The sequence below is a fragment of the Rhea pennata genome, chromosome 28, assembly GCF_028389875.1.
Source record: "Rhea pennata isolate bPtePen1 chromosome 28, bPtePen1.pri, whole genome shotgun sequence".
NCBI lineage: Eukaryota > Metazoa > Chordata > Aves > Rheiformes > Rheidae > Rhea > Rhea pennata.
The window spans coordinates 4592309-4664397 of NC_084690.1; the positions used below are offsets into that span (position 1 = coordinate 4592309).

The window sequence follows — 72089 nt, forward strand, 5'->3', positions numbered from 1 at the left end:
AAATCTGGATTTATTGATGGGTTTTGCAGGCTCAGGGTTGTAAAATATTGTTGTTTAATAAGCTGCTTGCCTGCTTTGGCTGGGTGGGGCCACAGAGAGACGCCAGAGAAATGAGAGGTTACAGTGGGAGTTTTTTGGAGTTTCATGTTCATGTTGAGGGAAGTTTGATTCTTAATATAACTGCCTTTGGTGTCATCACCTCCTGCCCACCCCTATCCATCTCTGTGATGAGGAAGCTCACTCTGTTAATTTTCTTTGCTAAGAGGTTTTAATGGGAGCATTTTAATCTAAGCTAGAGATGTGTAAAACACATGCCTGTATTAAACTCCAGGAGGTTTAAAACGCCAAGGGAACTGATGGCCTTGCAGCCCTTGCCCTTCTTTTTCCCACTTGCAGCTTCTGCTTTCCCCTCGCTTCTCCTGGAACAGGTAACGGGGCTGTATCTGATGAAGGCCTCGTCTCGTTTCAGGTTGTTAGTGGAATCTGAGCTTTCTTTGCTGGAACTCAAATGGTAGACGATTATGTAATATATGTACCAGCTTTTGTTTTGTGAGAAGTGAACCTTTCTGTGGGTCATGATCAGTATGTGATAGTCGCATGTTACATCAGGTCCCTTATGGCCATCCTTAATTTGGGAGTGCTACAAAAGCAAGTTTGCATACAAAGGGAGTGACCAACCTCTCTGTGTCAAACTGTGTGACAAATAATGAAGACAATTGAGTATGTTAGGCCATTCCCCAATCTGTAGAGGTAAATCTTTCTATGTGATGGGTGTACATGTGCATGGTTGGTCACAGTATCTGTCAGAGACATTCTTTGTGTTCAAGGTTCATACAGGAGTAAGAGCAGTGATGACCCACAGTTGCACCATCATGGTAAACACAGTTCTTAATAGTGAAGGGATTAAAAAAAAAAAAAAAAAAAAAACTCTGCATACAAGGCAATCAGAGTCAGGAGACCTGCATTCCATTACTGGGTTTTTCAATAGTGAATAGGCATAGAAAAATCTCCCAGCCTCTTGGCAGCTCAGTTTCTATTCTGTAAAAGAAAAATATTGACAAAATTTTTTGTCAGTATACATAAAGCGTTTTTTCAATCTTGGCACTTGGAGGACTAGTACTTAATCAGAGAAATCTTTAGATACTTGTTTGCCTTTATCCTTGAATTTTCTGGTACTGTAAATATGGAAATGCTCTAAAAATTATATGCTTTGGGTAAAGCTGACAGCCTACAAATGCAGGCTAGACAGTCAGAGGAGAGACAGAAAGAGAAACCACTTCATGGAGAGCTTAGAGTTTAATTTGCAGCTACACCACCATCTAAATTAGCTTCAGTGGACTTGTGAAATGTAATCCTATGTCTTGGCATATATTGGTGCCTTGCAGTGAATATCACAGTGATGAAGTGAGCAGAGATCTGGCTTCGAGCTGATATTAGAAGTAAGAACCCTTTAAAACAAACAAACAAAAAGCTGTGGTTAAAAAGATACCCTGAGACATCATCAGCCCAGTTGAGATTTCTACAAGGCAGGTTTGATTGCAGAGTTGTTTGTCACTGCATGTAAATGGAGGATGGCTGAGAGGCTGAAGAGTTTGTGAGACATGGTTTTAATTCCTCTCATCTGCAGACCTCTTGTGCAACTTTGGGGAGGAACAAGAAAATCATGTAATCCTCCTTTTGCTTCACCTCCCTGTCTGGAAAAGATGTGCAGTTTCCCTCCCATGCATGCATGCTCTGAAGATAGGATAGATGCCACTGTGTAGATAGGGATGTGATTTCAGCTAGTAGAGATGAGACCCTGTTACCTGAACTTTGATAAGGCTTGTTGTGGCCTGTCAGTGACTTTACATGTACTAATATAGAATATTATGATAGGAGATTTATCTAGTTGTCTCAAAAACCCTGCATGTAGTGAATGAGCCAAGAAGGATCATCCATTAATGGCAAAGTCTGCATAGGACTGTGGTACTCCTGGAATGTCTAATTATTTCTGGAAGACCAACAAAACACATAACTGCTTAGCTATTCCAGCATACTGGATTATCTGATAACAGATTCCATCTAAACCTAGGCATTTTTCTTGCTTGTACAAAAAAGTACCATGCTGGGTCTGTCGAGAGCTCTACAGTTAACTCCATAATTGTTGTCGATTGTGTGCCACAAATCCCAGCAATTTGTGAACCCTGTGAGGGACATACAGGGGGACAATTCTAATTGCTCCAGGACAGTAGGTTCTTTGGAAACTTCCAGATCTCGGTACTGTTAGCATTTCCTGGCCTGACAGCTATTTGAAGCAAATACATTTGAGCTATAAGTGCAGGTCAATAATTTACCCATTCATTCTGATGGTTGCTGATGGTTCATAATGTTGCTCAGGGTCTGGCTCTATCAGAAAGAAGAACTGCAGGAAGCATAAGGGATTATTATCTTCATCAAGGAGAAAAAAAAGAAATGCTGTAATTAATAAAATATATGTATTATGTAAATAGACTTTCTAGACCATTCATTCTCTTCGTGGGCAGGGTTGATCCTTTGTCACATGCTAAGGGTGTGTCTGGCAGGGTGAGGCTGCATATTAGGCGGAATAATAGACTTTCTGAAAAGATATTAGTGGATTATTTACCTCTTGCTGCAGGTGGCATTAAGATGAGAGGTCCTGGCTGTTGTGCTGTCAATTTGTTTAATGATTATTAGAGGAGCAGGTGATTTCTATTAAAGGGAAGTGACAGACAGTCCATTAGATATAGGTGCATGTTTATTAAATTGGAAGCCTGGAGCAAGCAGCCTGGCTCATTTGCTTCCAAATTCCAGAACAATTTGTTTTATTTTGCACCTGGAAGGTTCAGAGCACGGTGAAAGTAGGAACTACTTGCCAAGTAGGGATAAGAGGAATACTGGATTTGTGCATAGATATTCACTTTCTTGTGAAATGGAGACTGCAGTGGGAAGAAGAGTGGCAAAATGCAGGCTGTAGTACATTGTTTCTCAATTTAATTTCTTAGCTTTCTTACCTAGATAGTCTTGGAAGCAGTGAGAGAGAGGATTTAAGTATTTAATCTTTATGCACAACTGCTTTGTTCAGTCTGTGTGTGTCCCCATTTAATACAAAGATAGGTGATTTCCACTAGGCCCATTTATCCCAGAGTCCTGGGTGTGTTAGTAGCCAGCTGCTCCAGTGGGAGATGTAAGTTCTTCTCTAATTGTTCACTACAGAGAGAATCTACCCAAAGGAGACATTTATTACAGTCCTTGTGAATCAACTATTGGTTTGTGGTCTGAAGGAGCAGAATTTATCTCTCTTTTTAATCCAGTCTAATGTGACTATGGATGTTCTCATTACCTAGAGAGAAGTTTAATCTTTTCAGGAAATGTCTCCCCAGTTCAGTGCCTCTCTTATCCTTCTTTCCTCTCAAACTGATGCACTTCAAAATCAAATCTTTCCCGTCACAGATATAACATAGTAAGCTTAGCGCTCTATCCACCCACATTAGCCAGATCTTCACTGGGATAATGCATCGGGTTCTGGTGCTTGCAGATCAAAGAGGATGCTAAAAAATTGGAAAGGTTTGTAGGAGCCGTATAAATGATTCAGGGTCTGGGAAACATGTTTCTAGTGAAAGAGGTAAGGAGCTTGATCCCTTTAGGCTATCAAAGAGGAAATAGAGAGAATACCCCATCACAATGTGCAAGCTCAAATACAGAGAAGATTATTTCTGATATTAGATGCCAGCCAGCAGAAAAGATACAGTAATATTTGGCTGGAAGGTCAAGATGTAGTTTTCACTGGAAACTGGAACTAGCATAGGAGTTATGGCGGGGGGAGTAGTGCAAGTTTTCAGGGTAAGGATAATTAGCCTTTGGAAGAATTTACCATCAGGATAATGAATTGGGAAAATCCAGAGCATGAGCTTAATTTAGGAAGTCTATAATGATTGCTGGTGGAGAGTGTTATTTTATTATACTGACTACAGAAACTAGCTAAGTGATATGCCAGAATGGGCACTGTAAACACCCATCTTAGAGGCAGCAGCCAAGCATCATACAGATTTGTTGCAGTGGAATTCGTCTGGCTGCAAAACAGAGCAGTGTAAGCATAAGCCTCTATGCTTACTCAAACTCCGGAAGTCAGGTTCCCTGCTAGTTCCATTTTTGGCCTTAATTTTTTCTCTCAGGTTTTTCTACCTGCGAAATGTTGATACGACTGAGCTATTTGCTGTCAGTTGACAGGTGTGGAACTCACCATGTTCATAAAGCAATCTGAATGTAAGTATCACTATTTTTGCACAGGAAATGGGCAAAGTGTTATGTCTCTTGGTGAATTTCCACTCTGTATTTAATTATATAGGTGTGCATCAATAGAGGTAAACTTTGATTTAGTCAAATGAAAGAAAATAAAACAGAAGTCTGCTCTCTGCTGCATGTTGCCTTTCCTGGCTTATGTATCTTTCACTGCAGAGACAAGGCAGTCTGCTATTGCATGCTAATAAATCATTTTCTTTCTGCAGCTCTGTACTCTTGTTGAGTGGTTGTGGTTTGTGAATGACCTGTTTCTGTTCTGGGGACAGCTGGACTTAGAAATGAGCTACAAGTTATGGTAAGCTGATCTTTTACCAATCCTGGCTCAGCAACAGCAAACAAAATGGGCAAAGTCTGCCATCTTCAGTCAAACCCTTCCTACAGCAGCAGAGGAGAGAGATGCAGAGAAGAGTTTGCACCTCAGAAAGGGATTTGAGACAGAGCAGGGACTAAGTGTAAGAAATATACTACAATAGCAGTAGATGAGGAACTTTCTATTTCTGAAGTGGGAATTTCTGCAGGATGAGAGAGACAACTCTGCTATCACTAGTTTATGGGGAGAGTAAGTATTGTGGCATGACTGATCACTGCAGCCTTAAACCCTGCTTTCTGTGACAGAGCTAAGAGCAGCGGAGTTCCAACCTGCTACCTTAACCTCAAGGCTTTATCTTGTCTTAAGAACTTTTTAGCTTGTCTAAAACTGCTTTCATGAACAGTCCTAGAAAGTGTCTGGCATCATTTTTTACTGAGATAGTGGATGGAGAGCTCTATAACAGTCTTTATTACTTCCTTTGCCTGTATTATGCTCTTGACTTGCACAGATGCTTCAATATGTTGTTTTGTTGATAGTAGACCTCATACGTGCCATTTCAGAGAAGGTCCAGAGCCTCAGACAGCCCTGTTTTCAGACTTAGACTATCCCACAACTGCCAGTCCTGGGTCAGAAAAGCTTAGCTTTAAGAGGTGGTAAGAATACAGCCAAATTTAACATGTGCAAGTAAAACCCAGTTACACCAGGATAGAAAAGAAAAATTCCTCACTTTAGAACATTTTTTTTCCCCCTCCCTTTGGGAATGTGTTTAAAATTCTTTCTGTTCTTGGTTCAGGCATTCTGGAGCCTTAGATGAGGAGGTGACTGTAATTGTGGTGTATTAATCTCCATGAAAACATAAGTAATGATTCTACCAGTTGACAAACTGTCCCCACAACCACCCTTACCATTCAAAATGTACCCTACTGGTTCCAATCATTCACAGGCCCCTCTGACACTCATCTTGAGAGAAAAGTGGAGGGCAGGCATTATGTATTACTGTATTTAAAGACTACTGTAATGTGGGGTTTTTGTTTTGGTTTGGTTTTCTTTGCCTTCCAGCTGAGAATTTGTTGTGCTGTTATTTCATCATTCTTCCCCTGCCCCAGGCATGCATTTTCCCAATTCAGGCAAAATCACTACGTCCACACTCAACTGTCCTGATTGCATGAAGAAGAGTCTGATTGCATTGTTCATGTGCAATGTTTGCTTAAAAAAAAACAAAACTTCAAAACTTTGTTAGACCTAAAGCTTTTGATGAAATTCTGTTTCAGTAGAAAGGGGGAAGGTTACTGAGTAAGCTGGTGGCATCTGATCCCATTGCTACCACACCAGCTGTGAATGGGACAGCGGACAGCTAGACCTGCAAGGTGTGAGGTGCAAGCTGAAATCTTTTTATTCAGTGATTTGTGGGAGATAGCTTACTGTGCTGCTCTGCTTTGTTTTCCTCTTTGTCCAAGGTTGCAGTGACTCTGGGAAGTGAGGTGGTTTTATATACTGGGATGCAAAGGTAACGTGGCTCAAAGGAAATGCTTCACCTGCAGACATGGAAGTGAGTTTGTCTCAAGTTGATTATGTTCCTATCCCAAAAAACTTTGACATATCTCACTAAACTCTTCTGATTAAGAAATTTATCAATCTAGGAAAGAAAGAGAGGGGAATCCAATGAAATGAAGGCAGTAGAGGAAAGATATAATTCTTCACTAACAATTGGGCACTGACAGAGACAAAAGTATTAGTCTAAGTGCATCTTCAGATTCATCTGAGCAGTCTTATTTCGCTTATTCATTGTTACCATTGCAACCCTTATCAAAGCATCTACTTTCTCAGTGCTATGGTGTCTTGCGTATATTTGTTTGTGAACAATAGAGGGACTTGATTCAAAAGCAAAATGGAAATTCCCAAGGGGAGAGAGTCCTGCAGTATGTGCATATAGCAGGTCTCATGAAAGGAAGCATAATCTTGATAGTCTTGAATCTCACCTGTGAGTCTTTGTGGGTCTAAATTAAGAAAATTATTTATAAATGAGTGAATTTGTGCACAAGCTGGCTCTATAAATTAAAATGTTTCTGAGAAAAAAGTGCTGTGATGCAGTTCTAGCTTAAAACCCTTATTCAAATCTTTCCATTTTTGAGGGAGTCCATTTCCATTATCCTATGTTATCATTGACATCATGATGGACAGCACAAATACTGATGTCATTGCAGTGTCACAAAAGCAGTGGGTGTTCTAGAAGGTCAGGACTGAGCAGTTAAGGAAGCTGGGGAGGGAGAAGGCAAAACAAGGTGATTCATAATATGATAGGGAAATTTGGCCTTACTGGTGCACTATATTTTCAGCTGTCTTTTATTGTACCATCCTTGTTCATTTTTTTGGGAGGCATGTTTACCATACTGGCTTTCAGGTTAGCCAAATATGCTTATGGATTCATCCTAGAGCAAATCTGGAGGAATAAGGTAAAGGCACAGTCTTTCTGAAATAGCTTGTATTTTGTGTGTTGATATGAGAATGCAAGAGTCAAGAAAATTTTTTTAGGTTCTTTTTTATGTTGAAGTAATACTCAAAGTCTGTACTGTCTGTTGTAGAGCACTGAACATGGCATGCTCAGGGAAAGTTTGGTCTGGAGAAACTTGAGGGTATTGGTTTTACCTCCAAGATGATTACTTTTGCAAGATTAGTGTTTTGGATATTATTGTCCTGCTTTTGAGAGGAGGAGGCAAGAGTGGTTTTATCAATGTAGATACTACAAGCCATGCAAATACATACATACAGAAACCTCAGCACCTATATATGCATAAGATAAACACAGATGCACACAAAACCACTGTAATGCTTGCCATTTCAATAATGATCACAATTATCCACACTTGCGTATGACCTGTCAGTTCTAAATGCACAGGTTCTTAGGTGTAAAAACACCGTATCTCTTGCACATTCTTACTCTGACCCCTGTGTTAGATTTGGTTGTGTCCGGATCTGGTGGCATTAGCCACCCTGAGAAACAGAGTCTGATAAGCCCAAGGATAACAGTCTATTTGCTTCTTTGTCAGGACAAAGATGTCTGGTGGCCTTACCAAAGGAAACAAAGCTCAGTCTACTGGATAAGAATCTTCTATACACAAGTGGAAATGATGCTATCAGCTCAAACATCTATGGGGCGTGTGCTGGTCAGTAGATGGGCTCGCATTGTGTACTAGTTCCTCTGAGAACATCAAGGCACAGTGAAAACACAAGCATATGCCAGATTTTGCAGTTCAGATGATCCACTTCAGACTTTTCCCTAATAGAAGTGTATTTGACCTGGAGAAGTGCTTTGGAAAGTCTTCCTAAGCAGAGCAAAAATGATAAAATGGCTGAGACATTTGTCTGAGTCTGGTTATAGACAGATTGCTGGGTTTGGTTACACAACTTCCATCTTGTGGATAATTATAGAGGCTCAGCACTGTACTTGCTTGATGCTTACTCTTTCAACCATGGCTACTAAAATGGGAACCATTTAGAAAGGTATTGATGAAGATGATTTTTATTTTAAATGCATGTCCAGTGGGTTGAGAGTGCCATCTTCCTTCACCAGAAGAATGCCAGATGGTAATGATCTTTGTAAACAGAGGTGACTAGGAAGGCTGTAAATGAAGTGAATTCAAACATGTACCCTAAATATTATACCTTTTTTTGGGGAGAGCTTCCTAACTCTATCCAATTCCTGAACACAAAGAAATCATGGGTAGGATCTTAGCCCTGTATTGCACACAATCGTTATCCTAAGTGCAACTGGAACTCAGACAGCTGCAGAAATGGATTTAGTGTTTTTTCACCTTATCTTCAGCACAAGTAATTTGAAGTTTAAGTTGGACAAACACTGAAAAGCCAAGCAAAAGATATAACCAAAACAGCACAGAAAAGACAATCCATCACAATCTCACCTCAGTGCCTTTGGTGTTGGGACAAATTACTGCCAATGACACTTCTCAACAGAACTTAATTATCTTTTTTTTATATGAGCTTCCTTCTGTATATTGGATTTTGATGGCTGCAAGTGAATGAGCAGCTTATCACATAGGTCTGATCCTCCAGCCTTTCACAGTTACAGCTAATCAGCTGGAGTTGTATGGGAATAACTAGGTCAACTGGACCCAGCCCTCAGAAACAGCAAATCAGTGTGGCGGTGTTGATTTATGTTGGTTGAGCTCTTGGTTCACTGTATGTAGGCCTAACATCCCTTTTCTGGGATTGCTACAGTATAGGTAACAGAATGTTGTTCCTTCTGCCTCCGCCATAAGTTGGAGACAAACTGTAAAAGCGTGATATTAGTTGTGGATTTGAAACCTGTGTTACTACAAGGGTAAACCTCACACCATCCTCTTTGATGCCTATGTTTTCAGGTGATATTGGTGTTTCTTCTGAATATTGGCTCACTCATAATTTATTTTGTCGACCTTGCTGAGTAAGTAGATTCCTGAAGTTTATCCAAAATGTTTGTTTAAACAAGCTGTGGAAGCCCAAGCTGATGTGCTTTCTTAAGAGTAGTTTTGTGACCACAGATATTAGTCAGAGGAGCCTGTGGGTACAGTTACCTGATAGGCCCCTTCGAGCTCTGTGGGGTGTTGGCTACGTATCTGTTCCATTAAGATCCCAAAACTTCCCAGGGATTACAGTTACTTAAAAAGCATACCTTTGCCATAACTGCATGATAGCAGCAGACTGTGTAGTGCATGTAGCTAGAAAATGCAGCCAGGAAGGGAAAGGTGCCTTACATATCTTTCTCTTATAGCAATTTGGGGGGTATTTTATTTCTTTGTTTTGGGCCAGGAGAGAGGGTGATGTTCAGGTGTGTGGCTGTTTTCTGTGTGTGCTTCCCCCAACACACCTTCAAAGCTGGGTTCTCAGAAGAAATGAAGGACAGATTTCCAAGTACTACAGCTGGAAACATTTTGAAAATGGTCTGGTATCCATTTTGATAAATACATTTTCAAAAGCATTCAAAGCTCAGCTGTTCCTATTGCAATATTTAGAGAATGCTAGGCTTTTAATAAAGCTCATAATCCACTACCCAAAACTCCTCTGAAAGTCTAGCCATCTATTTTTGGTACCTAAATGGGAACAGAGCTCTCCTATAAAATCCAACCTTCAGTAAATGATTTGATGGGAATAAAATAACAAGACTGAGTAGAAAAGTATGCTATGGCCTCTATCAGTCTTCACCTGAATACATATATTTTGTAGATTGTGCTCAACAGTAAAAGGATGTTAATATGGAAAACCCTTTGATCAATTTAATATGCCAGAGCATTGTTCTCAGAGGTTTGCTTAGACTAGTGCATAACATTGGAAAAATAAAATGGATTCATAAAATGAGATAAATATAAAAGCTATGGAGCAGTCTGAACTGAATTCAACCAGCATGGGTAAACCTGAGAATCAGAATAAGAGCAATCTAATACTATGTTTAATCTCAAGACCTTATAAATCTGACAAACAGCTAGAAATAGCTTCAGAAAGGAAAGGGCTTCTTTCTAAGGAGCAAACAGGCAGTTAATCTTATTCACACACACTTCTTTCCATGAATAGCATTACACCCCACACATTACACCTGAGCTGACCTATGGGACTAGATTACTTAGTTCTGTTTCTCCCTTTAAAATACTCCCTATCCCTAACTCACAGTCAGCATGAAATGGACAGTATGTCAGCAAGTACAGGTGAGAATCTACCCAGTTGCCTTTTGAGCTACTGTCAAAATTCTTTGTTGGATGAGGTGATGCCAGCTGGAAAAATTATTCCCTCAGCTTTCCACTGCTGGATTTTACCACCTGCATCCATCTTCACTGTAACTCTTTGTTTTCAGCACTCTGTAAGTCTGTTTCAGGCAAGGTCAGTGGAGCTGGCCTAGGAAGTTTAATTAAATGTTTTAAACTATCCTGGCTGATTTTACCAGAAACTAGCTAGTGCTTTAAACTGATCTCTTGGCAGATAGATGTCCATGTTCAGTAGGGCTTCAGTAGGAAATAGCTGCAGGAACAGTCTCTTCCTCTGACTAAGCTGAGTGCAGAAGAGGATACTTGTCCGCAGAAGAAAGGTGCTCCTGGAGAAGTTGATAGGAGGATTTGCTTAAATACTCCTTAAATGTATAAGAACCGAACCTTCTAGTATAAAGTGCAAGATAGATGATAAAATAATGTCGTGTTTTAGTATATTTGCTAATGCCAATAAAAATCTGCTATTAACATTTTCTCTAACCCACTGAAGAAGTAGTGATTTAAATTACACAGAATTGTGAATACTTTCAACTTCTAGTTTAGTGAATGTTTCATAATCAAAATAAAAAAGCTAGCTGTCATTTTATAGCCCATCTATTGTTGTGTTTGTTCTTGCCTTTCTCTCCTTTGACTGACTGTGATTTCTATTTCCCCACTAGAACAGAGGATTTCAAGATCTCTTTTTCAGACAGCATCCTTTTTATAGATACAGGCTTCAATGCTTTCTTCCTGCTTTACTTTGGATTACGGGTAAGGGCATTTTAGGAGAAAGGTGAGTTCAAAATACCTGTTAGGGAACAGTTTATCTATATGAGACAACAGATGCTCTAAAGTGTGCTGTTTGATTGCCTTAGCTTAATTCAGAGCTGCCCTATTTTTTCAGCCTCTCTTTTAATTGCTTTCTTTTAAGAATCTGTTTATTTTCCAGCATTTTGCCAGCATTTGCCATCACACATTAGCTGTTTCTTTAAACCACTCAATTAAGTAGCCAGGTCTCTGTTCTGCTTATCTTGAATTGCTAGCTGGATAGCTGAATAGCTATCTTGGATAGCTAGCTGTGTGCCATCTGTTAAAATGCCACTAGTGGTACTGTTGTGAAATACATTTTGATCCTAGCTTTTGGCATTAGAATTTTTGGCCAAGTTATTAGAAAGCAGGATTTTTCCTGTGATGATTTTAGGTAATAAGAATGGAGTCCTGCCTGTCCCTGGATTTTATACTGATCCTTTAGAACAATAGAGAAAGGTACCCTAGAAAAAAGATGGAATGGGCAGTTGAGAGAAGAGAACAGAAAGATCTTTGGGTCCAGCCTGCCATTATGTTCTCAGGGCTTCAGCCCAAGCCTTTCTGAAACAAAACAGAAGCCTTCAGTGGGTGTCCACAGAATCCAAAAAAAGCAGGCTGCAAAAATGAGTCTCTTCCTCAGAAAGCCTTCTTGCTCTGTTGAGACCAAGATCACCCAGCTTTCATGCTTTTTGATGTTATTCATCTTTAGTTGGTGGCAGCAGATGACAAGCTGAGGTTCTGGCTTGAGCTGAATTCTCTTGTGGATTTCTTCACCATTCCTCCAGTTTTTGTTTCCTATTATTTAAAGAAGAATTGGCTTGGTAAGTGAGACTTGGAGATCCTGCTCTCCATCCGTGTTATTCTGCATCTTACACCAATGCTAATTTAGTTTATTTTAACTTGCAAACACTTTGACTAACAACCACTACAAAAAATATTCTTTGTAAATGGGAGCAAAATTATGCCTTGCTGATAAAATCTCTTAAAATTTGAGAGGCTTGTGAATTACCAAGCACTGCCTCTGTTCTGTTTATCTGCCTGCCTGGGTTTTAATGCCTTACCCATCACTGTACTTCCCCAAATGGTACTGGAGTTATTCAGAAGGGAAGTAAAGATAGTACTCTGTTTTTGTGAATGACTTTCATACATGCTCTGGGGTCTATAGTCCAGTGGACATTATGTCGCTTAATCTCTCAGGTTGTAGCTCAAACTGCATTTCTTAATTTTTCTTGTAATTCAAGGCCTTTTTTGAGGACATAAATGGAAATCTAGCAGCAAAAGGCCCTGAATACAGAGCAATGCTATCCTCTCATGTCAGGTTTAATGTAGAATCTACTATAAATATGTGGAAAACAAAACATGCATGTCTAAACTTATTTGCATACCTGTAAACACTCTGCCTCTAGATGCAGATTTTTTTTTTTGTCCTCTTTGACTTTTCTGCAGGTTTGCGTTTTTTGAGAGCTCTTAGGTTGTTAGAACTTCCCCGAATACTACAGTTCCTCAGGATCACCAAGAACAAGTAAGTCAAAGCTGTCACCAAGTACAATTGGAAGTGTAATGTTCTCCTTGATGTCTGTATTTTGGTCAACTCTGGTAATACAGGAAAATAGTATTGCTTATGGAAATAAACTGATTATCAATGATGTTTGACTAGAAATTAGAAAAAGTTTTGTAACTATTAGCTGTGTGAGACTCTGGAAAAAATAAATGGGAATCATACATCCAAGAACTCTTAAAAGTTTTGAAGTTTGATAAAGATCAAAAATGAGATTATTTGACATGTTGCCTATGATAGAAAAGCTGAATGTAGGAAGATTTTTTTCTAATTTTAAATCCTTCTTAAGTAGTGTTACATACATGAGAAGGGCTTTCTTTGCGCAAAGGTGGTGTTATGTAGGAAATTTTGACTCTTGCAGAGATATCTTAAAAGCTCTGGGCTTTTCCATTTTCCATCTCTAGTTATTCAATCAAGCTCTCCAAACTCTTTGCTGTATTTCTCAGCACCTGGCTCACAGCTGCAGGATTTATTCACCTGGTATGTACAATCAGTTACACATCCTCCCTTGTTGCCTTAAATCAGTATTACTGTGTGAGCTTTGGATGTATGTTTTCCCTAAGGAGGTTGGCCTTCTCTGGTGGGGGTGGGGAGAAAAACAGTTTTGTTGTGTCAGGACAAAGCATGATTTAAGCCAGTACGGTTTACTTCGCTATGTTGCCAGACAGAGTTGCAAGGCCTCATTTTCTGGTAGTGAGTCACTTCTACAGTAATTATAATAGTGCCAATTTTTCTTTATTAAATAATAGTCAGAGATGGACCCAAATCAGCCCCCTTGATTCAATCCTTCTTTAAACTTTTCTCTCACTTCTTTCTTCTTTGTCCCTTGGACAGGTAGAAAACAATGGAGATCCGTGGGTCCACCCTGGAAATTCCCAGGCCCTCAGCTATTTCAATTGCATGTACCTAGTAATGGTGACTATGTCCACTGTTGGTTATGGTGATATTGTGGTTCAAACAGCCCTGGGTCGAACCTTCATTATTTTCTTCATCATTGGGGGTTTGGTAAGAAACCTTTATTCCTTTTCTGGAAAGGATGGATGGGGACAGAGAGTAAACAGTGATGTCACGAAAGAATTTGAGCTTAGCAGAGTTCCAGCAGCGATTATGCACAGACATAGTTTTAATGTGAAGTACTTACTGGCATGGCTGTAGAGTAATTTTGTCCTCTAAGAGCTGGTAAGGCTTCTATTATTTCTTCCTGAGGCTACAAACACTTGACTGAACGAGAGCCAAAATAATGGACAAAAAGAATCTAAGGTGACAATGATTTTAGGAATCCAAAGTAAATTTGTAATTGTTATTCCACACAATTTAAATTCTCAAATTAATTTGTCATAACTAGGATAGGTGGAAGTGAATGAGAGATGTGATATTTCTTGTTGTCTTAGGTGCTGTTTGCAAATTTTATCCCTGAAGTTGTGGAAATTGTTGAAAGCCATAAAAGTTACAAATCTTCCTATGAAGTTGTGAATGGGAAAAAGTAAGTATAATTGCTATTTGCATTTGCTAAATAAAAATCAGATCAGTTATTAGGTTGGGGAGCTTCCTGTAATAGTTCAAATCAAATCCTGGAACTTACTCTTGGTTGATCCTTGCCTCAAAAGTGTCTCAGCAGACCTTGTCAATATCACCCTTCAGCATAGGCTTTATATTCAAAGGAAGAAAGAAGCTAGCTGATGTAGTAGATCTCTTCAATTTCTAAATTAGGCTATTTTACTGGCTTTTTTTGCCAGCTAGGATTGGGCAGATTAGGTACAAGCTTTACAGTGCTTTAAGAAGTTCCTTCTATGACTCACCTTTCCTTTTATAATCTACTGTTCAGTAGTTCCAACAATTACAGTTCCTTTCCAAAATAATTTCTGAGGTACATGGTCATGATGGATGAAATTACCATCAAGTCAAAGACACAAACTGATGTCTTCTGCAGTATTTGGTTTAATAACCAACAAGCAGACATACAATGTCATACAATATCAAATTTGTAACAATCACTCCACTGTTTTCAGAGTCTCAAATCTTGTTTGATCTCCTGTAGCTATGTTGTTGTCTGCGGTAATATCACTCTGGAGAGTGTTACTACTTTTCTACAAGACTTCTTGCTTCAGGACAAGGGAAATGTTTGCACAGAAATCCTTTTTCTGGGAGAGTAAGTATCTATGTTTCTCTGAAACAATTCACATTCATTCTTTTAGGGGAAATGTAGGAGGTCTGAAAGCAAAGGAGAGCCGTGCTGTATAGCTAATTAATAGCTGTTACAAAACAAACTGGGGAATGAGACTTTTATGCTGGAATGTTCATGATAAAATGTTTTCTGTTTTGATTACTTGAAGAATCCTCTGTAAATTGCGTAGTAAACTGGGTTTCCCTGAGATATTCAACTTTAAGTTTTGCCAAATCTGGCAGTCAATTAATTATCAGCTGTCTCATTTTTAATACTTTTTTATTCTGTGTAAGAGGAAATTTGTAACTTCTACTTAAATCATACTGGGGTATGGCAAAGGGAGGAGAATAAAACCACTTTTCTATGGCAAAAAAAAAAAAAAAAATCAGGCATCCAAACAAGCAGTCTTGTCGGATCCTCTTCTTCCACTTGGCTGAAACTATTAGACATGTTTCTGAAAGCAGAAGCTTCAGAGGTAGGTGATGTCTAGGTGCGCAAACATGATTTTGCCTTGGAATGCAGTGATGGTGGGGTAAGAGGTAAGCAGAATATTACAGGCATTTCTTTTGAAATACTGTGACATTCCATTCTGAGAGAGCTATTGAATTGAGGGTGCATGGAAATAAGGTACAGGAAAGGTTCAAAGACAAGAAAAAATGCTTTAGAGGAAGAGATGCAGAGTTCAGTCTGTTTAGCTTAACAGAAAGATGATTGGGAGTTGGCTTGGCTGAAGTTACTAAGTAGCTTCACATCCAGTAGAAAAATCCTTTTAAATATAGAATACACATATACAGACACAAAAAACCCTAATGACTAGTATTTGAAGGCAAACTCAAGCAAGAAACAAGGCATGTATTTTCAAGAGTGAAAAGTGATTAACAGTCACTGGGACAAACTGCTTAGAGTTGATGAATTCTGCCACTCTTGTCTTTAAATCAAGATTGGGTATCTTCCTACAGGGTATTCTTTATTACTAGGCTTAATGTAGGAATATCTTGACAATGTTATTTATAGTCATATAGTGTCACAGAAGTTCATATATGAAATATAATTTACATAAATTGAACAGAGAATAACACTTGATTTGGGAAGAAAAAGTTCAGCAGTTCCATGTGAACATAGAATGCAAAAACAAACCCTAGGAAGTGTCATTTCCGGACTCTCACGGAGTAACAGTGAGCTGCAAAATTAGAGTTGCATGGATGATTATGGAATGATACTCATGAAAAATCAATGACCTTAGCAAAAGACAGGAAAAATCTAGGAAACATTTCCATGACTGTTAAGTTTTTTAAAAGGCTTGTTTTCATTAAAATCCAAATTGTACACTTTAACTGAGCTAACAAAATTCCCATAGTTTTTTTTTTTTTTTTATAACCTGCAAGTAATTATGGCAATGGCTTCTCTGAGAAACAGAATTGAAGAGAATACAATTATTAGAGAATGGATTTTTTTGTCTTGTTGTTTCTGTTGAATAGGTCTCTTCCTAGTCTGGAGCTGGAAGCTGTATTCAAATGTTATTCAGCCTACACTACTTTCTTTTATGGCTCTGCACTGAACTTCGAAGATCTAAAGAGAGTTCGGGTAGGAACTTTATCATTTTCCCTTTCTGATTGATGAACCAATCTCGCGAAAATCATGTCCCTTATGAAAGGGTGCATCAGCTGCATTTACTCACTTCATGTTGAGATTTACACTTCAATAGCTCCCTTTATTTTGGAGCTACCTTTTACATATCAGCGTATCACTCATGGGAAGTGAGAATGCAAGGACTGGGCTATAAATTTTTCAAGCACCAAAAAAAGAAAAAATAAAGGACAAAGTCAAACTGATGAAGTGATTTTAATAAATATTATGGAATGCAGGAATAAATGTTATGGAATATTATGGAATGCAGCTTTTCTGGAAATTTTATTTAAATTATTGGAACAGCTCTCACTTAGCCCTCTTTTAAGTATGATTCATGTTTGAGTTTCATCCATAGATGACCAGAAAAGAAGAGACATCATACTTTAAAATACTGAAGACTCAGTAAAATATCTCAGGGGGAACAAAGGACATGGACCTGAATTCAAAAACAAAACAAAAAAAATTGAAAAAACAAAACAAAACATAAACCACTAATTTAACTATGGTTTCTACTTGTTAGTGACCTGTGTTAGTGGTTCTCCATCCAGTTCACAGAAGACTATAAAACACTGCCATAAATGAAACTATTCTTTGTTAAAACTTCACTGCAAGCTCTAATACCAGTTAGATGACAGAGATGGAGCTCTTCTGATCTGCCTAAGCATTGACCCATGAAGTACTTTGACTGGACTTCACCGAGGATGAATATAACACTGCTGCCTATTTTGTAACCTCTTCTAGGAAGATTTTAGCACAAGAAGCTATAAATTTCATGTATTTCAGCACTTTGAAAATCGATATATGTATTATGTACTTTATCTACTGCTTGATTGGAACATTAAGGCTCCGAATTACATCATTCCCATAACATTTGGGCATGTGTACAACTCTAAAGTAGTAGGATCGTGATGTCTTTAGTTATTATCATGCCTAAAATCGTATCAGCTCACTGTGGGAGATTATTCTACTTCATATGAGATTAAACCCTATACAACTTTTCTTTCTTGGGATATAGATGGGGTCTGCAAGTGCCTGCCTGATTCTAGCAGATGTTAACTCTCTACAACCTTATACTGAAGATACTTCCAATATCATGAGGTAGGATGAGATGCTCCAGTGCTTTTGTTCTCTACATGATTAATATCAACAATGATACAGTGCGTCTGGCAGAGGAGCATATTTGTCTTGTCATGTTCTTTCAGTCAGGAGAATTCTGAAAGCTGACTGACTACTTTCTGCTATGATTTTATCAGATGCTTTGAAGGATTGATACAGGTAGCATCTGTGCAGCTTTGCAGCCCCCTACAGAATATGGTATTATTTAATATGGTATTATTACCATCTTTACTGTCATGAGTACTATGTCAGTAGTCAAGCAGTCTGGCTCTTTACACTGGAGAGAGTTACGCATTACTGTCCTGTGCAGCTCTACTGCCAGGTCTCTGAAGTATCTTCGTACTGATCAGACTTGAATTAGGGACTTTTTTTTTTTTAATACTACTGGATTATGTGGAGTTGGTGACTTAACTAGCATAGCAGAATCAGTCCAGAAGTGCAAGTTCCAAATTGGTTTATCCTTGTTTTCTATATGTAGAGTGTCTACTGAAACAGAGGTTTTAGTCTGAGTGGAATTTACAGGTCGAATTTGCAAAGCAAATAATATTAATTACTGTTGCCTCGCTCAGCTCTGGGGTTTTAGTGGCATATGGGTACAATTCTTTATCCTGTGTCAAATATTGTGTGCCATTAGTTTATAATCTTTCTGTCTTCCTTTCTAGGTGATGGACTTGGATTTGCTCAGTGTGTAGAGGTCCCTTGATATGGGCTTTGAGCTATATCTTATTTTCTGGTGTAACCACTCTCCAGTTGCTTTCTGCTTAAGTAATCTACCCAGACTTTAAAAAAGAAAGAGCTTAGCATATTAATCAAAAGTTATATTTTTTCCTAGAGTGCTGTCTATCAAGAATAACTACCCAAGCACGAGAGTGATTTTACAAATAATTCAGTCTCATAACAAGGTAGCACAATTGTCTGTCTGTCATGCTAGTTGTCATGGCTGAAATTCTGGCCTTTTTGGAATCAAAGATCTTGCTTTTATAAAAGGCCAAGATTTTATCCAGTGTCTCTTATTCATCAAATTACTAACATAGGTAGAATATCTTTTAACATTACTTTAAAAAATTTTTTTTTGTTTTGTTGTTTGATGTAACAGTTGTCACTAAATGCTTATTCAAGAGTTAAAACATCTAACGTCAGTGAGGGCTCAGATATCAAATGTTTTTGGGCCATACAATGAGTGCTTCCAGCGCATCATACTTGGGTAACTTGCTGAATCAGCCTATCAAATGAGACCCAGCAATGCATTTAAAAATCTGGGCTTTGGGCTTTTTGCAAAATCTATTTATAATGAGTAATTCAGAAGCCTGTTTAGCCATCTATTAGCATGTTCTAGCACAGATTTTCAAAAAATAGAATGATGAAGGCAAAGAAGAAATGAAATGTTTTACAGGAACATTGTGGCCCTGCTTATATTGGCTGACTTATAGTCACTTTCCTACTATGAAACAGGTGTACCTGCCAAACATCCCCAACTGGGACTGGAGGACTGGAGACAGCATCATCTGTTTTGCCGAACTGAAGCTAGGCTTTATAGCACAAAGCTGCTTGGTTCCTGGCTTGTCTACTCTCCTAACAGATTTGTTCATTGGGAAAGAGAATACTGAGGTACATCCTCTGCTTGTCTATATAACGCAAACGTAGGTCGGTGGGATCTTCTCTGAAATCTGTGCCTGACTCTGTTGAGCAGAAACTGCACCTGGATCTTCTCAGACTTATCTTGAACATGCTGGGTTTTAGCTTGGCAGAGAAGGCAAGAAAACCTAATAGATTATTTTGAATTTAATATTTAAATTCAGAACAAGAGGTGGAAAATAAAGGTCTAGAGCACAGCTAAAGCAAAGTAGGATGTATTTTACAAGAGATTGTGCAAAGAGTTGCCAAGGCAAAGGATGGTCTATAGCAAGCCATGCTACTGTATTTAGATGACATGTGGAAGTACCATGGCTATTGCTATAGGTCTAAAATCAGTAATGTGATGCGAGTGCTGCACTGCCTCTGTAAATCACTTTTGATTACAGCACTGTATAGACCTTACTAGCTCTCTGCTCCTGCACCTAATTTCATTCTCTAATGCATTCATAATTTGAACTCTCCTTAAAGCACTTAAGCAGGATCACTTCTGCTTGACCGAAAGAAAATGGCCTGAAAATCAGGCCCTATGCAGTTAATAGCATGTTTTTCCCACTTCAGTGTTTTCTAGGCTTATTAATTTCTTTAATTTGTTCTTATGGGGTCATTTACACAAGAACAGTCTGAGGTCTCTGAATTTCTGCAGTGCTGCTTAGGATCTCAACACAGACTTTAACAGAAAGTCAAGTGACACTTAGAAATCATATTATCTCTCTGAAAGTGAGACAATCTAAATTTATCGTCCTTTCACCTGTCTTTCCTGATCATTACTTACTACAACACAAAACTCTTAAGCTGCCTATTAACTTTGCAGTATCCAGAAATTGCTCAGCAGTTTCCCAGTCAATATCATAAGGTGTAATAAAAAGATAAAAAGAAATAACTGTTGGGCATTGAATGGCTTGAATAAGGTGATTTTGCTCGTCCTGCAGTGGGCATGCTTTTACTATCACCTAGTGGCCAAATGTGATACTTCACATAAATTTAATTTCTTGTGCTGGAGATAACTATTTGTTTTCAGGGACTTTTCACAAAATTCCTTTAGGCAAACTCAGTAGATATTACATGAAAGAAATAAAGTGTTTGTCAATGTTTAAGTTGTACCTAGAACTGGGGCTGCTCTGTTGTCAGGTGTTTCATTTTTTTCTTTTTTTTTCATTGACACATTCTATTTCATTCAAGTCCAAGTATTTTGTTGAGATGTGGCAAAGCTGGCAAAACTGATATTCTGTTTTTTAAAACACTATGAAAACTCCACAAACTTTTGCCATAAGAGGGTTTTTCCAGTCTAAAAAAATCCATTAAATTTTATTTGGAAATGAAGTTTTTTTTTTTTTTACCTAGCCTATTAATTTTTATGTGGAAGGTATTAATTTGCCAAGAGAATGGCTTATACTATGAGGTAACGAGTGACAGTTTACAACTGTAAGGAGTTGTAAGCAGTAGAACATTTTGCTGCTTTAACTACTTACATATAAACAATCCTTCCTCAGTCACACAACTATATACTTAAAAAGAAAGCTTACACTGAAGTAGGGCATCACAGTTCAGCAATATATCACACCTCTAATAATTGTAGTTATGATTGGCAGGACTTAATGCAAGGCCAGTCTCTGAATAATCAGGGAGACAATTAACCTTATCACAAAGTAAGGTGTATCTTTTCTCAAAGCCCAAAGTAATGGGCTCCCAATACTTTGTGGTCCTGTGAAGTTTTTCATTAACTTTATTCATCTGTCATAATAATGGTTATTCTTCAATGATAATGTGAATTGGAAGTATCCAGAAAAGATAAGGGTTTTCTTGACCTAGCAAGTTTTCCTATTTTTAACTTTGATATTGTCTCTGACAACGTATGGTGGATTTCAGTTCCACTTCCAGTAGCTGAGAGCATTGATTTAATACCATATAGTATTAAGGCATCAGCCCAGCTGTAGGTTACACATGCCACTCACTCTCCCTTTGAATAAATACATCATCCTTATGGTTGCCTTTTAGACAAAGAGAAAATATGTGGAGAACAAGATGCTTCTGGAAGACAAAAACTACAAGGTGATAACTTTTCAGCTCTCCAGTGATTTTGCAGGCATGACTTTTATTGAGGTTTGTCGGTATGTAGAACAGACATGCATGTTTTCCTGTTGCATCGCTTCAGATGTATCTTTTCACAGTACAGACAGGTCCAGATATTTCTGCTTTTTTGTGATTGTGACCTGCTTTCTTTCCCCAGGCTGTGCTTTGTTAAACTGAACCTTGTCCTTTTGGGAATTGAACTCAGATTTGGCAGTCAAGGAGAGAGGTAATTTTCTGGGAGACTTCTCTTCTTAGTCAACCCATTCCAAACTAAAAATTTCCAGAAAACTTGGAAGGAACTTGTCCCCAAGTCTGCACAAAGCTTATACACCTCTTTATTCTCTATACACAATATTTAGGAGGCAGGAACAAGAGGTCTGTTCTGATTGCAGAAGTGCCAGTGAGTGAATTTTACCATATGCAACAATTTCTTCTGTCTCCTTTTTCTCACAGATAATCAGGCAAGAGACAGAGAATGAAACACCATCCTCACCTTCCATTCCACATGCAGTTCTCACTTTGATTTGGCATGACTCAAGCATATTTATTTTGAATGGTAATGGAAACGCCTCCTCATTTTTTAACCACATGAGTTTACAGAGGCTCCTAAATTCAGTAAAGCATTGTCATAAAGGGATAATTTGTCAATGCTGGCAGCACGGCTCTTTCTTTCTGAAGCTGATCTGGTCCTAGGCCAGATAACACTGTCTGTTCTAATGATGAAATACAAGACATCCTAATGGGGAAGCTGGAACTAGTTCAGAAAGGGGAATGAATGAACACCATAAATCTTAGAAAAGCTTGAGAAATCATCCAGAAAATGCAGACTATTGAGTACAATTATTACTTTCTCCACTTGTATAAAGGAAATGGCTGTTTTGAGCAAACTATAGAATAGAAACTCTGAAAGCAAAATGAAGGGGTATAGGGAAACACTGCTGTGAGAAATATATCAGGGCTAATTTCCAGAAATCTTGAGTGATCCACACACTGAAAGAAATCAATAGATGTTGTAGTTGCTTAGCAGTAATGAAAAGCAGGCTGCAGCTCAGTCTATTGTTTCTTGGTTTATATGTTGTCTGGGTGAAAACAGAATGATGAAAAGAGAAAGCAAGAGGGAAAAGGGAACTGGAAGCTCTTTGGGATAGAGTCTATATTTGATCTTTATTTATACAACAGTTGATATAGAAGAGGTACTCTTCTGGAACTGGGACCTCTAAGTGTTGCCACAGTATCTGTAGTAATGATTATAATCATTAAAATGTCTGTTTTGTTTGTCTTTTGAACCACGAATAAGGAGGAGCTGAACAGAGGACTTTTATGTAGAAGGCAAAGATTAGCAACCTTGTCATCCTTCCCCATTCCGTTCACACTGCTAATATTTAGCAAAACTGTGGAAATCAATAACGATTTGCACTGAGGTAGTACCCTGAGTGGTTTACCCAGCAGAAGCTGGTAAATATAATAATGTTGCAAGGGGATTCTACCAAGATGTGCTTACAGCAGCCCAGGAGGGATATATGATCTGAATTTTAAAGGGGCTCCTTTAGAAAAAGAGGTTTTCTCCCCTAGGTATAACTGGCATGTTCAGCATTACAGCAAATACATTAAACATTCTAAATGCTTATGTTCAGTTGCACAGAAATTGTGCTTTGACTGGGAGTATTCAGGATTCTCAGTGACCTCATGTAGAAATGGAAATATATGGCCCATTCAGCTAGACTATGAATGCTTTCATTGAATTAAATGCATTCAAAATAATGTGGTAGTAGTGCTTCACCACCTTTTCTGTGAAGTTTATAACTTTAGCAAACTATTTAAAAACAATTCCATATCCCCAGGAACCTCTCAGAGCTGAATAAACTGAAGAAATCCTAACAAAAATTGATGTGCATGGTTTGAGCCCCTATTCTGCCTATCTCCACCAAGTTTTCATGGACAGTAAATTCCCTTTGTGTCATTGAATTTCATCTATAATATGTATCAATTTTACTTTCTTATGTCTCTCATAAGTCATAGAACTTATAACAAAAGAGATTAATGTAAGATTTTGAGGTAGGAATGAACCATTCTGAATTCTTATACAATCAAAGCCAAAAATGTCACCTGACAGACAAATTGTAATTATTTTTTGATCATTTCCTAATACAGCACTATCCTGATCAATCCATCTGTACAGATAAAGCTGCATCGGAATACAATGGGCTTTTTTATTGCTCATTCCCTGGCAGAAGTCAAAAGGTAATATTCCCTTTTATTGTATTGTTAAAAAAGGTCTAGAACAGAAAAGCTTTCAAGAGCAGACAAATGCATTTATTCTTTTCTCAGTTAAATATAATCTATTTCTGCCTAATCCACTTTTGTTTTCTAGGGCGCATTTCTACTGTAAAGCCTGTCATAGTGATATAGAGGATCCAGAGCAGATTAAAAAATGTCAGTGTAAGAGCAGACTTCACTCAAAATCTTTCTCAGGTAACATTTTTTTTAATTATAAAGTCTCTCTCTTTTTTTTCCTCCCTTTTTTTTAAAAAAAAAAAAAAAAGTGAATGAATCTCAGTGTTAATTGCATATTTAGTAACTATTTTTCTAGAAGAATGGGTTGGAATTTAGCTATTTACTTGTCAGATAAAACAGGGAGTTTTCCGATAATGCTAATAAACCTCATGGATTATTCTTCAATGTTTAATGCTTCTTTGTCCTTTTTTTCAGAACTTCTCGGCTTAAAAGAAAGTAGGATAAAACATACTTTTTCCAAAACTTTCACTCTTTTTATTACTAGGTTTAGCACAGGCTACTATTCTTTAATAACAGAGACTGAAGCAAATGTACTGCAGCATGTGTATAATCAGAGCAAAAGGTACAGCTGAGTAAAACCAGAATTTTGCAGATAGTTTGTACGAGGTTCTTGATCAGGATTCCCTTAGGAAGTGTGTCTAGATCTTTATTGTCATGAGAATAGGAAATATCAAACATGAAGTCAGCAGATTGTTTTTGAGGTTGTGCAGGGCATGTGGCAATACTACCAGTGTTTGCTCAGACAATTGCAAAATTTAACTGAATGGAAAAAACAATTTAATCGTGATCATATCTAACGCAAAGCAGAGCAATTTATTTCTCCTTCACCTCAAATTCCATTTTCAAGGTTTGGGGGCTTGTTTGGTTTTGGTTTTCTGTGGAAATGGAAAATGTGACTTCTTGGATCCAAGTCTAAACTGCACCAAAGTGAAGCTTGCTGCATTTTTTGTTAGGAGTTTAAAGCGAAATATAATGTTAGGTTATCTAGCCTGACCTGTGTCATATAATATGATATTAGCATTTCCACATCTATTTTTAGTAAACCCAGTAGGCAGCACTTGATTTATGTCCTAGCAATGGCAGTGGGCTGAAATTTGGAGTACCATTCTGTGCTCACCAAAATTGTGGGGCTGTTTAGGGCTAGTGTGTGGGTTCTGCGATCTCATATACTAGCTGAAATGCTGAAAACGTTCTTGGACTTCTAGACACACATCATTCATTTGAGTGTCTTTTAGTTTGTGAGAATGTGTGTGTGATGTCTGCATGTGTGTTTTTGTGTATGTGTGTATATATATATGTATATATGTATGTATATATACATGCACATGCACACTGCTTCTAGGCTCTTGTGAACTTCTCTGCTAGTGTCTCCCCTCCATGGAGACGGTGCTTGCTTTAGAGAGTTGACAAGGAGCTCTCCACTAAATGTGGATATATACATGCCTGCCTACTTACATTTCAGACACTTATAAATCTTTTTAGCAGCAGATGGCAGCCAAACCCCATTACAAGACATCTCTGTGAGCTGCAGATAGTTGAGATAAATGCAAAACTCATTCACAGTGTGCTCAGCCAGGCTGAGTGAATGAGCACAAACATGCTGACACCTGGAGGACTCTAAGTAGTAATGTCACATAGAAAGGAAAACTGGAGCCCGTTTTCAGTTCTACACACTTAGCAACATAGATACAGCTAGGGTCTTTGAAAGCTAGGTGTTTCCTAGAAAAGAAACTTCCATAAACTGCAAAAGCATCTTAATAAAAGTCAGTGACAAACAAATAAAAAAAAAACATTGATACCTGGTGGAGAGTAAGAACTCTCCACCAGGCTGGTTTTGTTTCTGTTCTTTAGGCAATTTTAGATTTTAAAAGGACAAGATGGCATTTAAATATAAATGCATATTAATAAAGCAGGTGTCTACAAACCTGCAGTTCTGCCCCAGATATGCACTAGAGAGAGTGGTTGCCTTAGGTGGATCAGAAGTTTTGCCAGGCATAAGACCTTGCCATCAGTTTCCCATATGATTCTGGATCTTTCAGAGCAAAACAGAACTTAATTATAGACACTTTGATTCATTCCTCTCCTTTGTCTCTAACATAGTTTAAATAGTACATGTTGGTCTGGTTGTCTCCAAAGCCACTGTGTGGTGAAGGGAGGTAAGAAAGTTTGGATGAGGAGGGCCTGCAACTAGCATTCGTTGTCATGAATCTAGAAACTAATACAGGAGCCTCAGAGATTGTGAGAGATTGTCAGTCAAAGGAGCTAACATACTATTGTCATTTTAACAGGAGTGTGAATGGCTTACTAGATGGCAGTTGGGTAAGATAGAAAACAATGGCTATTTCTCCTTTATCATCCACACACACACACCCTTTATCACCAATGAAAGTAAATGAGAGCATTTCCCCCTGTCCTCTCTCTCTGAAGCATCTCAGAGCTACCCTAAGCAGTCAGACCCTGCACAAATTGCTCACAGTGACCTGGAGAGTGTGTGGTGAAGGCTGGAACTGAACACAGTTCTACTGAGTTAACCAAGTATCTCGGTTTAGAAGACTAAAAGAGTTTTATCAGTTCCTTATTAGTCCCTGTGTGGGACAGACTGAAGTGGGCCCCCACTTTCTTAAGATAACCTGTGATTCAATCTAGTCAAGAATGTTTCTCTCCTGTGCAAAATGAGAGAAAAAAGGTCTTATAGGTCATGCAAGTGTGTGTTATGTTGTAGAATGCCTTGGTTATGTGTAGTGGGTCTAAGTTTCCTTCATCCATTTGTTCACGAGGAAGAGAGACAAAGGTCTCATTCATTTAGGAGAAAATGAATGAGGCTTTTAGAATGAGTTTTACTTTTAGCTTCTACATTCCAACAAAAGAACCTCACAAAGAAAAGGAGCCTCCTTTTGAACAAAATGGTGCATTAAGTGTGTAGCGTTCACCATGTTTAAGATTATTATATGCATACTATATAGAATTACTATTTTATAATGCTGTACTGTATTTCTGGGCAGTTGTATGGATAACTGGTTACTCAGGGCTGCTTTGTCTAGCCTTTTGGAATCCCACACGGAATCCTCAAATGGCATAGTAGCCATTTGCAACCAGAGTCTAAATGCAACTGAGGACTATACAAAAGGAAGCCAATTCTTTTTTATTGCCTTTGTTTCAGAGAAACTGAAATTCTATCAAGAATCGCTGCATTTTTCAGATGGAGATCCTGAAAAGTCAAGGTCCCTCGGGGTTCTTCCTCATCCGAGTTTTGTTGATGGGTAAGAAATAGAGTTGTATGTGCTGAGCAAGCATATCATGGACTTACTGCATGGAAAGTGGGAATGGCAGGGTATGCCTATTTCCTAATTCTGATATTGTTAGTGCTTGTGGCTGCAGTGGATGGTTTATGACTTCTCTCTACCTTGATTAATTGAACAGCTGGAAAAGTACAGCGTATGCCTGCATCCAAGTCTTTGGTGCAACAGCTCATACCCTTCAGCAGGCTCAAAGCCTGTGAGCATCTATGAGATGCTGTGATACCTGATGCCAGTGTGGAGAAATAAGGGGAAGGAGAAGGAAGGGATTGATGCACCCCACGGAAGTGCTCATTGCCTACTAGATAGAAGCTCAATGACATACCATTACTGAACAGCTGAATCATGGGTGCATTTTATTCTGCTGCTACTTCTAAGAGAGCAGAGAGGAGGCAAGGGCGGTTGCTGGGCTGGGAACATGAACAGCCAGCGCTGAGATTTGCTCATCACTCAGACACTTAATTTCAGTGTGGTCATGGCAGCAATCTGGAAGTATCGCAAACTCTGGCATACCCAGAAGAAGTTTGCTCCAAAGTCGAATGGAGACCCAAGAGAATCACACCCTACAGCCTTTCTCTCTAACATTAAGAATGCTGGAGAAGGCTTTTCTAGGCTGCATGTCTAAATTCTTCCTTGACTAGAGGAATCTGATTCCCAGCATAGTTCGGTAAGTAATGGCAGAGCACAGTCATCTGTTTTTTAAGGCAAAGTATGAATTGCGGAACTCTTATCTACAGTGTACTTAACTTGCTGAGCAGTCCGATTGACTTTCAGTGGAACTCCTCGTAACCTGAGCTACTATATTCAGCATAAGGAGGGGTGTCATAGTCTGATACTGAGCTGTCAGTAGTAACAAGCTTTTACACTTTTCCAAACCACCTACTAGAGAGGGTGGCAGAACATGTTGGCAAACTGTATTATACTGGAATTTGTAGGGAGTAGACAGGAACCTAGTAGTGGAGGGGAGATGCACTAAGTAGCATTTCCTACCTTGTTTCTACTTGTGCGCAATTTACTGGTACCATAGAGCTAAAGAGGCTTAATAAATAAAGCCCCCATCCCTCCACAACCCTATTTTGTGCTTTGGTGGCAAAGGCAAGTGTCAGCATGGCACGGAGTCTAAGATCGCCTCTGGAGAGATTTGCATCTTAGCAGCTGTCCCCAGCACATACAGGGTACCAGGACAATAAAATGTTGCTTGACCCTGCTGCCCTAACCAATTAGGTCAGCTGAAAAAGTTTGGCCAGCATGGTAAATACATACATGTGTACTGTTACATTGTGCTGACTTGTTAAATATAAGTGAAAACATAATAAGATTTATAATGCGGCCCTCCCCCTCCTCATGCCCAGTAACATAATTTACCAAAGAGGGAAGGAAAAAAAAAGTCCTCACAGCCTGCTGAAATACCATTATTAACATACGCATGAAAAGTCAATTATGCCAGAGGGAGGTATTTAAGAGAAGTGAGTTTCCATACTCTGGGATTACACCTTGGGGATTATATATTTCTAACTTATTTATTTATTTTCCCTGAGATCTCTGCTGCTGCTTAGCAAGGTACAAAAATGTTACTAGGAGATGGTCTGAAATTCCCTAAAGACATGGCCAAATATCAGATAAATAATTGTTCCCTTCTCCACCAAGATTATTCCTCCTTACCATTATCATAAAGATGCTATATTCTTACCAGTCAGGGCAGGTATGTTTTCTAGTGTTTAGTTTTAAATGCCACCAGGGACTGGTCTTCCATCACTTCCCTGGGGAGGAGGTTTTACAGTGTTGATATTATTAGTTGCAGTATTTATTATTTGTATTATAGCAGCGTCTTGAGACTTCTAATGGAACTGGGACCCCATTAGGCTGGATGCTGTATATGAACATAGTAAAAGACAGTTTCTGCCTTAAAAAGCTCACAGTCTAAATAGAAAGGGTAGACAAAGGGTGGGAAGGCAAAGGGAAGTAGAAGAGATGAAATGAGATTTCTAAAGTCATGGAGCAAACCTGCACAATGCTAAGGATAGCTGTTTTGAGGCTGACTCTTTGTAACAAGCATAGAGTTTTCAAATCAGTTTCATATACTTTTTTATTATTATTTAAGCCAAAAATAGAATTGGATCCAATTGCTTGTTTTCAAGTTAAAGCTGAAGTTTTCCACCTTGAGTGTTTAGCTAAGAGAAAAGCTAACATTGACCTTTTGTATCCCAGTGGTTAGGATAGTGGCCAAGGGCAGCTCCAAGTTCAAATCTCTTCTGTGTTTAATTTGGGATGGTAAACTGTGATCTGAACCAGGGAGAGCAGGCATTTCAACACAAGTTTCATTCCCAGAGTCCTTTGCATAGACAGTGTGGATTACTTCTCCTGTGTCTAGCAGGCAGTGCTCTCAAAGTGACTTGGGTACCTATCCCCTCCCACCCTTACAGATTCCTTTGAAAATTTCTATGTTAATCAGGAAGTTTAGCCAGCTAAATACTTAGTAATTAAATAACCATATTCTTACACAGGAATTTACATCTAGGGCTTTGAAACAAGATTTGCATGTGGAAGAGTCAATGAAAAATTTAATGAAACCAGAATACAGGAAAATTCCATACTGTCGAGTGGGAAGGAATTGGGCATGGCCTATTATAAGACTCAAAACACATGCTTGGTCCAGGTCTTGCTAATATTTCTGGAGTCCTAGAGTATTTTAATGAAAGATATCTTCCGTTGTACCGCACACACTTGACTCATTCCTCACTTCTTTTTTTCCACATGAAAAGCAGGTCTCTGTATCCAGGGAAAGAATTTAATTAGCATCATTAAAAACAAAAACAAAAGAACAAAACAAACAAGACCTATAAAGCTGGGCCAGAAGTGAATGCCTAAAAACCTGTTAGGATTCCTGAAGCACTTCTGAGCCTCTGCATCGATACACTTGCTTTACTAGTCATGGTTTTTCCACACATTCTTGCCTAAGGCATGACAAATTTAATGGTGTGTGTTTTGCTGAATTGTTGACTCTTGTTTTTCATTTCTGCTAAGTTTCTAGAGAGGCACAAAAGAATGTTTGTGAGCAAGGCTCCATGTGTACCCAGCACTGCAATGTCTCCTTCCCTTTTGTCCTGATTAAGAGTCACTTCAGCCAAGCAAAGGATTAATAAAACCTGAATTAGATGAAAGGAGAAACCAGGTTAAAGAACCAAGTTTTAGCTCCCCCTTAATTGAAACTTATCTAGTGCCTGGATAATTGCTCATAAATACCTACTGAGTTGCCAAGCCTACGTTAGGGCTTGTCAGTCCTTAATAAATCTTAAAGACTTAAGATCTTACTCTTTGATGCAACCCATCACTTCCCAATCCAAAGGTAGAGCAAAACAAAGCAGTAATGCTAAGCGCTCTAGCTCAGCTAATCTGGCAGAATGCATCACGATCTTTATAAATGTGTGAGAAGGGCTGTGCAAGAGCTCCTGAAAAGGTCATTGGTATTTTTGGAGCAATAAATCATGGAGAGAAAGATTTGCATTTTGGCTGTATAAAATCCAGGGCTGGATTAGAGAGAGAATACTTTGCAGTAATATTTCTCTCCTGACTTGTTTTATTAGCTTCCTTTAAACATGTTACATTATTGCTTATAGAATTTCATTTACTTGGATTGGCAGCTTGATAAATATGTCTATTGGCGATGATTTGGATTGCTCTGGGCATTAATATTATTAAAACCTGTCACAAGGAAATGTCTGAAAGATGACTTACTGTAAAGATTACAGCATGAAATAAATCATACAATGGTATTTGTTACCGTTTATGGCCTCTTGGAGCCGAGTCAATCCCTTTTTATGTTGCATTATTTTTCAAGTTTTTATAGCCTTACATTATATATCGCTGTCAGAAATGAACAGATGGGGTGTCAAACACGAGCCTTCTGAATAATTCCCACCCTCGGGTTATTTGTATGAAGGACAAGTGTAAAACTGTGTTCTCAAGAAAAGGGAGATAGATAGAGGTGGAGAAAGTGTTGTTACAGTGAGCAAGATCCCTTTTGTCAGCAGGCACATTGTGCTTTTGATCACTACCTGATATTTATGCGACAGGGTGGGGGCTCTGTGGAAAATTTAGCAGTCTCTGTTGGCATAGTGAAAACCTCACAAGTTAGACAAGTTTCGCGTTCCTTCAGTTTTACTTTTATTGCTAGAATGGAGGAGATGTGGAGGGGGTATTTCAGGGGATAGCCAAACTTCAGAGGGTTCATGGAAACATGAAAAAGTGTGGATACCTCTAGGTACCTCTCAAACACTTCAGTGGAGGAGTACTAAAAAGAATCCCTCTGAAATTCCACAAAGGGCGTCGCTGGAGCTTGGGCAATGCAAGGAAGAAGATAGATATTTTGGACACTGGTCATTTGTGAGCTGATGTTAAGCAGGGAGCTGCTCTAGGAAAAAGAGATGCTATTTTACATTCCACTTTTTGTTTTGTTGGGGAGTCCCATATTTCTTGTTGTGTATTTTTGAGAAGTCCTTGTCAGAGTCATGGTGACAGGTTAGATGAATGGATAGCTAGACATCATGAGCTGGTAAATACACATGCAGTTAATTAGATTTATCTGAGTTAGAAAATTCAGATAGGAGACATCTTCCCATACTTTTTCTCTCCAAATATTCAGCCCCTAGAATCTTGCACAGGTACACAGAAAATAAATCAGCATTGTTTTTGGAACATAACTCTTTTTGGATAAAAGAATCTTTAAGCCACCTTAATAAATTGTTCTGTCGATGCATAGCGGCTGAATCTTGCTCACAGAACAATGAGGTCTTTTTGATCTTTGCTGAAACTCACATAGCCAGTAGGGCTCAAAGATCAGTGCATGAATCAGGTACTTTAGTGGAGGCTTGACACACAAGACTCACTGGCAAACACCTTGCAGAGTGTGTAAAATCTGCCCAAACTTGCTTTGTACAGACTGCCTTGTCTCTTGCCAAGCCAGTCTGTTTACTGGCATTGAAGTGACAGGTTCCGCTCCCCCCGCCTCCCCAGATCCTTAATAAGCAAAAGCATACTCCATTTGGGCTTTCAATTTCTAAGACATCCCAGGACATTGGGTTGGAAGGTTAAAATTCTTACCACATCACAGTCACTGGAGATTGTGCTACTAACCCTAAGGGTATAGTTCTTTCATTGATGATTTACTTCTTGATTGAATTTCTGCTGAGTCTTGTCTATGGGCCTCCACTCCCTTCTGGAAAGCAAAACATTCAAAACACTAGATATGAAAAAGTCTCAGCCATTGCCCTTAAGTACAATATTTTTGTTAATCTCAGTTTATATTCACACTCACTGTATTTAGACACTTAGGCTCCCTATTATTTTAGCTAGCCACCATTCTTGATGACTGTAACCAACCAGTTCAAAGTTTATTCCAACTTCTCTCTAAAACTCTCTTCCCTTTTATTGACAAGCCTTTCTTCTTTCTCTCAGGCTTGCTTTTATTGTCAGAGAGCCTTATCCTTTGTAGTTTCTACCTCTTTCAGTATTTATCAGTCTCTTTCTGTATCTCATGTGAAAATATACCTTCTCTCTTTTCACCAGGCCCTTGTCCCACATCTATCAAGCTTGTATAAGAGTTTTGGGGACTCATATTCACCATGCAAAGTACAGTTGTACTGCACATTGTGCCTGGAGTTGCACCCACTGTACATACTAATCCCATTCCATGTTATACAATAGTATAATCACTTAAAGAATTTGCATGACTGATTGTGTGTGTTCTGAGTGCATAAGGATAAGTTTCGTAATTAGCTTTCCCTATGAACTTGTGCAAACCAGTCTATTTATAATTTGGTCAGCTCCTGATTTTCAATGAGGCTGCTGAGAGTGACTGAAGCCTCTGGCAGCATGCATTTAATATTTTAATTACTCACAGTAATTCTGACAATTACACCAATGTCGTAAATCACATCATAATGATCCATTTTAAAAAAAAAAAAAGCATATTTAATGACTGGATGGGGGTTTGAATTAAACAGGTATACAATGGCTTAACATGGAGCCAAAAGCTCCAGAGAGTTAAAACTCTTCCACGTCTTTTTGTTGAACTGTGGCTCTGGCTGGTGAAGAAACTTGGTGCAAAGTTTCTTTCACAGACCAAAACTCAATTTCCTCAGCAGGGTATTATGGGATTATTTTCTATGGGATGAAATCCTGTCCTATGTGCCAGGCCAGAGCTGGACTTCTGTGTGATTTGGGCCTTGGAAGCTAATGGGCCATTTTGAGCTCTGTGAATGACTCTAGGAGACTTTAGGCACTCACTCACCCTTGGCAAAGCTAATATAGTGATTGCAAGCATCCCGGGATTCTCATGTAAGCATAATGGTGTTGGATTTTAGCCAATTAACTTGAGTTTTAGTAGGGATAGCATAGAGCACTGCTGACATAGTTTTGTGTTTTGGCTTGTAACTTTTGTTACCCTGTCCATAATTTAATAACATTTAAGCTCTTCATCTCTCATGTGGTACATAATGCCATCCTCACTAACCACTGGTAGGAGGGGAGATTACTAAAGTGGTGGCCGACAGCACATTGCTTCCCTAGCATTTCCTCCTTAGGATGTTCCTTCAGCAATGTAACCATATGCCACCTCTTACAGAGACCTGAAATGGCAGGACTAGACTAGGTTTCACAAACATCTCCATGTAAGACTTCTGAAGAACAGAGTGCACAGATTAGGGTACCAATTCAAATATAGTGCAAAATAATGCAGTGTTCCCCAGCATTGATTATGACTCAGCTGGGTCCTGCCTCCCTGATTTTGGCCCTTAGTGAAAATTATTCCTGTTGCTTAAGATATTGACTAAGCCAAGTTCTGTTCTTTAGGTTATTTTGCTATTAATAACGTCACAATAAGTGGGTGGAAGTAGCTAATAGCTCTAAGCCACAAATGATCCCAACTGTTCCCAGTCTGTACTCTCCTGTAAACTTGACAGATTGGGAGTGCTTAGTAAAACATTGTAACACTCAACACGCATTTACAAGACAGCGATCTGTCCCATGACGGCTTCCAGATGTGTGTATGTGTGCAGTTTCATAATTCAAGAGCAGATTCTCTTACCCTCTGCAGATCCCCCATCAGGCTGTTCATAAATGCTGCTTATAATTAAATTAGCCCACTAACTAGCCATGCAAATTTTGATAAGCAGTGACCAAAAAAAAAAAAAAAAAAAAAAAAAAGAGAGAACTGTTGAGATGCTCTCAAAAAATGACAAGGTTGTCTTCAGCGATTATTTGTCATTATGATAAGATTTGTTTTTCCCTAGCCGTCTGCCAAATTCCACTTTGTCCCTTTGTACATGACAGCAGTTTTCAGGTTTTAATCTAATAATTAGGAGCTGAATTTTGCCACCCTTACTCAAGCTGTCTGCTGTCTTACTCTCTGAACAGCCTCTCTAGAATCAAAGCAAGCAGCTATCCTCTGTGTGGGTAGCAGGATCAGGCTTTATCTTCTAAAATCCAGCCTGTCCCCAGCCCAGATAGCAATGAAAGAACAAAAGTGTGCGCACACACACGTGAATGCAAACCGAAAGAAGGTGGATTTTATCTAGCCCTCCTGTGACCTTGGAAAATAAGAGAGAGCACTTCACCAAAGATTTCACAACAGAGGCTATGAGTAATAAGCTGTTGTTTTCTGTCAGAAATAATGGCTCATAGCTCTGACACATGAGATCTGCTTGCAGAAGAAGTATCTAGCTTCCCCGTGATAATTGTGCTATATTAAATTGTGAAAGTGCTGAAGTTACTATACCTGGTTTATATCTGTGGCTGAACACCATGTCCTTATACAGTAAAGCATTAGCTGAGGGATAGGATAGAGATTGAATGAGGAAATGCAGAGTAGATAACAAGCAGAAGTTGTTCTTTCTTATGTCACTCTAAAATTCCTTTAATGGTGAAATGGACCCAGAAGAGCATCTAGAACACTGTTGAAATAACCCAGTCCAGTTATCTATATGTGCTCTGAATTTCTCCAGTGTTGCCAGCTCTTCAGATTTTGCTGCACACACATCAGCAGTTCTTCTTAACATACCAGCGCTTCAACTCCTGCTACTATTTGAGAATTTTGGTTCCATTTTTAATGTGGTGTAGTGCAACATTTACTAGACCAGGACTCTCACTTCAGCCTTTTTATTTGTGTGTTTTGCAAGTCCCAAGGCCTGTATGTCTCTTTCCATCCTCTGTTTCTTAGTTCAACCTTTGTTTATATTTACAATTCTAGGTAAAGCAAGAGTCCCTAATTTAGTGGGAAACTGTAAGTACTGCTGCAATATAAATGGTAACAACTGATAATTTTTGTTTTAGTGATTCCTATGCAACCACATTGACTTCACTAGGATTATGTGTGTGTTGCTTAGGGGCAGATTTGGTTTGGTGGATGTAATTAAAAAAAAATTTTACTACCCATTTTTAAGATTGGTTTTATTTGTTGCCTGATGTATTTGCTAATTAATGGATGGAATACTCTAAATTATAACATTTTGCAATGACATGAAGTACCTCTGAGTCTATTAATTAATTAAGCCTTACAGTTCCTTGTAAGGTAGGCAAAGCACTTTGATGCATTATGATTAGAGTGATATAATCCATGATGATGAATAAGCTAAGTCCAGACAAGCACCATATTCTCACAGTGCAGGCCTGGGAGTGAGAAAGGGACTTTGTAGCAGCCTTCTCAGGCACAGGCAATTTTCATTCTGTATGTGAAACTCCACTCCTCTCCGAAGGAGAAGGTTAACATATGTGCAGATCTGGGAGTGATTCAAAAAACAATAAGAGGATTCCCAAATGGGATGTGAACTGAACAGCCCACATGCCAAGTGTTAAATCATTCACAAGGCTGTGGTACGCGGGGACAATGGAATGACGTCAGGGCAATTGTGCTGGTGGGCTGGGGCCTCACCAAATTCAGCTCTTGGAAAAAACTGCCTGCTTCACTCAGGTGTCGGTGGGTGTCTTGTCTCTGGAGACCTCTGTGGTAGCAGCTGAGAGATTTTTTTTTTTTCTTTTTTATGTGTGGGAGTTGCTGTGGACCAATGAAGTAACTCTTCCGGGCCTTGCTCATCCTGAGGTGCTTTGTGAATAGGTTGCTACACCTTTTTCTCTCCCTATGCAAAAATTAGGAGGCAAATAATCTTTGGGTCCTGAGAATTTGCCGCTGTTCTGTACTTTACAGCAGGGAATGCAAATCAAATGAGCACAGACTCGGTGCGTGCACATGACATTAAGACTCACTATAGCCATGCTCTCCCATAGCAAGCAGTGGAAGAGCTAATGTCAAAAGACTGCGAGCCACGGACTTAATAGAGCTTTCAGGGCTTTGCAAAGGCACTGTGAAGAATTTAAAGATAACTTGTCATCAGGAAGTTATTGGCAGCTAAAGATTTGATAAAAGGACTTGCGCTCCCTGCCTTGTAATGTTATAGACAACTGTTATAGACAACAATCACTTACGTTAGTCCTCAAATTAAGTTTGAAACATCGTGGATGTGTCTGATCATCTAGTTTAGACAAAAGCTTTTATCTACCAAGGTTCATGGAAACATGACTGACCGGTTTCTGTTAGGTTATGGCTGTGGGAGCAGGCAAAGAAGAAACACTTCACTGTGTAGCAGTTCTCTCATTTTAACTCTGGTACACTGGACTGAGCTGCCATTTTGAATTATGTATTAGGTATTCAATTGAGGTATAACATTGCAATGTAAAACCAAATTTCTTTCTGAGTTTAATGAATGGACCATTGTTGTAATAGACCTGATTCATCTGCAAGTTGGGCACAGAACAGACTGATTACATCAGCGGCTTATGCATCTGACACCATGAAACATTTTCAAATGTTCAGCGCTGGCTACTGGGATGATATTTTCAGAAATGCCCAGAGTCCGAAATACTTAGCTCTTTTGAAAAAGTGAGCTCCATTTGTATGGTCTTTGGTAACATGAATCTGTGCTCTTTTGATAATCTGTCCAATGTGAAGTAAGTGGTGAGGACTTTAAATGAGAATATGGTCAAAAAAAAAAAGTTCAATAACACATACATGACTGTGCACAGCATTATGTGAATGTAGCTTTCTGCTACCAGAATCATGCAGAATCAACTTGAATAGCTGAGTATCCACAGCACAATTAATTTGTGACCTAGATAACCTGCTAATGGCTGTGGTGAGTGACTCTAGCTCAATCAGAAATTACTTCTGTGTCTCTGTAGGGTATTACACCACATTAATTCCAGTCCTCACATTCTCAAGATCCTCAGAGTCCAGGGCTGGATGATTTACTAGTCTCTTAAGAAAATCAAATTTCTGTGAGGATCATGTAATTTACAGAGCATATGGCAGAAGGAACCCTTCACTAAAGAATGGTTTGCTAAATCAGAATGTGCTTCTCTTTGGCAAGGTGGATGCCTTTATGATGAAGTGGGTTTCCTGCTGTCTTTTCCCTCCCTCTCCTACTTGAAGGATCCAACAGGTGTTTCCTCCAAGGCATATATATTTTCCATAATATTAGAATGAAGAGATGTCATTTCTGACAGGTTGTGTATATAGATGATGGCTTTATTATGATAGAGATATATACACTGATTGATTGGTAGAGCTGAGTTAAGTAAAGAAAGCTTGTGAGAAGATAGCCTCCAACTTGCCAAAATACCATTTAATCACTGGCCAAGACATTCATTATCTGAGGAGGAGGGAAGTATGGCTAATGGATACAATTGCCTGCAGTTGACACAGGGCTACACAGAGTCACTGCAGAGATTTAAGGGGTACTGCTCCTCTTTCCTTAGAGTTCTGTACTAGTTTATTAAATTCAGGAGAGCCAGGTGGAAGCTTCTCCCGGCCCCTCATCAGAGAGACAAAAGTATCTTTCATTTAGCTGAAGGGTGGGTAATTCAAAGCTGATCAGAAGAAATACTTCATGCAGTGTGCAGTTTGCCTGTGAAAATTCTTGCTGCAGTTGCTCATGAGACCAAGACCAATACTTACAGTATTGTAAATGGCAGAAGAGCAAGAGGAATATGTAGTGTGGTGGTTTCAGCTGTGGTTTATGAACTCTGGAGGTCAGTGGACTTCAGCTAAGGGGTCTGGAAAAAATTGGGAGCTCATAGCTTGATAAAGCCAGGCTGTAAGAGGAGCAGAGCTGTCATGAGCTGTTTAGCATCCTGTTTTCTATTTTGCCCTTCTTTTCTTTTCCTCCAGGCTAGTTCCAGCTGCCAGTGCCTGCTGCTCTTGCCTCCTCTTCAGCCAAAGCAATGCAGTAGCCAGCATGTGCAGATAAATTTCTTGCTCTTTGGTGTCTTTCTTGCTTGAAAGGAAGATTTTCCTATACTTACAATCAGGTGTAGCTTGCACCTGGCTTTGCGTAGTCTGATATTTGCCCTCATTAAAAATTAGATGCTACTTGGGTTGGATCTGCTGTACACAATTCCTGTATTTTTAAGTTTGCAGTACTGTGTATTGAAAAGAGATAGGAGGCACTGCAGTGCTGGAAAGACCAGTTCCCAGGTTTGGGATTACAATCAAACACAGCACATGTCATGAGCATATTGCAGAAGAGGCTTGTGAGCAAGCCTTGGCAAGAGTCAGTCATTACATTTTTTTGCAGTGCCATTAATAGATGCTTTGTGGCTGTTTTATTTTTGCTGATTTTAGGATAGGTGAACAAGGTAACCTATTCTAGTACAAGCAGTCCTGGGATTTGTTATTACTCACTTAGCTAAAGACCTGGGGAGCTAGTGCAGGAACTGCAAGAAAGTTCTGGTCTGGTCTGATGAGATCTCATGTGGAAAGGAAAAGACTGTACGTATATGCTGCGGTTACTGACATGACTGTGGCTTTTAATTATTTATCCTGTGTATGAGTTAAACATATTGCCATAGTACCATGGAATTTGGCACAAACTGCAAAAATGGGCATGGTTTGCAAAAATGGGCAAATTCTTAGGTTATTTGCTGCAATGGTAAGCTTAGTACCAGCATGGGTCAGTCTATACAGGGCACCATCTAGATCTGCCTTGCAAGTGTCATAATGAATGACACCTTCTCCCTCTCCTCTCTGTTAATCTTATCTTACTTGATACTGCATAGGCAAGGTACGGACAAATTGGACAATAAAATCAAAGACAGGACCATATACATCTCCAGTCGTACAGCTTCACCGAGGCTGTTGGGTTCAGTGTATTTTGTGATTCTAGATGGCAGGTCTCAGTTATCATTACTATTTCAGTTACTGAGTGTTCAAATAAGCTTTGCTCCCAAGTCAACTGTCAAAGGTTGATTCTACAAACAGTGAAGCTGGAAAAATGGTGTTGAGCAGATGGTTTATCCAACCGGTTTCAAGTCTTCAAGTCTTTTTCTGTTCATGCTTGGGTCATGAGCAGACATCAGTTCTTTTGTAACCCCTTGCTGTTTGATCTGTAGCAGTTTTCTGAAACCATTCAGTGTTCAGAGTAGCTTCTAATTGAATAGCTCTTGTTTCACATCATCCTGTTACTGCTTCTGGATTGCACAATGCTCACAAACACAGCTGCATATCTGAAATCTGTCTCTGAGAATATCCTGCAATATGGGTCTAATTTAAAGTCCCTGAAGACAAGGGAAAAATTCCTGCTGACTTCTTTTTCTCTTAATCAAGGCCAGTATTGTTCTAATGAATATCCTCACTAAGAACCCTTTGCAGTATATTTTTCCTTATATTTGTCCAGCTCAACTGACATATTGACAAAGGAATTGCTCTACCACACAACTCTTTCTGCCCCACATTGTATGGTTATGCACAGTTCGTATACAACCAAATTTTCCTTGCCACTATGGGATGTGAAAACTACGAGGTAAATAAAGAGGGCTTCTCAGCCACAGATGATGAGATGATATAAACTGTAGTTGCTGATGATGACAGGTTGTTCTGTAGCTGATCAGTTGCTCTCTCTGTTTAGGGATTTGGACATCCAAGGAGAGGAGAACAGCAGAGTCATACTAGATTCAACAGGAAGGTTCCACTGGTGCGATTCTGTTCCACTGCAGGAGGCTCTTTTGGTAGGTGTGGTGTATTTCTCTTTGGGACCTTCACCTGTCTTCCTCCTTGTTCTCCTAGGAATAAGCTGAGTCTCCACAGCGCTGATCTGAGTGGAAGGCATAGCACTCTCTAGTTTACTGTTTATTTAACAGTGTTACCTTAACCCCTGTCTAACTTTGATCTCATATGCAAAGCTAAGATACAGACCTTGCCCTGAAGAAGACAGACAGAGGACCATTGCCCCATTTTTCAGGAATGAGTTGCAAATAAAGTGTATTGACCAGGGTCACAGAGAGACTGTCACAGTGATGGGAGCTGAAGGCTCATTCCAAGGCCGCATTCCTTTGTAATTTAGGTGGTAACCTGGGAACAGAGAAAGATCTCCAAGGTAACAAGGGATCAGTAATGCCTTCCATGTTCATCTAAAGCAGGGTGGGCCTCCTATCTCAGAAGAGAATCTCAGCAGATGGACAAAGGAGGGACTGATTAACGCCTATTTTGCTTTTAAATTTTGTAAAGCGTTTTTGGACCTTTGTGTCCCTGACATTATTGATCTGAATACCTTTAAGACTGTTTGGTTTATTTCTTTAATGTAAGTGTTTAATCCTTAAAAGAACAAATCCTATCTAGAAGTGGCAGGTTGTACTCAGAGCTGCCAGAGAGCTGAGAGTAGGCAACCAAATCTTGCAATGAGGTGATCAAAGATTTCATCAAAAATACAGAATGTTCAAGCTGTTCTGCCAGCTGGGAGACTTGTAGCAGGCTGGAATTCATGCTGCTTGAAATGCTGCAGCTTCCTTCCAAGCAAATAAAAGGACCCTATTGCCCAGCAACCTCCAAAATAGGATTAGTTGTTACAAATGGGCAAATATCCCAATGGAACTGGAAGCCCAGCTCAGAGAATTGAAGGGTAATGTTTTGAAAAGATCTTACAGGCCTGCTTACATGAGGAAAAAGCTTGCAACAGCTAGTGTGTCCTAATTCCCCATGTACCACTTTTGTACTGTACTGACTGTTTCTGTGACACTAAGCTAGACTCTGCAAGGGTCTCTTTTTGAGGAATTAAAATGCCCACAAAGGAAATTAGAGCATAATAGCTATTGCAATGTACATTCACATAGTATCTTCCTTTACAAGGAGATTTCTGGGACAGGCAAGCCCTCAAAGGTTTGGGAATTTAAGATGCATTTTCAAAAGTGAATTGAGCATTTGACAAAGTCCCAAAATGTGCTTCAAGCTTTTAAGAGCCATATTTTTTAGGTCATTTAGGTGCCTAAAAGTGCAAGTATATCCCCCTGGGATTTTTCATGAAACCTCAGCAATAACATTCTGTTTGGAAAGCATGGAAACTTAAATACATGTACCTTACAAAAAATTCCCCTGGATGTCCGTCTAGAGCTCAAAGCATCTAAGCACATCTGAAAGTATGATCTTTGACTTTTACATAGGGCTTACATTCTTAAATCACTTAAATGTTTTGCAGAAATGTTACCCTCCATCTAATACTACATAGATGTTGGATGTTTTTTACCTTGACCTCTTTAACAACTAATAAAGTTGGCCAGATATGACCAACTTCTTTGCCCCAAATTGGATGGAAAGCATTAAGTGCTTCAGTAGTGTCCTCAGAATGGTTCACCTGTCCCCTTCCCTATTGTGCTCATTCACTATTCTCACTGCTTCTGTTGATCTTATAATTGCATATTTCCTCTGCAGGTTTCAGCAGTAATAGTTTTTCCAATTGTTCCTATAAAATAAGCTATAAAATAAATTGTGGTTTTAATTGTTTAGCTTCATTCAGCAGACTAATCGTTGGACTTTAGGCATGTTACATTAAATACAGCTAAAGGTTTCATTTTTCAATTTAACCTAATCTAATTAGTTAGAGACAATCATTTAATTTGGTTATGATTCTAATCTCTCATCAGGAAACTTCCCCCTGACAAAGTCTCTTGTTTCTCTTTGAAAAGAATACTGCCAGCAAATGGAAAATTGCGGGAGTGTACTGATCCCACAGTTCCTGGTTAGTTAATGTGGACATTAATGTGGTGCCTTTGGCAAGATTGGTTTGGCTGACTGATCATACCACCTAGCAATTGTAAGAAGCCACACTAAGCTTATCCCCTAGTACTATATTTTCCCAGACTACATTTGAGAAACATGATCAATTAGCCAGGAAAAAAAGCACCAAGCCATAGCAGTTATTCTACTTTTGGTATCAAACTAGTACCTTGTCCTGGTTTTACAATTTTGGCACTTTATGTCAACATTTATGAAATTTTCACTTTTGCAGGACAAGCTTGGATTCCAAATACTTAAGAGGAAATACTTCATTTTATATGGAGTCCTGATATACCCAAAGATGTTACACAGCTAAGAAAGAATAAGTCTTTCTAATTGAAGAGAAAAAAATGAAGTATACCTCACAGCTGGTTTAGCAGAATTCTGTTTTAAATTTAGAGTTGCAAGGACCAAGCACTACTGGACCTGCAGGATCACATATTGGTTTGTGTGTTTGGCGATGCAAACTCACCGCTGATTGGGCTGCAGGACTTCGTGATGCCCTTACGAGCTAGTAACTTCATTTACCATGAGTTGAAAGACATTGTTTTTCTTGGGTCTTTGGAGTATCTGCAAAGAGAATGGAAATTTATTCAGAATTTCCCAAAGCTGTGGTTATTCTCAGTAAGAATTTATTTTGAATATTCTCTCTACCTCTTTCTGCCTTTCTCTAGCGTTCATGCACTCTTTTAAATACATTTTAAAAGTTAAATATGTTTTGCATGATAATGGATAGCACAATTCAGTTCAAAATGATTAAAATTATCTCAGGCTCTAGACTTGAACCTGAAACCAATTTGTTGTTGAAAGTACCCAATAAACTGCAAGATAGATTTTAGACCTGTGAATTTTCTTCTCTGACCAAAGTTGCTCAAACTTTGGAGATGCTTCCAAAATGGATTTGTGCCTGTTAGGTTTGAAAAAGAGTTCATGTTCACCTTTCATCTTTAATTTTTGATAATGTTCAGCTTTCTCAGATTTCTGTTCATCACTATTTCTTTGATTTTTATCAGGGTAGTGCACTCTCCTGTGCAGATCTGAGAGCAGTTAATGTCCAGCACTGTGCTGCATGTGCCATTCTGTCTTCCAACACTACTGCTTTGACCAGCCCTGCTCTGGTGGACACAGAAAGCATCCTAGCCACTCTGAATGTCCGATCCATGCAGGGTAAGCCCAGCTCAAGCCCTCTAGGTAAGCGTGTTTCCCTTTGCTTGTGAGCATCCTGATGTGATAGAAATGGCAGCTAGAGTAGGGAAGAATGCAAGGGTCACTTGTCGCTACTCTGAGCCACAGTCTGTCTTTACTGAATATAAATTTATATATGTTAAAAGAGCTGGAAGTCTGTTTTAGCCTAGCTGGCTGTGCAGCCTAGTCCAGTTCTGTAGCCTGAGGTATGCAAAGGACTGATAAGGCTAACGTTGCACCTGGAAATTTGCCAGTCCCTCCTGCAAAGTCTGGATGAGGCTTCTAGGTTCCCAGCAGAGAAGTGGTTAGAGAGTAACTGGTAACCAGTGTTGGTAACTCTTGTGTTATCTGCAGAGCAAATCTGAGTGGAGTCCCCTTCTATTCTTCAAAAAGAAAAAAAAAATATTGCCTTTCTTTGAGGCTTGAGAGGGTGGGTGCTCTGTTCTCAGGCAAACTGAGCACGTAGCACAGAAATGCAATGAAAGCAAAAACAACTTCAGCCCAGTATAATATTTATTGTCTCTCTTCCTCCTCTAATTTGGCGAAGGAGCTAAGATTTGTCCTCCTCTTGAGAATGTGGAAGTATTAATTAACTGAAGACAGGCTGAGAAATGGATGGCTCTCCTAAGTGTTTTCCCTATACTTTATTATCATTCAAGGCTTTTAAAACAATGACTGTGCCAAGGGAAAGATTAGAGTGAGGCAGAGACTGTTTTTTTAATAATAACTTGACAAAATAATATCAATATACAATATATACAATCAGAACAGAAGAAATATGACTTATAAGGGATATTTGAGTAAAAGATAATTGTGACTTGAATACATGACTTTTTAAGTAATGTATTTATCTCTATATAGATAGAAAGATGTATGGAACTCTTTATTGAATATATAGAGAGAGCAGGTAAACAATATGTACTTAGATTATATATATATATTTATATATATAAAAGTACATATGTGTCTTAAGTGTGTTAGGGTAGAGACAAGCAGGGACAAGGGTATTTGTGTATTACCACTAGCACTGTGTTTCAGCTCATCAGAAACAGTTCAAATATACAACACCTTTCAGGTATGAGCAGAAATCAAGATTGCATGGTCCTCTTTCAGGATCCTCCATAAAGTGTGGTCTAGACATTAGCAAAGGGAAGTCAGTAATTCTGGTTTTTGATTTTGGTTTTGAGAAGGGGCAGGATCAAGGAAGTGTCGTGGTATCAGATCTATTGCTATTTCTCATCCTTTGCTGTGTGCCCTTGGCAGCTACTGGAACCACGCTGCATCTCAGTGTACAGCCCCATAATAATATTTTATCTCTCAAGGTTGTCTCAAGCCAGACAAATTAAAGTTTGCAATGCAGCACTATGGAAATGCAAATTATTCTTGTTATTATTATCCATTACTGTGCTCAGTTATTTAAGAAAGATTGATTGAAATTAGAGGGGATAGATTCTGTTACCATTTACTTTAATAGCATTGTCTTCCTCTACTTGACAAAATACTGTACTTCTATCCCACTGTGGTTTTACTATTTTAGGTATTTCACTTTACATATTTATACAGCACCTATTGCCTAGCTCAGATGTTTGTGAGTTGTCGCACCATAAACTGACTACAGTTGCAATCTAATAAATCTTTGGCTACTAAATTAAGGCCATTCCTCAGATTTACAGTGAGTTCTGCAGACAGAAAAGCAGTATTCACTTACAGGATATTATCATCAATAAATAAAGATATATTTATGAAATAAGGCTAAAAAACAAACTTCAGTTCTTCCCTAGACTAGCTATTAAATCTGTTAGTGATTCATCCTCTGTGTAAAAATTAGCTCTCTTTCCTTGTAGGTTCATTAGATGTGTTGTTAAAATACCCAGCCCATGTTGTTCTTTGCTGCTGTAATTATTTATAATTATAGGCCCAGAATTGGGTTGAGATTCTTGTAACAGGCTCTCCTGCTGATTCAATCGCAAGACTAGGGCTGTGTTTTATGCTCCTATAGCACTTTGCCTCTGAAAGTCTCCAGACACATTATAGACCTGTGCCCCTATAGTAAATTACTCATAGATTGTTACCACCAGGTTTTGGATTAAGGTGCCAGGAGTGGGAGCAAAACTTGCGTGTCTCCACTCCCACTGTTCCAGTCTCTACGCTACCTCCCTACTCCTATTATTATTTTACAGGAATTCATTTTTGAGAAGACAAAAGTGTGACTGAAAATATGTTGCTATGTCTAAAAGCAGGCAACATAAAAAAGATTGTTTACAAGTCCCTTTTTTAACTGCTCTTACCTTTTCATAGCCTTACAAATACAACAGCGGTTCCTTGCCTTCCTCAGTCAGCTGCTCCTGTTTCTAAGGACTGTTCTGTTGATGACTGTGCAATATAAGACCAGTATCTCAAGATGCAGTCACTAGCATTTATAAATATTTCCAAGAAGGTTGGGGCCAACACACTGATCTTGAAACCTAATTGGACACCCATTTGTTTAGTTAGGCATGTGAGTGTCTTTGAAAGACAAGAAAAAGCTGATCTTTCTTTCTTTACCAGCACTGAACAGGTGTGGAAGGGGTTAAAAATCTCACCCTGCACTGCGGCTCTGCTAGGGAGTATTTGCAGGGTCTCAGCTCATTTTAGGTGGTCCCAATGGACTGAATAGCCTCCAGGTAAAATAGTTCACAGGGTCAGGAAATGAGGAAGCTTTCAAGGAAAAGAGAGACCCTGATACAAAGTGAGAAAGGGGGCTATTCTCAGAATTTATTTCTTTTGCTGTGGGGAGAATGAGTAAGACTATAGACAGAGACACTGGCATTATTTAAGTTATGTAAGAGCACTGCAGACAAATACAACATAGCGAAGAACCAACAGGACCGAGTGTATCAAGAAATTTACCAGACTCGGTAACTGTCAACTGGGCTAGGAGATAACATGAGCAGTAAGTAACAGTAACATAGGCTGTGCTAGTGCTCGTCAGAACTTGTGCTGGTGCCACCTTTTGCAGTAATTAGTTAGATGAAATTGTAGAAGTGAAATCTACGTTTTCCACCAGTGCAGTGTATGTACAGTGGGTGCTTCTGGCATCGGAGTTGCAAAAACATCAAGTTTAGGAAAAACATATCCATTTGTAGAATAAAGATCTAGGAGGAGCTGTGTGGAAAAGTAAATGGGCAGCTACTGATATATGTAGGGGAGACCCCAAAAGTACAGCAGTCCTCTGGTTCACAGCCTCATTTTCTGAGAGAAAAGGGTAAAATTATATTCAAAAGCCTCGGTCCAAGAAAGATCCTCAACTTGACCTTGATTAATGTTAGCAAACAAATGTGGAAAAGCATTGGCTAGCAGGAAAGGTAGGAAAAGATAGAAAAACAGAAGGGGAGAGTGGATTATGGGTAGCTGGGAGAGCTTACTATGGCAAGATGTTAGTGAACTGCAGTGGATAAGGTGCAAATTTAAAATCAATTTCTAATTAGATAATGAAACTATTCATCTGATTTAAAAAGAAAAGACAAAGTCTGTTTCTCATGTTGTAGTTGTCATTGCTGATAGAACAATGACTTGCTTGATATCCAGCTACCAATCCAAATCCTTTTTCATCCCCAGGTTTGGTGCAGTAGATAAAGCCACAGCATGTTGCATCATTACTATAGGGAAAAATGTGCATTTATACTTATTTAGATGAAAATAATCCCCTAACCCTTAACAGCTCAGGAGCTAACATTGCAGCAAGTGTAGTCTCAGTTTGGAGATTGTAACAAAGCCCGGATCAGTTGCGTTTCTGTGGTTTTAGATTTCAGTGTGAGCATTTCACACCAAACCAACCCAGACCTATTCTGTGCATTACCTGTCTCATGGGGTAAAGAATTAGAGAGCTCTCTTAGAGAATCAGATCCACACAGAGGTAAATATTACCTACACTTGCAGGAATGAGCGTTTACTAGGGTCAGTGCTGATGCCAAGGACTTGTAGTCTTTCCCATGGAAAATTTAAGGTTTTCCAGTAATGCTGTAATTATCACTCTGTCATGTCACAAAGCAAACAGGTTGGCAAACCTAGGTACCAACTAAATAATCTGTGGCATAATCTAAACATATAATGGTAATTAAGTCTGACAGCTTAATAAGCTAGTGAAATTCAAATGTACAGTAGTAATCTACAATTAAGTAATCTTTTGTAATAGCACCCTGCCAGTTTGTGAGATTTCAGGTACAGCGCTGTGTACTGTTTTGCGGCAAAAATATTGACATAAGGAAAAGGTATCCAGGCAATGATCAAACATGTATTCAGATCAGCCAGTACGGTACATGGAAAGGAAGAATAAAGGCAATGATTCATTTCAGGCATTCAGTTGCTGCCACTTGCATATATTCAGAAATGCCATGCTATACTTGGCAAGGGCCTTTTCTGCTGTACTGAGGGGTTATGATGCCTGACATCACTAATAAGTTTTTTGGCTGTCCATCACCTATACTTAGAGATGATTGATTAGAATAGTGGTCTCTCTATGACCATGTTAGAGTCTACATGTTGGTCAGTCCTGGTCTTCATCTAATTGCCAGTGTTCACTTGCTCCTGTAATGGATAGCAATGAAAAAATTTAGACATAATAGTGAGGGAAAGGATTGGGTATAATCAAAACACAGAAAGCAGACTTGGGTTTATTGTCTTGGGATCCCCTAGGCTTGATTCTTCCCTCCCTTACTTTTTTGTGACTCCCTACTAAGCGTGCTAGCTGGTGAGAACTGAAAGGGAATCAGGATACATTTCTAGGAACTTTTAGATTTCTCTTTTAAGGCTTTTGGAGTGTCAGATTTTCAAAAATCAGGATATTTGCTTTTGCTTTCACTTCTGCAGCACATCCCGTCCATTTATGCACAGCCTTCTTGAAGAAGGAAAAAAACAACTCCATCTCCCCAAAAACTTTGAGCCCAAGTTGGCTTATTGGGGCTTTGTGCTGAACAACACTATAACCAGCACTGCTGTTCCACAGAGGGTAATTATGCTTTAGTTATGATGTCAATAAGAAGCTCCCAGGAGAGATTTCCTTTTTAAATCCTTTGAAGCTCTGAGTGAATAAAGTAAGCCTTGGAAAAGCAGACCAAGGCAAGAAACTTTCTAAATATAGGAACTGCTTTGGGATTTTTGCATGACAATGACATTATTTTTAGGCACAGGTAGGAGATTTCTTGCATTTGTCAGTCAGAACCACTGCTATGTCTTGTGTTCTTTTTTTTTTTTTTTTTGTTTCTGCTTCCACCAACTTCCCTGTCTTTTCATGTTGTTATTGACTATTTCTACAGAGACTGCTTTCAGAATGAGAGCATCGAAGAATCAATCAGAGCCATGTTATAAAAAGATCCCCATCACCACAGAGCTGAGTAAGTTATTCTTTGGGAACAAATTTCACAGAAGCAATATGCGTGCTGCATTATTTATTTACCCCAGGCCCTTTTTAGAATTCACAGACAGAAAGCGACAAGCACTATATGTCCAAGGAACATTAAAAGGTTTGACTTAGATGTTAATTCACTAGCTTTGAAAGAGTCAGAATGGTTTATCTGGAGAATAAATATAGCAAAGTGTTACAAAGGTCTCAGTGTGTAGCAAAACTCTGAAGCATTCATTTAGGAGAAAGATGATGGCCTTTTTTTAGGAGAAAGATGATGACCTTTTTTTTTTTTTTTTTTTTTTTTCCCTTGTGATGGACCGAATCTCAGGAGATGTGAGTTCTAGACATCTGGCCCACATTCATCCCGCCTATCCTAAGACACTTCACTAAGATAAATAAATCAGAAGCCTATTTGCCTGGCCTCCCCTTGTTTTCAGTGGAGAAAGAGGCACCACCAAAGGCAGTTCTGCCCACCTGCATGAATCTAACTTTCTGTGTTTCAACACCCCGAAATACTTGTAATGGTTCCCTCCTCCTTCTCTGGATATGGTGGTAGCAGCAGGCTTCCTCCCCACTTGTACAAATGGCTGTGGAAAGACGGAGCCGATTCCAGACAGTCTGCAGTTCAGGGCATTGTGCTGTGAATGCCTTGAACAGGTCCATACATACACCAATATGGACAGGCAGCGCAGGCATTTTACTCCAGGCACCTCTGTCCTTATCATTCCAGAAGGCTTAGCCGCTCTAGATTGCATTCATAATTGGGGCAATCCAAAGAGCTCTTTCATGCTATACTTGGCTATTTTTTATCTTTGTCTTCATCCCCCAATGAAGGCTAAATCCATTACTTAGAAACATTTGCAGTGATTAACTGATTACTAGTAACACAGCAGTCAGTGTCACACCAGAGTGGTGTGGCTGGGCTGCCAGTCCCTGGGGACATGGATGTTTAGCTCCATTTAGAGTGCTGACATGAGAACATACTCATCAGATTAGCATAGCATGTTGCTAAGCATCATGATTGGCTCTGATTCACTCAGGCTTTTTTCTGTCTTCCTTTTTTGCTTTTTCATGCAATACTTGCAAATGCTAGGTGGGCTCAGCGAATTCAGGGAAAGGTCTTCGCTATCCAAACCTTCCCAGGTTTGTAACTGAACCAAGGCTGATGACCAGTCCTGGTCTCTGGCAGGCACTGGCAATACTTTATCTGTATGAGGCTGTAGCGTACTGCATAGTCACAAATTTACCTGATGAGCTGGTAGATCAATGTGGGAGAAGTGCAATGCTGTATCCCAGAAGCAGTGAAGCACCTTAACAGGCTATGAGTCCCATATGCTCCTCAGAAAGTCTGAGGAGCTGCTGAAAAATAAATAGTGCACGATAATGATAAGATAATGGTGCCTCCTCCGGAATCGTTTCAGAACTCTTGAATTTCCTGGAATGATGTTTGGATACTCTGTTGTGTTGTGGTTTAGACTTAAATTTCTCCTATGTTAAAAATATTCAGAAATATTTTGAGCTGACTACTGAGGCTCAGCTCCTCTGGGAAGATACTGTGTGGTCAAGCTGATGTCTTTAGATAGGCATTGCGCCAAAGTGATTTCCCTCCAGGATTTGGTGTGTCAGTGGAGGGGAAAACATCTACAATACATTGACATGACTTGGATTTTAGTCATGTCAGATCTTTGACAAAATAATGAATCGAGCCTGGGCCCTTAACAGGGGCCTTCCTCCAGCACATACTGAGCTAACAACACATCTAGTAAGAACAGAGTTGGTAGAATTAGCTGAGGGCCTGCATACCTCTAACAAGGTTTGTGTAGGTATTTTGCCTTGAGGAGCAGGAGAGTTATGCGTTGTCATCATGCTCTGGCATAGTGCTGCTATGCCCAATGGTGAGAAACCTTGGAAAAAAAGAAATGCTAAGCCAATCGCTTGATATTCAGCTGATGCAAGGCCTGTTAAATGCCAGGCTGCACATTGGGCTTTTGTGGGCCCAGATCTACCAAGCTGAGAGCAGTTCGATATGCTGAACATCTTCTGTGCTTGTGGGTTGATCACTGGGTTCACAGGCACATTATAAATGGATATTCCTCTGAAACAATGGATTCTAGAAACTCTTACCATAAAAGGCCAGAGATTTGGGAGTGATATAGCAAAATAGTCTATGAAGAAATAAGAATCCCACAAATACTTAAAATGGTGTGGGGAAATAAGGTGGGTCACTTATTATGCCTGCGAGAGCATGCTTTAATACCCAGATTTTTATAAACTAGTCAGTTTGATTAATACCAGATGCGGAGCCAACCCCTAAAATCCAGGGCTGGTAAAATATCTTTACTGAGAAGACAAGGCTGAAGGATGACACTGATACTGCAAGACAACAGGAGGCATTAATAGTATTGTGATTTTGGCTAGCTTTAGTCATCTTTAAAAATGATCTACTCAAATGCCTCCTGGCCTTAGGGAACATAATAGAAATTAATCTTTACTCACATAGAGTACTTGTTCTCTCTATGTATTTTTTAATGGGAAAACATGGGTTCTTGATCTGCAGACCTTTCAATCCTCCTGTCTCCAGCTGTGCTGCTGTCATTCCTCAGTATTCTTACTGGCAGTGCTAGAATGTCAGAACATACCTAGCACATTCAGTAGCACAGTAGGGGCCCTCTGTCTAGATATACTTAGACAATTCACTGAAAATAGAAAAGTAAGTTAAAGAAGAATCACTTTCAGAGTAGGGAGACTTCTCCAAGACTATCTCAAACAGCAAGAATAAGGCTGAGAAGCTAGTGAAGATTCTAACATATCACTGTAACAGCAGGACAGCTGTGAAAGGAACTCTAACTCCAGTATAAGCTGATAGAGATAGTGATTGTACTTCTGTTAAATGAGAAAATTTGAGGGGAAAAGATCAGGCTAAGTCCCCCCCCCCCCTTTTTTTCTTTCTTTGTTTCTTTCTTTCTTTCTTTTTTAATGATTCTGTGTCTTTTGGCTCCTCTTGCAGCCTTGATCAGCAGCGCTGAATATTTTGTTCCACTTTACTTTACAAATCCAGCATGCTATGGCTAGTACTGAACACAGAATGGCTCTCTGTTTCTAAGATGTTTCCTGTTTCTTCCTTGCTTCTCTAATAGAGTCTTCACCGAATGCCCAGTTCATTAATCGGGCTTTCAACATCAGTTCTGAGATCTCTGACCAACATCACCAGCTTTTCACCACTGCTGCCTGCACAGGAGATATCTTCTCAGATAGCTTCTTGAATTCTCTTTTGTCTATTGTAAGTAGATGCATCAAGTCCTGTCATAATTAGTGGCATCAGAGACATCCCTTCTCTGTGAGGAGTATAACAAAGTGACTTAATCTAGTGTTTACAATGGTCAATGCCAAGTGCTTCAGAGAAAGTCGCAAGAAACCTTGCAGTAATTGGTGATTTAATTAGTTATTCTATGCCCTGAGAATTATACATGTCACTTCATGTCACTTTTTATGTAAGCAATTTGCTTATTGGTCAGCCTGTGTGATTTCTTGGGGTAGTGAGTTCCACAGACTGAAAGACAAGTATCAGCTCCAAAAAACACGACTCTCAATGGATTCTCCCTGTGGTTGATAGGCACATAGAATTTCTTGGAGAAACTTTTAGAGTGTCTTGATAACTTCCTCCCTTTCCTAGCTCCAAAATACTGATATGCTGCAAAAATATTTACAGTCAGCCTAATTTATTTACCTCTTGATAAAATGTTGTTACTATCAGTCCCTCTAAGGGGACCACAGTCACTAAAGCCAAAATTTGGCACAAGTTGGTTCCATGCGGGAAGTTCCAGCAGTGATGCCAAGGGCTGAGCAGATTATGGGGACACTGCGTTCTTTCATGCAGAATGGATTTTTACAAGTCTGGCCAGAGATGCATGGGCAAGCTGGAGAAACAGGGAATCTGCACTATCACCATTTTACTAAAGCAGACACAGGAGTTTAACTCTTCTCATCTTAGCTGTCAGTCTGGCACCTGGGCAGAAATTCAATGGAAGTTTGGATAGAAAATCCAATGAACTCAATGGGAATCTCTCAATGCTTATTTTCTGAAATGGTATAAAATGAATTCCTGCTGATCCAGAAGACCACATCAGATTTTAAGAGGAGAACGTATTTTGATTCTCTATAAATTTGTGTTAATTTCCCTTTAAAAACATTTGCATCGTGAGGACTGGGTACATTGCACCAAAAATGTAAGAACAGAGGGAATGCAACAGTCCTATCCTGATGATGTAATCATTTTAAGGTACTGTCAAAAGTGAGTGATACTCTTTGTGGTGACACCTGTGAGTGACAGTTTGGTGCAGTTAAGCTAGGATTTGGCTGCAAAATAGCTCATATAAGCTGCCATTTTCAAAATGACTTTCTCTTTTTCTGAAAGCTCCCTTCTTCCTCTTCTCCCTGATCCCCTACGCCTCAGTAAAGTTCTATATATCTTGCTCTCAATTCAAGTCCAAGGGGATAGTGCTTGGGTGGCAGTTTTAGAGAAAATGAATAAATAGAAAACAAATCTTTCAAAGGGATAAGGATTCCAAAATAAGTGTGTCAAGTCCAGTTATACTTTCCTGAGAAGGCTTCTGTGGTAGTGAAAGTATTATATTGCTGCTATTCACTGATATGTCAATCAGTCAGACAGTAATTAATGACCACTAATGTCAAGTGTAAAAGCAGCTTGAGACAGAGCACAACCTATCTTAAAGGATAAAATTTCACTCAAGTGTAAGACTCCAAGTCTGTCCAGGAATAATCAGTACTCACCTCTGCTTTAGAGTAGAGGAGCACCTTAAGTTGAATTCCATTAGTCTGTAAATATAGGGAAGAATGAGAGAAATATTATATTGCTTAACAATTGCAATATCTTGGGAAAAAAGTATGAATGAGAAGAAGGAGAAAGAGGAATAGTTCAGAAGTCCACTATTACCTCCATTTGCTATCACTGTGAATATCTGTTGAAATTCCTTGAGACACTCAGAGGAAAATTGCTGTTCTCTTTCAGTTTGTAAGGAGAGTGGTAGAAGAATCTGCGTGGTACAAAGACACTTTTCATGTGGTCCATAAAGTGAAATGTTACCCCTTAGAAGCCTGAAGCAGGATTGGCACTTGCTCTAACCTGGCTCTTAAGAGTGTCCCTAAGCTACAAAGAATAATTCAATGAGTATGGTCATTAGGGCTCAGATACTGTAATGAGCTCTGAATTCCCTTCATGATCTAGCTGCAGGTTCCTGACCTACACAGGGCCAGCTTACTAGCAACTGAAGTCAGTGGGTCTAAGCAACTGCTTAGTGATGGGTGGAGAAGGTTTCTAGCCTAGCCTTCCTGTGCAGGGGCATTCCTGGAAATGTGCATATCTCCAGCCGTAGCCAAACAACAACTGGCAAGGAAGGTAGTATCTTTCTGGTACATTACAGAAACAGTGCTCCTTTAAAGTTAGCTTGGAGACCCGTTCTGGATGCAGGAGCTTTTCCTGAGTGCGCGTACGTACATACATGCATACCTCCATAATTGTTTTCCTCCTTTCAAACTCCTGCAGTGTAACTTAGCAAAGAAAGTACAGAATGAGGGTGACACGCAAATCCTATTAATTCATCCAAGTATGGAAATACAATCCTTTTGATGTCAAAAAGTACAGCAATGATATGTTAAAGAGCTCAGCATGCTTCAGTTAAATATGTAAAGTGCAGATTCCCCCAAAGCTGTATCACTCCTGGATAACTCTGGACTATAGCTCCGTACTTTAAAAGCCTGAGAATTACTCTAACAGTATTATACCCTTTTGCCCAACAATATGGTCAGATGTTCTTAAGCGGATTTGAGTTTAGCTTGGATTTAGTAACACCATTTCTTCTCTGCAGCTTGTTTAGTTTCTTTCCTCAGGAGAATGCAGGTGACAGATTCCACGAAGTGGCTCTATGTAGGAAATGAGCTTTTAGGGAAAGGGTGGAAATTAAGTTATTTGATGCACTGCAATCAGAGGGAATGCTTTTAGATCCAAAAAAAAAAAAAAAAAAAAAAAAAAAAAAAAAAAAAAAAAAAAAGGAAAAGGAAAAAAAAAAGACCCTGAGTTTTTAGGAGGTTTTTTGCCCTCAAAGCAGAAAAAAATACTGAGACGTGCACAGAGGGAGACTTTCAAAACCCATATGGCAACTGCAGGAACAGAGAATTTCCTCCTGTTCCTGTGCCCTAGCTGAGCAGGGCAGTTGCCCTCATCAATTCCACTTCACACACTGTGCTTATGCTCAGGTGACATCAGAGCTGCTGCCCAGGCTTTTTGCCCTCCTTCCTGCCCCCACCCTAACTGCAAAAGTCATTTGAGAAATGAAGGGGAGCTATGGCTGACTGCCATTTGTGTCTTTGAAAATTCCCCATTCAGCTGCAGTGTGGTGTATGTTATAAGAAAATAGGTGGGATCTTCTGAATGCTCTTCGAAACTAAAATGGGCTAAGCAGGTGGAAGTACACAAAAAACTCCAAAGTCATTGATAATATTCTTCAGATTTGCACTGGAATAATTTTGCCTTTTTTCCAGGAACCAGAGCATAATACTTCACCTTTGAATTTTCAATGTCTCCTTCTTTCCAGACCTACTACAACCATCACATCTTGGCTTTGCTGCAGACTCTGGTAACAAGTGGGACAAGCCCAGCATTGGAGGAGCAGCAGTTGGAAAAGGACAGTATACTGAGCAGAAGTTCTGACAAAATAATGCACAATGCCACTCGAGGTAGATCCAAACTGGCACTCCTGCCACTGTCCAAGAGGTTGTTAACAGGTGTCACGGTGAGTTATATCACTGAGTGGTACTTCATAGGCTAGGTTTCATCCCTACCACTAGAACTAGGTGAAAATGAAAGGGTGATCATGTTTACATGAAGTTCAGCTTCATTCAGCTGAATCCACTATGTAGCTTGAAAAGGCTAAAGACATCAATTAGCCTCATTTAATACTGGATTCTAAGCTTTGGGGGAGCACTGGTTTTCTGTGCTTTTTTTCCTTTATCCAGTGATAAACATATAAGGGTCCTGGTTCTATGACTGCAGCTCCCAAATGTTACAGCACTAGAAATAGCGAACAGTGATCATACCAGTGATTATACTTGGCTAAATGCCTTAGTATTAGGCTAGATTGTCTGCTTTGGTCCCTTTGGGATAAGAGTGTTTTTGCTTCTTCTATAGCAGGAGAATTCCTTTGGAGACGTTTACTGCAGAGCTTTAGACTTCTTTGGGATACTCTGCTTTGGACTCTACCGTCTGATGGAAGAGCCTAATCCATGCAAGAATAGGCAAGTACACTTCATATGAAATGGTATTGTAAGTCAAAGAGTAATCAGGACTCTGAGTTAAACGTTGTAGACAACTTGAATTCGTTACTTTTGTCTTGAATTTAGACATGGCAAGTAGGCCATCTGAGGCAAGCTGATGTGTGATCTGAACATTGCTCTCTGACTAATTCTGGGGACTGATCAAGTGAGCCTTCTTTATTAGGGAGCTGCTGGAGCATAAAGTTAGTAATATTGCTGAGGGCATAGATTTCAGAGAATTTACAAGCAGAGAGAACTTTCTCGTCTAACCTGTTCTACTCAGTGATCTTTAAAATTTCAAGATTTTAGTAATTGCTTGAGCTTCAGATCTCTTAGATATTTAGTCTTGATTTGAAGATTTTAAGCAATCAAGAATTCAACACCTCTTTCAGCAGCTGTTCCAGAGACTAATTAGCTTAATTTAAAAAAATATGTATCCTATTCTTAGGTAGGAAGATATGCAAAATTAGACCTTCTGTACCTCATCTATTTGTTCTAAAGAATTCTGCAGATGCAATCACTCATTGCAAAAAAAAAATCTGCAGCTTGTTAGCTATCCTAGACATTCAGTAGCAAGACCTCACAAAGCAGTCTGAATCTCATATATTAGTGCTTTTTCAGGTTTGTGATTACTCGGCCCCGCAGTGATTTGAAGATGTTGCCTACAGATCTGCTGTTTTGTATTGTTCCGTTCAACATTGCAACAACGGATGACCTGTGACATAGAGTGGAGAGTCAGTTACCAAGCAAGAAAACAGGTAGTAAGGAGAGCTTCATGCCAAAGCTTTGAGAGATTGTGAAATGCCCTGCAAATAAAGAACTGTACAAAGTATTAAGACCTCACAATAAATTTTCCTGATTCTTATTTCTTAGGGGTGCAGTGGGCAGTTTGAATTTGGCTAAACACTGGCATGAGATTATCACTGAAAACTGTATTGTTAAACTCTAACATCAGAATGGGAGTAAAATGCCTCTCTGTAAGGAAAAGGGCAAAAACTTGAACCTCTGCTAAGCCCTGTACAAAGCAGACCCAGTTACATACTAACTTAATGACTGTGTCAAGTTTAGAGATTCTCTGTTGAATTTCTCAGTTCAAAGAGTACAGCACTCTAAAATGTACTTTTATTACAAACACAACAGTAGATGTTGGATTGATATGTATTAAAAGAAGCAAAAAAAGCCCGTGAACTTGTACTATAAATCAGGTCCCACCCTTATATTACAAAGTCAGTTGTGAGAAGCAGGAGAGAGGGTTTTTTTTCCTCTCTTTCCCCTAACACTAATTAGGTTTGAAAGACTGCAGCTTGAGTCCAGATACCACATGCTGAGAAGAAAGGAACCCAAACAGCTGACGCAGAGTTCAGACTAAACTAACTGCAAGCTCCCCAGGGACATCACAAGGTAAACTTGATAGTATCTGTCATTTACAATCATTATCAGGCAGCTGAGTCTCTGTAATTTTACTAGGGAGCCAATTAACAGAACCCTGAAGCTCAAGAATAAGGTCTTGGTCCTTTTTCTGTTTTAGACAGGAAGGAGGGAAAATAAGTCTTTGTTTAAAATAAATACTCCAGAAGCCTTCCTACCCAGGGGAATGATCAGATTTGGGCTTGCACTTTTCCTTTTGAGGGATAAGTTAAAGCACTGAACTCAAAGTCAAGCAACTGGCTTTGGTACCCAGCTCTGCAACAAGTTGTCTGTATAAACTTAGGTGAGCTATTTAACTGTCTTTATCCTAATGCTGCCTACTGAACCCAGGGAAAAATAACAACGTAGTTGTTAATTTAGATTAGATTATGAGAGCTTTGGGGAAAGAACCATCTCCTGTGATTTGTGTAGTATAGCATAATTAAGTACGGATTTAGGATGGGACATTTAGGGACTCTGCTCAAATAACATGAATAAGAAGCAGGAGAAAGTCTTGGACCAAAATTCCAGATGGAAACCTATCTGCACTTGGAGAAGTTTAGAGTTTGGATTGAGATCTGAGTCTTAATGTATTGGACTCATCTTTCCTGGAACAAACTAATCATACATTTTCAGTTCAGGACCAAATTACAAGTAGCAATGGGTGAACCATGCTTAGAGCAAACAAAATACCATAGCAAGCATGCTTTCTCTTTGCCAGCCCTTTGCAGACCTGAACTTGTGCCAACACAGTCAGCTGATCTCTTGGTAGGAGCTTTTGGGCCTAAAATCACCCACTCTATATACAAACTGAGATAAAATTTTGTGCACTGGATTCTGATCACCTTCTGGCAGAATGAGGCTTCAATAATAAAATACTTCAGTCCATTCCTTAGCATGCATTATTTTAAACACACAAGACAAAAGGTGGAAGGAGCAGCCTGGACAGACTTTGCAGTATCGATACAAGTGCTAGGAAGAGCTGAAAATTGACTAAGGAAGATAGAAAGTTTGCAGTCATAGTATAAGCTATGTTGTCATCATCTAAACCCTTTTTCATTTGCTGCTGTAATACTCTTTAAGCAGAGCACAGAGGAGGTAATATCCCTGCTTTTTTCTTACTGTTCTATTCCTTTTAAATAATTGCACATGCCTGGAACTCTTTGTTCCTCTTTTAAACAGGTCTTGTACAATGTCAACTTATTACAAAAGTTATGAGACACCAAAACTTATTTATTTAGAACTTTCCTGAGTGGATGAGAAACTCAGGTGATCTTGCCAGCAAACTCTTCTATCTGAAATCATCTGTTTTGTCTAGAAAATGGGGAGAAAAATTGAAAGTGTTCCTTCATAGTTGAGAACCAGAACCTATTAGTTCCAGCTCTAAGGATATGCCACTGTGTTGCTCCAGAACTATGCTGCATAACATAAAACTGAAACAACCTCTGGAGTGAATATCTTTCTTTTTTTCCAAAAGAAAGAAGAGTCTTCATCAAACACATTTTTTTAAAATATGTTCCATGTCTCCAAGGTCTCTTAGGTGCAGACATGGCATGCTTTCCCCTCCTACATTGATAGTGTCTGTGTGATAGGGGAATATGCCCATCTTCAGTCATGGAGCTTTTCCAGTGCAGTGTATCTCCAGTTGCTTAACCTTCAACTGCTAGAGCGTGTACTTTACTGAGGTAAGGTGGGGTGGGTGAGAGATGATAAAGTGGGGAAAGCACCTTTTTCACTTTGTTCCACTCTTGTTTGGTTGCTATCTCTGTGCAAGCAATTCTGTTTTTCATAGAAGAAGGAAGGGAGAGAGAAATCCCAAGAAGGTAAAAGTATTAATGGGTCAAGGCCTTCTTTGCATAATTCTATTATCACCAGGAAGATTCTGCAATAATCATGTTAGGCATGTGCTTTGGAGCATCAAAGTGACTTGTCTTACCTTACTTTTTGATGTTAGACAGATTTAAATGCTTTGTACAGATGAGGCACCTCAGGCAGCTGATCAAGAAGGTATGTGCTGTTCAAGCAAAGCAGAGGCCTGTTTGGTATTTTTTTTCTTAATGTCAACAATGCCACACTCCTCCAGCAAAGAATAATTTCTGTTGTCACAAACTGTGAAAAGCAAAGGTGTAGGAGAGAATCTGTGTGTGGGTGCTATGCTTTTTTGAAGGTACAACCTCTGAATTGTCAGCAACAGAATCTCCTTGCGTATTGGTGGGCAACATATAGATGCTGTATCAATAAACCTAGTGCCTGCAGTGAAAACCAGTGTGGTTCACTGATTAGTGATACAGGTTCTCTGCACTCTTATTTGCTAATCTGCACTGATTCTAAGTTGTAAAGGTCACCTCAGTGTGTGGAAGGAACATAAACAGTAGTAGTGTTCATTTTTTAGCAGTGTTACTAGAGTCTGCAACAGAATTCTGAAGCTTTTTGTGTTAGGTGCCAAATATAATGAGAAGTTGTCCATGACCTAGTGTATTTAGGTGGATATAAAAAGTATTTAAAGGGAATGTAGTTTGCTCAAAAACATATACCAGATTGGTGGTAAACATGAAAATGTAACTGAAGTGTCCTCATTCCTAGCCTGGTAGGAATCCTCCTCACTGGGCCATCTTTGCTCTCTCATCTCAGCTCCTGCTACATATGCCTAATATGATCATACCTTTGTCAAACAGTCTGCTTAGGGCTTTGACAGTCTTTTCTAGAGATGGCAAGAAGACTGCTATTCCCCATGCATTATAAGATGGGTCAACCTGTTTACAGAAGCCAAGAAGTATCATCAGGCTTTCAGAGAGGAAATTACTCACCTGAGATTACGCACTAGGTAAGGTTGACTCTGTTTCTGTCTTGTCTGTCTTATATGCTGGGCCGCAGTGTCATTTCAGGGTAGTAAATGAAGAATGGAACAAGAAACGTCTCCAAAGATGCATGCAGGGATATGTAGATTCTCCGGAGACTCAGACGTGCAAAAATACTTAACCTAACACATGCATCCACCCAGTTCTGACAACTAATACGGGCATGCACACACGGATGAACACAGGCCTCTACAAAGAGCGCTTGCCTATCGAGATGAATACACACATCCAGGCTTGGGTTGTTTTCCTCCCTCCTCCTTTGTGTAGTCAGATACAATCCAGCCGAATGAGTAGTGAGGGATGTCACTACTGTGAACTGGGTTGGGTTTTGCAGTACAGCATGCTGCAGGTGGTGACTGACACATAGTCAGTGGGATCTGAGGAGAATCCAACTGTTAGATGAAGCAGGCTGGGGACTGAGAAAACAAGAGGTGGCTGCAAATATCAAGTGTCATTATTCTCTGAGCAGAGATAGAGAGTAAGGAACATCCCATGGAGATTAACTACTGCACTGCAGGATAAAGAGCCATTTCTTGATATGTTGGGACATCTCATCGTCCTGAGAAAACTTGAGCAGAAAAGGTACATGACAGCAGGAGCAGCTTTTCAGAGGGTATATACACGTTTCCCCCAAAAGCACATATCTCATCCAATAAATTATTTATTTTTCTCAGATAAACTGTGAATATCTGATGGTTTAACTCAATTCCAGAACAGTACAAAGTCTCTTTTAATTGTTAACTGGCGGTGGACTCTCTAGCCTCTTCCTACTGAAGGAAGGGCCCTTTTCTACTTTCCCATTCATCTACTTCAGCTTACTTTCTTGACCTGCCACCAGTGAACTGTATAACCATAGTCTCACCCCTACTGTCGCTCTAGTGACCAGTTACAGAGGGACTAGAGCCATCTAAATGCTGATTGCTTCCTTGTTTGCAGCAGGAGGCCATGCAGAGTGAATTAGGTGAGCTAACCATATTCAGCAATCTGGAAGTGTATCATTAATGCTTCTGATACTTTCTTTAGTTTACATGTGCTAGCTAATAAGCATTAATGACCGAAGTTTCTCCATTTCCCTGCTCTAGCTGCATCTATTTTCTGAGAAACTATTGACATAATCCACCGGGCTCTATCTGTCCATAAGTTCAGATGCTTATCCAAACCCTCAAATCTGCATATGGGTGGGATACTCATGGGGATAACTTAGAGCTGGCTAATGTTCCCAACTTCTGTTGAAGCTTTAAAGGAGATTGCTTTCAGTGTTTGTTTGTTTGTTTGTTTCGGTGACACAACAGTATTTCATTTTCAGCCAAAAGTAAAAATCAGTCATTGTAACTTGGGATTTCGTCACCTTGTGAAGTTTTCTTGTACAAAAATGTGACCCTATTGAGATTCATTCTTCACAGTGGGATTTTGGGATGGGGGAAAGGGTTATTAATTTTTGTGAAAAAGAGATGGGTTTTTTCAAATCCTTCCGTTTTACAGAAGGTTTTTAAGGTTGAGGATAGAAGTTTAGTTCAGTTTTCCTTTAGTTTGCTTTCTTGAAAAAGCCCACACTAGTGGAGGCTTTAAAGAAAAGAAATAGTACTACTATGACTTGATCTTATGACTCTTAAAGAGATTAACGTCTGAGCAGTGGGCATTTGTTTCTCTCTTTCTCTTATCTTCGTCCTGTTAAATAGCCTTCTCTTCCCAGCAGGGGAGAAATAGATGTACCCCATTCCTACACTCCTCCATAAGTGTCCAGGACTGGCCGTTGCCAGAGAGAAGCCTGTTGTCTCCACCGGTATGGTTGTCTTCATGTTCTTGCATATCCAGGCAACTACCAAAAAGAAGCAGCAGTTCTCAATGCCAGACTAATACATCAATCATAATTCCTGAGCTGCCAGCAGTCATGTAACTGCTTAAAGACCTCAACAGCCCTCTGGCACTTAAAGAAAAAAATCATCTAATTAATCACAGGTGAAACAGCTTGGACCTACTCCAAAAGCCCCTGAATTTATTGCCAAGCTTTGATGCTAATTTTCCTTCTAAGTAACCCCCTAAAGAAATTTACGATTAGGTAATTAAAGTGATGAATAAAGAGATACTTAGAAGTAGGAGGGAGAAGGAAAAAAAAAACCCTTGAGTCAAAAGCCTTAAATCTCCTCCCCTCCTCAAAGAAAACGTTAGTCATTTTTGCACATGCATTGTCTCTGGAAATTGGTTTGGATTCCCACAGGATGCTTGAGAAATATTCCTTAAATCAATATTTTTGTAACCAAATAAAATAAAAAAGAAAGAATTCCTAAACAGATGTCAAGATGACTGGGAGAGAAGGACTTGTGGCTTCTCTCTGAGAATCACATACTGTAAAACTTTATTAGGAACTGCCTCATGCTTTTTCCCCATAGGTACCTGAGGTCCAGTTTATTGAAGGTAATTAGATACCTAGCAATGCCAATTCATTTTTTAAAATGTACTGGCGTCTAATTAAGAACTTTTGAGCATCTACATAACTTTTAAAGTCTGGCCATAAGTTTTAATAGGACATAGGTCTTGCACAAGAATGAAGTTAATGTTTTTCAATGTCCTTTTACATTCTTCCTCTCGTTTCTTTCAGAGGGGAGGGAAATAGAGTTTAATTTGTCTTTTTCCTTGAGGAAAATGTGCCGCACAATTCAAAATAGGGAGCATGCATTTAAACACAGTGGCACATGCTGCAAAATTTTGATGGAGCCCAGACTGTTCCCACAAAAGCTACAGTACTGACCTGAAACAGAGGAAAAGATTAAGACCCAGTTTTAGTTCCAGATGTTTTTTTCTTTTTTTTTAAGCAGTCATGGCTATTTCTTTCCTTGTGGCCAAAAGAGAGTCTTGGAATCCAGGAAATTTTCCTTCTGGCCCGTAGAAGGAAAAGTATATGAGGGGTGAAGATGGCAAAGGGTGTGGGTGCATGGCTTATTTGTGAGCTCATATGCCTCACTCTTTCTGTGTTCTGGTCCCAGACCTTGAAATGGCAGAAAGCTGCCATGCATTTGCCTGAGTCTGCTCTGCTCTACTCTGGGTGTGCACCGAAGCCTCATCTTCACACTACATGATATGCCTGACCTTTCTGTGCTAATAAATGGCTGATGACCCCATCACATGGACCCCTTCTGCTCTGCCTGAATGAGGAAAGAGATGCTGAATGATCTTAGAGGGGACCAGAGAGGATAAAAAATGAGAAAATGGCAGATTAGATCTGTGGTGACAGAGATGAGAAATAAAAGCCATTAGAGCCCATTTGCAATGTGCCCTCATTGAGTCAAGTTTCAAGGTGTTTCTCCAGATTATTAATAGCCTGACAGCAGTTTTTGTACAGGAATCTGATACATGAAATAACACTCATGTATACACACTGCAGTGTAAAGGGGGAAGTAGAGTCCCCTCATTTATTTACTTACAGAGATTTGAAATAAAGCAAACCAGCCAGCTGGGTTACAGACAAAATAAACATTTTCCATTATATTAGTGGCACCTTCAGACACACATCTCTATAATAACACAACTGTATGAAAGAAGCTATCATAAAACCCTACAACCAAACTTTGCTGTCTGTACAGTCTGGCTGCCTTCAGAGCGGCTCTCCTGAGGCCATAGCATTCTTTGGTGTGGAGCTCTAAGTCATTTCAGTTGTTGGTTAACATCTCCAGAGCCTGGATTCTGTGGGCCATTTTTGTAACTTAATCTCCCACACATCTAACTTTCTCAATGTGGCAAGTTCCTTTTAAAACTCCTGGTCAAATCATAAGCAAATCGTTCTTGTTTCTTCTCCCACTCACCTGAATTACCTCAATCTTCTCAGGGTAATATCCCAGTGTAATGAAAGTTACAGAGAGAGGGAACAATAACAAGGACATTTGGGTGTGTGAGAAAGAAAGAAAGATTAAAATGTTCCCAAAGTTACACTTTGTAATTGCATGCTATAAAAAAGAAATACCAGGTGGGTAGTACTTTGAACTTCACAGGGTTTTGTGAGACTGAGTTGTCAAATATGAGTAATTGTAGTTTTCTTCATAAACAATGGGTGGTACAGAAAATTGAATTGATATGGCCTATCATGCCTACAGGCCAAACAGACATAGAGCCAGAAAGAAAGATGATGGTGTTTGCTTGTTTGTGTCTGTTGCTTTCTATTAGACTTTCTGATTTTACTTCTTCATTTCATGTTGCAGCCTAACTCTACTTGTGTGTATTATTGGGTAGATGTAACCAAGGCCAGATCTATATTGCATAATATGTTGTAGAGATGCCCAAGCTACTTTCCAGTGAAACTAGACAAAGAACTGTAGAGACTAATTTTACCCATTTTTTTCTCCTTTTCCGAAGGATGCAGCCTTGTCTGGGATGTGCTACAATGCAAACAAGCCGCCATCACTGTAGATGCAGCATTTTCTAATGGTAGTTGCACAGCCTTAACCAAAACAAAAGCAGCTGTTATCAGAGGTGCTCAGAATCACACAGATTTGTTTTCTCTTTAGGGCGAAAGAAAGGTGCTTTTGTGGAGGACGCTTCAGATCTGAGACTGAGGTAGCAAAATGAGGAACTAAATTTGCAATAAGAACTCTACATATGGTAATAGATACGTTATTTACAGGACTGCCTGCAAGAAGGTGAGACAGCAGCCACCTTTCTGGGTCAGTCTGAAGGAGGACGCAATTGGAAATCCTACTGAGACACTGAGATGAGATTAGAACAAAGATGGCTAACTCTCCTTCTTGCCAACACCTTCACTTGTTTTAATGGTCTCATAATCTGTAGTTTAACAGGAGTTGTGGTTTGTATGTTAGCAGTCTTGGTCAGTTCTAGGTGCTCTTATGATATTTCTTCCTAGCAGAAGACAGATGAACTTAAAACATTCAGTTGCTTTCTAACGAAGCGGTATCTCTGGCATCAGGTCTTTTCCAGGAGACTGATGAGGCAGCCTTAAAACCCACTCCTACATCAGCGTCAATTACCTCCCAGAAGATCTACATCACTTACGATACAATTGAGCATGTGCAATTCCTCTTTGGTTTGGTACAACCTGTGGGTGCACAATTATTTCCAAAGTTAAACCATGTATCATTGTGGAAGAAAGCCCTGGTAAAGAGGCAAGGCTGAGGACAGCAGCCCATCACCATCTCATGCTTTCACACCGTTACAACTGCTGCATAACTCCTAGGACATGTTGAGAAGCATTTGTAATTCCTTGCTCAGCACTTATGACCTCTTGGACTTAATGTGCAGGCTTCAAGTTGCTTTGGGAGCCAACAGGTACTATAGCATCTTACCTTCTTGATCTAAATAGTGGTATGAAGTAATTCAGATTTCCTGCAACTGCAATTTCAGTTCCCACTAGCACTAACTCAGCACTTCATGCTTTCCAGCAAGGTGAGTTAGAGATCAAGCACTTTGCTCTTTAGATTTCCATTTGAATAAGCCCTTAAGACCTGGCATTTTGTCCCTGCAGAGAACTGATGACACTTTGAATCAGTGTAAGATGTTTTCTGTTAGGGGCTTATCCAGTATTCTCATAGCCTCTACATTTTGTACAGTGCATTATGCCACTGGTCTCCCCTTTCTTATCTGCATGTTGCTGCTGCCACTTTAAACTCAACTGAGTTCTCACAGGACACCCAGTATTACTGCATCTGAAGAGCTCATAATGATGACCACTAACCGCTACCTACAAGGTAAAGAATATGTATCTCTCATGATTTAATCAACAATCTCCTTCACCTTTTACTGTAATGGATTATTTATATTTTCAAATGAAAATATTTTCTCCACAGGAAAAATTGCTTTTCTTCCAAAAAGTAGAAAAAGATGACTTTTTAAAATGTTCAATTTTTCATGCAATTTTTCAGTAGTGTTTTTCATTGACAATATTGCCAAGCTATATTTTTTTAATCAAATAAGACTGAAATGGTAAATAGTAATACAACCTTGCAAGATGAAGCAATGTAAAAATTGTGAAACTTTTTCAGTATACTTAAAAAAAAAAAAAAAGAAAAAAGAAAAAAGAAAAACTCTAGTGTTGACATCTGCAGCTTGTAGAGTACTTTGCTATCCTTCAGGATAAAGGTGCCTATATAACAGTAAGATATTATACTTCCTTTAGTGTTCTGTACACACATAGTTTACTGACTGCTAAAAAGCCCCTGGTGGAATGCCTCTTTGATGTCATCTGTCTTGCCTAAGTAGAGGTTACTGCTTGCTGCTTTCCTACCTAACTGATTGTGATGCTGCCTATGGCAATTTCAGTGGCTAAATTCCTTCCTCCAGTAAAATCTTAACTAGTTGGACTGAATCTTGAAAACAGAGCCACATCTCCCTCAATAAATATCAAAAGGGAAATCCAGCTTAATATAAACAGAGAGTAGCAAAATGGTGCTATTTATATGGTTCAATTTCCCTTCAGCTAAACCACTAATGGCACATATAACTCTTACAATTAAAAACCACATCTAATGGAACAGTCATCTGTGAAAGCAAAGAAAAAGGGAAGATGAAAGCACCACCAGTACAAACCAACAGTCCAGCTATAGGTCTGTACATGCTTCTTTTTCCTATTCTGAGAATCAGTCAAGAGCTTGAAACCTCTTTTGACAAGCAGCTTCTCTGATGACAGATGCTCCCCGCAGCCTCCACATGCTGCAAACAAATGTATTGTTCTTGCTGTCAGCTCCCCCGTTGAAAGGTGATTCCAGTAAGCAACAATTGGCCTCATTTGTTAGCATTAGTCAGCAAGTGGATGGATCAGATTTGCTACCAAGGAAAACGAAAAGCAGGCTTGAGACTGAAAAAACAGAGCTCATTATCAAGAGCTTGTCAGTGTGTAAGTTTTGCTCTTTGGAATGTCAGTGAGGGACACGTTGCTACTCTCGGCTTCAACTTCTTGGCACTTTAGAACAGAACTCATTTTTGTGGAATGGTCTGGATAAAGTGATCGTATCCTTCTGCAGAATAATCACCTAGACAGCCTACAGACTTCATCAGCTGTGGTGACTCTAGCAAAACTCTGATGTGAAAAGGAAATGAACTATTACCAAAAAATGACCCTTGAGCAAAGTAGGATTATTGATCAGAATAGGGTGATGGAGGATGAGGGGGAGGCTCTGGATTAGAATACTAATTATTTAGAAAAAAAAAAAAGGCAGAAAATCAGATGACACAAGTCAGGCAATGATGTTCCTGTTGTGGAAGGATCTCAAATCACAGTTGGAATTCAATGCTAGCAAAGTTGCACAGGGGTAAAAAAATCCCCATAGTATTTGCTCAAAAATCCTACACACATTTCTGGTCCCTCCTCTGAAACCGAAGCCTTTCTCCATTAGAGGTACAATTAAGTGGCTTTGATTATTGTGGTGATACCTCTTCAGCTGCAACTGGAACAAGAAAATGTAGAGCCTGCCTACTGCTTCTTAAACAGCAGTTGGCAGTAGGGAACAAATTTGTGCTATCATTTTCCACCCAAGTTACCCTACTGCCTTCAGTGCATCTGAGGGCAGTCTGATACAGGAGTGCCTGGCTCATGTACTTCATTCCAACTTTGTCATGGAAAAATTTAAATAACTAGGTAATTTATGACTCTTTTCTCTCCTTAGTTCGCATCAGCAGCCAGAGTCCCTAAAGAAATGATAGATTCTCCCTGTCCCAGGCCCCAGGTAAGCAAATACCACATCAATATGGTGCTAGCTATAGCCTCAAGCTTGTCTATGGTGTACTTTCCTGTGGTTTACAGAGCATCAGAATTGCTCACTGTGCAAAAGCATAGAGCAGACCTGAGCCACAGAGATGGAGCAGATGATTTAACACTGAGCATGCAGGTTGGAGCTGCAATTGCATCTGATTTTTATTTTATTTTTTTTAAGTACATCTCAGCACTTTCTCCCTGGCCCTCCCCTCTTCTCTCCCTCAGCACAGCTAGTAGTAGTCCATTAGTCTGAATGATGCGTGTCACTGCATGCTTATCTAGGGCAGAATTCAGGCTGCTTTTCAGAGCAAGTGCCTAGAAGCATATTATACACAGGCCAAGATTCTCAGTGGTGATTTAAAAAAGGTTTTGGTTTTAAAGGTACATCTTAAAGGTACCTAGTTTCCTAAAAATTTAAAAGGTACTTTGTTCTCACTATCTGCAAATCAGAAGCTCTCAAACTAGGTGCCTGAGAATAGAACCATTCCATAGCATTAATCACTTCTGGAAATACCACAGCCTGATTTCCTTCTAGTCTGCAGTTTGTGCTCACTGTTCTCTGTGTGAAGTGCCCAAGTGTAAATGACTATCAGTAGTCATTGATGGGAGAACCAGGCCCCTAAGATTCGAGCAGGTTGTGTTCACATTGTTTTTTCCCTGTCTGTGCATTTCAGTCATAGCCTGCAACATGTTACACTTTGGAGATGATGCTTCCCCCAGCCCAGTTTTGTCAGGACCCCACAGCCTTGACCAGAATTACTCAGATATCGCATGTTAACCTGGACTCAATTCCATCCTCGGTGAGTGCCTGCATTTCTGACCATCCTGTGTCTCAATGTATCTCTGCCCCGGTTGGTCCTTTTTAAGTTCTTATATCCCTGACCAATTCTGTATTGCTGTGTCCCTGGTCCTGGTCAGTTCCCATAAGCCGGTTCCGATCTGAAGCTTATAGACACCTCAACAGTTGTTAGTGGTGTTAGATACTTGAGTTGCTTTGATAATTTGACTCTTCTTTAATCCTCATAATCATCATTCTTACTGTGTAATTCTTTGCAGAAAGGTTGTTAACTATTTAGATTCTTCAGCTGCCTTAAGCTGAGGAGCAGGGTCCGTTCATGACAAGGCTGGAAATATTCAGAAATTTCTTTGCCTGAGAGTTGGTCATTAAACTCTTCTCTCCAAAGCTTGTAATGGCTGCTGATTGTTATGGAGAAAAGGAAATTTATTTTTCTGAGGTAAAAGCTTTAGAAATTCTGGTCTGAGCAAAGTTGCAGCTGCTTAGCATCTTCCTGCATTTACCACTTCTCCTTTTTTATTAATTAACAATTCAACAAGTTAAGCCTGAGCAATTGCATGCAATCCCATGGGTAGAGTAACATCTCTCTGTCATTTGCAAAATGGAACGTCTCTAATCTCTTGAGCACACTGCTCTTCAGTGACATTTCCAGGACATCCACACTCCAAAAGGCATGCAGTAGCCTTGGATTAGTGTTTAAAATAGAAACATGTTTGCCTTTGTATGCAGCGCAGGATTACTAAGGAGTAGTAGCAATGGGAGTGTGCAGTTGGATTGCTTGACCTACAGTAGTTGTATGATTCAGAGGCTTTCATGTGGTGCGGCTTGGTCTGCCTTTTGCATTGATTCTCTGAGCAATTTATTCAGCTTAGTCAGGTAAAACCTTTATGTGTTCTTCTCAAGAAACTGTTGACCTTAGTACTGGCAGTCCTTATTAACACAGGTCTAAATTAGAGCAGAACTAAGAATAATGCTTTAGAAAACTGGTTGAACTGACTGAGGTACTTCCAGTGTAACAAAAAATCAGGAGAATCCTGCATCGTTACAGAATCACAGTGTCACGGAATGGTTGGGTTTGGAAGGAACCTCTGGAGATCACCTGGTCCAAACCCTCACCTCAAGCAGGGTCAGCTAGAGCAGGTTACCCTGGACTGTGTCTGGTTGGATTTTGAATATCTACAAAGATGGGAACCCCACAGCCTCTCTGGGCGACTTGTTCCAGTGTTCAATCACCCTCTCGGTAAAGAGCAGTTCTCACTGAACAGCCTGTAGATCAAGTTGTAGAAAATACGCTGTTATTTTCCTTGCTCCAGCCAGCTGAAAATATCTGTACTGTGCAGTGGAGGGCAACTGAGAGCAAAACTGAGAGGTACCAGTCTGTTTTGTAGGCAGTGTGCCGTGTTAGTTCCGTGTCACGTCTTAGGTAGTGAGCCTGGTCTCTAAGTTGATGTGCTAATGCACCTCCTGGTTGTTTGACGGGCTCAGCTGATAACAGTTCAGGTCCTTTCTACCTTTCTTTGTAATGCAAAGAAATATCTTGTAAGTTATTCTTGGTCTTTCATGTTGCTAAAGGTTCTTTTCACAAATGTAAGCATGTTAGCTCCTGTTTCCTAACAAACAACAGCTGAAATAGGTCTTCTGTTTGTTTGTTCTAGGTATGGTATTTTTAAATACTCACAGCAAACTGGTGTTGTTTATCTGTATGTTGGTAAATAGTAGTTGCTGACTTTCTCCTTGGAAGATGCAGAATTTGAACAACTAGTCAACTGCTTGGCTAGATCAGGCACAGAACTCCTATGGGTAGATAAGGGGCATGTTTCCAAAAGGTAGTTTGGTTCCTAAAGCCTGGATGCATCAGCATCAATCTATGCCTCTGGAAACATCCTTTGGAATCATTGTTTATATACCTACAGTTTTGAGGTAGGGATTCTGGAGAGCTTTGGCATAAGAAATCAGGATATGTCAAAGAGCCGGGTGCACAGCAGGCTTTTTCTTACTTTCTTCATCCTCTCTCTGCCCTTCCTCTTCCCTCCTCCCCTCCTCCCTCGTTTCAGCAGCCCAGTGCAACTCACTGCAGCCTGCTGATGCCCAGCACAGCTAAAGCCTGGCCTTGTGTATTTCCCCGTTCAGTTCTGCAGTGGCAGTTTTCTGCTGGTTTGTAGAGAGCATCCAACTGATTTATTGCTCCCAACGTCTCTTAGTTTGTAATAAAGTTTTCAGCAGCTCTGTCGAGCCTGCTCCCCGCCTCCGCGCGCACACACATCCCTGCGCTTGCTTTGTTCTTCTCACACATAATGTCAACTCATAAACCTTTCATCAAGTCAACCAGGTGGAAAAAACCCATTACTGAAAGAAGTGTTCATTCAGGTTGGGGGTGGGGGGGAAGAAATGGAGGGGAAGGCGGAGGAGAAAGTTTCCCAATGGAAAAAAAGAAGGGCGAGGGGGGAGCAAAAAAAGCTGTGTGTGCTCTTAGCTGAAAAGCCGGCTTTGCTGCGCGCCCCAGGTGCCAGGCCTCGCAGAAGCCTGACAGATCTGTCATCCTAGTGACAGGATATGGAAAGCACTGTGTACATATTCAAAGAGGCAGTGATTTGGGCCTAATACCCACTGATGAAAGGGAGGCTTCAACACTGCCGGCCTCTGCCAGCTTGAACAAAACCGCTTGTACTTTTGTATGAAGAGAGGACCCTCCCCCCCACTCACTCGGTTAGGAGGCTTGGAGGCTTCCCTCCTGCTCCCCCCTCCCGTCCCTGAATTGATGTGTTGGAGCCCTGTTGGCTGACGCTAATGTGCTGAAAGACGCTGCTGGCCACACAATGGAGGGGGTGACACGGGTGTGCCTGCAGGAGAGGTGCAGCGTGGAGAAGGCGCTGAAAAATGGAAGTGAGGAGGAATGTGTGAAGTGCAGAGATCAGGGAGCAGCCCGGGATCTCTTCATATTATGGCAGTGTGCAACTGAGAAGGCACCTGGGGACAGGGCACTCGGAGTCTGGATGGTGCAGGTTGCTGTGCCAGCAGTGCCCAAACAAAGAGCTGGTTTCCCTCTCCAGCTGAAAGTCTCACTGCTGTCACTGCTACCCTGGAGACCCCAGACCCTGCTGGATGGGTGCCCTGGGATAGGAACAAGGACTGTCTCATGGGCAAAGGCATTACACGAGGACTCAGGAGGTCTGGGCAGAGTAAGCCCAAGCAAAGCGTCTTCGTTTCTGTGCATCAGCCTCCACTTAGCACAGGTGATAATCTTCCTGTCTTCTGCTCTTTGTCTCAGCTGTTCAGAATGTAAACTGTTTGAGGAAGGCACTGTTGCTCGTGTAATTCATTGTTCCCTATGCTTAGTAACATGTTATTAATTTTGAGCTGAGTTTCAACTGAAAGAGATGTAGGTGGAGTTCACTGAAAAAATCCCCCTTACACCCAGCATTTTTGTGGT

The 72089-nt window shown here is 39.7% G+C and overlaps 1 protein-coding gene across 1 annotated transcript; it reads left to right on the plus strand.

Moving 5' to 3' along the window:
* The first annotated feature begins 6903 nt into the window (after positions 1 to 6903).
* KCNU1 (potassium calcium-activated channel subfamily U member 1) lies at positions 6904 to 56623 on the plus strand. The gene is made up of 27 exons (XM_062596671.1): positions 6904 to 7068; positions 7657 to 7773; positions 8989 to 9050; positions 11022 to 11112; positions 11858 to 11969; positions 12595 to 12670; positions 13111 to 13186; positions 13541 to 13711; positions 14098 to 14189; positions 14745 to 14855; positions 16349 to 16454; positions 17515 to 17597; positions 18448 to 18517; positions 19068 to 19223; positions 21246 to 21358; positions 21478 to 21546; positions 23472 to 23561; positions 23692 to 23792; positions 26776 to 26875; positions 39865 to 39964; positions 42405 to 42629; positions 43019 to 43196; positions 48485 to 48562; positions 51711 to 51853; positions 55185 to 55382; positions 55781 to 55884; positions 56524 to 56623. The coding sequence occupies exons 1-27, from the start codon at positions 6904 to 6906 to the stop codon at positions 56621 to 56623; spliced, it is 3087 nt and encodes a 1028-aa protein (XP_062452655.1).
* Positions 56624 to 72089: the final 15466 nt, after the last annotated feature.

What these genes read in the sequence shown, in the direction of transcription:
- KCNU1 (XM_062596671.1), top strand. Translation starts at nt 6,904, where the DNA reads ATGATAGGGAAATTTGGCCTTACTGGTGCACTATATTTTCAGCTGTCT. An exon ending in CTCAGGATCACCAAGAACAA is followed by an intron (nt 12,671 to 13,110) that starts GTAAGTCAAAGC and finishes TTCCATCTCTAG; the next exon opens with TTATTCAATCAAGCTCTCCA. An exon ending in ACTTTTATTGAGGTTTGTCG is followed by an intron (nt 21,359 to 21,477) that starts GTATGTAGAACA and finishes TTCTTTCCCCAG; the next exon opens with GCTGTGCTTTGTTAAACTGA.